At 33.1% G+C, this 72,089-nt stretch overlaps 3 protein-coding genes, 2 long non-coding RNA genes, 1 other non-coding gene and 1 pseudogene across 11 annotated transcripts; 2 read left to right on the top strand and 5 right to left on the bottom strand.

Annotated features, from left to right (window-relative positions):
* Positions 1-11,909: 11,909 nt before the first annotated feature.
* LOC137805868 (uncharacterized) lies at positions 11,910-12,461 on the bottom strand. Its single transcript, XR_011080262.1, has 3 exons — positions 12,331-12,461; positions 12,154-12,258; positions 11,910-12,070 (listed from the first exon to the last, which is right to left on the bottom strand). It is a non-coding gene; the product is annotated as an uncharacterized lncRNA (long non-coding RNA).
* A 1,829-nt stretch (positions 12,462-14,290) lies between these two features.
* On the bottom strand, positions 14,291-17,828 carry LOC137805867 (uncharacterized; annotated as a pseudogene).
* An 8,433-nt stretch (positions 17,829-26,261) lies between these two features.
* Positions 26,262-27,299, top strand: LOC137805549 (uncharacterized). The gene has a single exon (XM_068605494.1). It carries the CDS (start codon positions 26,262-26,264, stop codon positions 27,297-27,299), a length of 1,038 nt encoding a protein of 345 aa, XP_068461595.1.
* An 891-nt stretch (positions 27,300-28,190) lies between these two features.
* Positions 28,191-30,161, bottom strand: LOC137807137 (uncharacterized). 2 transcript variants are annotated; one of them, XR_011080473.1, is made up of 4 exons: positions 29,594-30,161; positions 29,299-29,494; positions 28,794-29,163; positions 28,191-28,592 (listed from the first exon to the last, which is right to left on the bottom strand). It is a non-coding gene; the product is annotated as an uncharacterized lncRNA (long non-coding RNA). The 2 variants fall into 2 exon arrangements; XR_011080472.1 differs by having other exon boundaries at positions 29,295-29,494; positions 29,594-30,141.
* Positions 30,162-36,508: 6,347 nt separating this feature from the next.
* LOC137807136 (uncharacterized) lies at positions 36,509-59,198 on the top strand. Of its 2 annotated transcripts, XM_068607608.1 has the most exons (12): positions 36,513-37,482; positions 38,397-38,673; positions 39,651-39,836; positions 43,714-43,866; positions 45,592-45,746; positions 45,831-46,047; positions 47,041-49,422; positions 49,544-49,749; positions 49,837-49,992; positions 50,322-50,556; positions 51,272-51,579; positions 58,340-59,198. In XM_068607608.1, the coding sequence occupies exons 1-12, from the start codon at positions 36,791-36,793 to the stop codon at positions 58,635-58,637; spliced, it is 5,265 nt and encodes a 1,754-aa protein (XP_068463709.1). In that variant the 5' UTR covers positions 36,513-36,790; the 3' UTR covers positions 58,638-59,198. The 2 variants fall into 2 exon arrangements, with proteins under 2 accessions (XP_068463708.1, XP_068463709.1); XM_068607607.1 differs by having other exon boundaries at positions 36,509-37,482; positions 45,592-46,047.
* Positions 59,199-60,711: 1,513 nt separating this feature from the next.
* Positions 60,712-60,783, bottom strand: TRNAD-GUC (transfer RNA aspartic acid (anticodon GUC)). Its single transcript has one exon. It is a non-coding gene; the product is annotated as a tRNA-Asp (tRNA).
* A 1,411-nt stretch (positions 60,784-62,194) lies between these two features.
* Positions 62,195-67,625, bottom strand: LOC137807138 (sucrose synthase). 4 transcript variants are annotated; one of them, XM_068607609.1, is made up of 13 exons: positions 67,461-67,625; positions 66,408-66,536; positions 65,906-66,032; positions 65,647-65,798; positions 65,366-65,558; positions 64,647-65,078; positions 64,358-64,531; positions 64,153-64,269; positions 63,902-64,068; positions 63,582-63,806; positions 62,824-63,387; positions 62,596-62,734; positions 62,195-62,500 (listed from the first exon to the last, which is right to left on the bottom strand). In XM_068607609.1, the coding sequence occupies exons 2-13, from the start codon at positions 66,503-66,505 to the stop codon at positions 62,471-62,473; spliced, it is 2,418 nt and encodes an 805-aa protein (XP_068463710.1). In that variant the 5' UTR covers positions 66,506-66,536; positions 67,461-67,625; the 3' UTR covers positions 62,195-62,470. The 4 variants fall into 4 exon arrangements, with proteins under 4 accessions (XP_068463710.1, XP_068463713.1, XP_068463711.1 ...); XM_068607612.1 differs by having other exon boundaries at positions 66,786-67,518; XM_068607610.1 differs by lacking the exon at positions 67,461-67,625 and adding an exon at positions 66,633-66,800.
* Between the last annotated feature and the right edge of the window lie 4,464 nt (positions 67,626-72,089).

Raw genomic sequence — 72,089 nt, 5'->3', positions numbered from 1 at the left:
AAACAATAATACCAATAATCAATCAAGAACAAAATATTATGCTTAGATATCACCTCAATGCATAAGAGTTTGAACAGATTACTCCAAAATCCACAAGATAGAATTAGCCACACATATTCTAACACCTTTTATTCTCCAAAATCCACAGGATAGAATTAGCCACACATACAAGTCACTCAATGGTGTTTTCCTCTCAATCTTGCACTCTAGGGTTGAGCCTCAAGCCCCCTAGGCTCAACCCTAGAGTGCAAGATTGAGAGGAAAACACCATTGAGTGACTTGTATGTGTGGCTAATTCTATCCTGTGGATTTTGGAGAATAAAAGGTGTTAGAATATGTGTGGCTAATTCTATCTTGTGGATTTTGGAGTAATCTGTTCAAACTCTTATGCATTGAGGTGATATCTAAGCATAATATTTTGTTCTTGATTGATTATTGGTATTATTGTTTTGCTTCTAATTCTTGATCTAGAATCTTAAATTTGACTGGAAAGTTTTTTTATGATTCTAACCTAATCTTGCGTCATGTTGATGGGCTTGTTGATTAAAACGTAAAATGGCCCAATGTTTCTGGCACTTTCTCGCTCAAGTGAGAAATAGCTCGCTTAAGCAAGCAAAGCGTTGATTTTCTCCAATGTTGTTGGAGTATTCTCGCTCAAGCGAGAATGGACTCGCTTGAGCGAGATGCTTTGATGCTGAGTTAGGCTTTTTGCGCTTTTGTGCGTTTCGGGCTTTTCAGCTTTCTCCTTTTAGCTTATATTATTCCTCTTTAGCCCAGTCATCTCTATTCTTCCCTAAAAACCTGCAATTAACACCAAATTTGGTTATAAAACATTCTTATTGAAATAAAGATCATAAAATATGTAAAAAATCATAAATTCAAAAATTAGGGATTATTTTATACTTATTTTAGCATTAATACTCATAAGTGCCTATATTTTAATAAAAAATATTATTGAAATTAGGCACTTATCAGGTGTATTCATTTGTCAGGCCCGTAAAGAGACATCCTGACTCTACTAATATAATGGAATCACATAGATGAAGTTATTCAGTTGGTGAGAATCGATGGAGGTTCATATGACTTTGTTTGCGGTTTGAAATATAATCTGGTCTTTCAGGTCATATGAATTTACCTTGTCATACTAGATGATGAGATATTGAGATGTTTATACGCATGGTTGTGTGGATTTCACAACAAGTAGTATGACAGGTGTGTTGAACCAAGTGGTGTTCAAGCTTTGAAGAATCCAAACCCTTTGAAGGATGTTGAAGGCTTGGCTGTGCTTGTTGTTGCTGAGCTGTCTTAGTTAGGATCTGGGGTAGTTTGAGTTTTGTAATCCACTCTAGATTGAATCCAAAGCATAGGCATTCTCAATCTTTTAAAAGAAAAGTGTTTTTCAAACTAAGTGAAAAACAACCGATTGTTTTGTTGAAACAACTGATTGTTTTATACTTAGATGTTTTTAGAAAAGATTGAAAATTGTTTTTCAAATGGTTGAACTGTTAAAACCAAAACAATCGAGGAAACAACCGATTGTTTGTTTTGGTACCATAACAGAAAAACTGTTTTGTGCTTTGACTGAGCATTAAATGTTTTAACTGATTACGCTCCAATTTTTAATGCTTTGACCAATCTTGAAATGCAATGAATAAGTTTTTTAAGATTTGATAACAAACATCTTTGAATAAATTCAGAAAAACAGATTTGAAAAATAACAATCTTTTGATCAATAAATTTCTGATTTTCAAAGAGTTGAGATTGCTTAGAGATTGAGATTGATCAAAGAGTGTGAGATAGGATTTCTGCTTGTATTGATTTCAGATTTGCTTCTATAACAAGTGTAATCCTTGTATTTTGTTGAACAAGTTTGTTTGTGTGCTTGCTGAGAAGTGATGTGTGTTCTTGAGGGGATCAAGATCAGCATTCTTAGTGTTGGTGTGTTGGCCAAGAGAAGTGTGTGTCTTGAGGGGATCAAGGTCACTTTCTTGGTTGTGTTGTAAGTGATCTAGGTTTGATTGCTTAGTGGAATTCCTCAGTGGTTTCTGAGAACACTAGATGTAGCTCTGGGTTTAGAGTGAACCAGTATAAACATTTGTGTGCATTCTCTCTATCCTTAATATCTTTAAATTCAGTTTTAATATTTGCAAACTGGTATAAACAACCGATTGTTTCTGCGAAACAACCGATTGTTTTTCTGGTGCTGTTGTTTTTGCTTATTGTTTTGGCAAACTGGATTCCTTATCAATTGTTTCTTGAGTTAATTTCATTCTTGGCTTAAAAGTTTTCGAAAACCCTCTTTAAACAATTCACCCCCCTCTAGTTTAAAGTCATCCATTCTAACAAGGTGCAGGTCTCAAGATGCTAATTTCAATACATAAGTCTTTCGGAAATAGAGTCAAGTGTCTATGTGTTGTGAGTCAGTAGTTGTCTGACATGTGAAAGATGAATTGTGAATTTTAATAGACACTTGATGATTTGAGAAATTGTATGAGACTTGATGAATTATGTTTATTAATTTGAAATTGAAATTATATAGAATTTTTTTATATCTAGCTTAGCATGTTCTTTGTTTGTGTTTGCTTTCTTTAATCTGTGATGATCGTGTAATTACACAGGAGTAGATGAAGTTGCAGGTAATAGAGCTCAACAGTTAGTAGTCAGAGGATGAGATGCTTTGTTTTTGGATGCTTTGTTTTTAAACTTTTGTCTATATATTAAAATCCCTAAGAAGAGGGATATATTTTGAGATATAATATGAGAAAGTAGTACATGTTTATATGTTGATTAGATATTACATGCTTAATATATTATCAAATATGGGTAAAAATAAGGATGTTACAGTATGTATTGTAAGATTGATAAAAGTATACCTTACTCCATTGTAAATGGCTTATTTATAGTGGTAATGGGCTATTTGCTTGATGGGTCATATTTGGCACATATCTTCAATAAATCAGTGGTAGTTGATTACAAGAGGTGCATCCGGATTTGTAGGAAGGTATATTTGGAGCATATGTAGCCCGAATTTGTAGAATGCTTCTTTACTTATCATTTATTGGCAATTTGTTCTTTAATGTCGTTCATCACCCAGTCGAGAGTGACGTGGTTCAATCGACCCCAACCGGTACAAAAATTGAACAAACTATTACGACTAATCGATTTTATTATCACGAGTTGACAAAATAAAATATTTTATGCAACGTTCCAAATATTAATGTCTATTACAATATATATTCTACGAAATTTTTAGAGTCTTTTTGGAAAAATCTTTCTAATACATAATTAAAACTTATATAATACAAGTATTTATAGAACTAAAATTCAAATTAAAATATTTTAAGTCTGCACATGTATGAATATTTGCTTGTGTACGTAGTATAATTCATACATAATAAGAAAAACAAGGCAAGCTAATGTTGTCATATAAAATTCTAATTATCAATTATATCATTCATATATATATACCTCATGTGAATCTATTTTTAATCACAATAATTGGATTTCATTTCAATCTACCATACTTTGATTTCATTAGTCATGGATCCATTTGCAATCACAATACATTGATTTTTTTTTAATTTCCAATACTTCGATTTCATTTCAATCATATATATTGAATATATATGGATTCATCGTCTTTCGGAAGACTTGTTAAGTATGTCCCTATTAGATACTAACATCTAATCCATACATTAGGGATATGGATAAGTCCAAACATAATACCATGTGTCGAAAACGGGTCACAATGTATATGAACTCCCTTATCAGTTTCTCACCACTTGATATCTTAGTTTATGTGACTTACATGTCATAAGTGAAGCTAGAGGATTTATGTCAAACATAAACTTTTCATACTTAATGTACTATCAAACAACAACTCATATATTATCTTAAATGTACGACCTTAATTTCATATAATTTTCATCATTCACATATATTTCATATCATTCAAGAACCTTTTCAACATAAAAAACAACACTTAACTACCAAATGATCAAAATCTAATATTTCTACATGTTCACACAACATATAATCAAACAAATATATCAAATAACGTCGTTGCAAGAGAAATTGAAACTTAAGACCACATTCTCTTTACATTCAAATATTTTAGAATATGGTACTATTGAAAGTTAAAGTTAGTTTCTCTTACCTATAATTTCTTATTCCAAAGAAGTTCGTGTTCAAGCAGAAGTCATTTCAAACTCTAAGGACCTAGAACAAGTTATCCAAATATCACCAAAATTTAGTATGAGCTTTTTTAAGTTGAGAGAATCTCTTTTCTCAACTGGTCCCACTAGGATTGATGATCAAATCATAAAAAAATAGAAAAAAATATATATTTAGGTTAAATAAAAACTTACTATGTTTAAAAATCTGATAAGGTAGAAATATTCTCTTACTTTTTCACTATTGTAGAGTGTGATCAGATTTTGAAGTAAATGAGATATGGATGAGAGAATTTTGATAAATGAGAGAAAAGAAAACTAGAGAGAGAGAAGACATAGTAGAAGAATAGGGGGTATGTTTTTCTTATGTATTTTATATTATAAATAAGAACATATAATTTAGATATGTAAGCTATTATTTCTATACTATCTTAATTAGTTTTTTAATATTTTTTCTTCGTTTTTTCCTAGTGTATTTAACCCTATTTCAACAACTACCGATTGTTCCATCTCTACATTAAATTTTAATATTTGTTAAGAAAAATATCAATAATTAAAAAAAATTATATCATAATTAATTTTTGTATTATAAATTTAAATATAATTTATCTATAAATTATATTATTCATTCATTTTCTCATAATAGTAAGTAGGTACTAAAATAACTATTTATTCTAAAAATCAATAACTTAAAAAATTATATTATTCAACATACTAAAATACTATTTCTATCAAAGAAGTAAAATAACATGTCTCCTTCCTAATTCACTACAAGAAAATCATGAAATAGAATCTAATTTTTAGAGACCAAAATAATTAGTTGCAATAGTAACTAAATTAGAGACCATTTTAGAAACTAAATAAAAAATTGGTTTCTAAATTAGTTTCTATTATTGTTAAATAGTTTCTAAATTGGTATCTAATTAGCAATCAAGGTTTTAAAGACCAAATTTAGAAACTATTTAACAATAATATAAACTAATTTAAAAACCAATTTTTTATTTAGTTTCTAAAATGGTCTCTAATTTAGTTACTATTACAACTAATTATTTTGGTCTCTAACAATTGATTTCTATTTCATAATTTTCTTGTAGTGATTTACTTCCTTCTATCACTCCCTTCCATCTTATTTTTCCGAAGACAACAAACTCAAACAAATCATAATGGTAAGAGAAAAAGGGCAATTGTAGTAAAGGTGTGTTTACCTGCAGTCTGTAAATTGACTTACATTCTCTCCAAATTTCTAATTATTTAATCAATTCTATATAAATCATCACTATAAATTTGTTAAATAACAACAATATTCTAGAAAAAAAATATTATTTTATAACTTTCTTGATAAAAATAATAATTTAATAACTAAAATGTTCAGTACTTGTCTAACTAATATTAACCTATGTAGCATAGATACAAACTACACGACACGGACACGAAAATATGTATACTCTTTAAAATGTAAGATTCGGAGATATGAATCTATATATTATATAATTATGAATTATGTAAATTGCTGATAAAAAAAAATGAATTATGTAAATTGACAATAAATATTTATATACAAAATTATGTTTTAAATTTTTTTGGAAGTAGGAAGATGTTTTTAAAAAAAATTAAGACGATAGTAATAATGTAATAGTGTTAAAGAAATTTTAAAAAAAATATATAAAATTAATGTAAATTATTGAAGAGAAAGATAAAATAATTAATTTAAAAGTTGGAGTTCTTTTATATTATTTTTCTTTCCGTCTCTCTTCGTGTTCTTGTTCTATTTTTTAAACCAATCATATTTAATATTTACTTGATTCTATATGTTTTTATTTTCATCTTATTTATTTATTTTTTCTATCAAAAGTGGTTTTTACTTTCTTAAACTATAATTTTTACCACATACCATTTAAGCCATAGAATAAAAGAAATCATTTGATTAAGTTTGTATATTTTTAAAAATTATTTGATTAAATGACCTATCAATTTTTCCAGGATATGAAAAGATATTTCCAAAGATTTTGATTAAGGGGAAAATCAATAATTTTTTATAAGGAAAGTAGTCCATATTTAAATGTTGGACAATGAACAAAGATAAAAGAATTGTCACTTTTGAGGTCACTCTCAGCCTCTTTATTTTTCCTCTACGTTTTATCATTATTTCTTATTATTGCCGTTTTTATTTTCACAATGACTTATTTAAAAAATTAAACAACTTAATATAGCTGTGAAATTAATTCTTTATTTTGAGATTAATGTTTTCTTAACTATTATCCATTATTGTAAGATATTAATTTGTGTACGACACTTTTATTACATTTTAAATAAAAAATTAGTGGACCAAAAATTAATCATGTTAGAGTATTAATGGTAATTATAATTAGTTGGGCAAATTTTACACATGATACATGAATGCATGATGCATATAACAGTACTTTTTACAATGATTGACAGTGACACTTGGCATTCAGGGGCAGGAGCATGTGAGAAACACATGGAGTCAGCATGTTCCGTATGGTTGACTTGAATATACAATGATCCGTGAAAATTATGGTTTTATTCCCATGTGATTTTTGTACAAGTTGCAACATCTCACTATACTTCATCCAAAATACAAATTTAAGTTCATGTGCCAAAATTCTTCAAATGCTACCATCTTCTTTTATTTTATTTTTATTTTAAAAGTTAACTATATTCTTTTCGATAAAGTACAAAGATGTTATTGTGAATTGATATTTATTATTATACATTATAAAATTTATTGAGTTATAGTTATTGAATTTTATTCATATTTTATAAATTTGTAGTAAGTTTTAATTAATAATAAAAATGGCTTCTAAGTTGTTGAAAACAATATTAGTTCTCTTCTCACTTAACTTATTAAGTAAGATAAGTAAACTTAGATAACTCGACTTTAGTCGGGTTAATATGCTTTCTTTTTCTATAATTTTTTATTTTATTTTTATTTTTCAATTTTTTTATACCGTTTGCTTTTGTTTCATTTTTTATTCGTTTTAATCTGTTTTCATGAATATTTTTTTTAGGTTTTTGCATTTTATGTATTTTTTCTTTTTTACTTTCATATTTGATTCAGCCTGTTATCTTATAGACAATTCCTTAATTAGTTCCTCAACTTAAAATAAGTTGAGTTAGGTATAACAGTCAAAAAAAAAATAAATCTGCACACTATACTATAAACCCATTAAAGGTTCCATATAAAGTTTATATAAATTCAAAGTATAAATTTAAACATACACATCATATGTAACAAATGTTCTAAAAAAAAAGATAAAAAATAAAAATCTTTATTTTTATAAATATCGCTCCTACATATATGTTTGTGTATATAATACAATCATCACAGTTCATAATACAAATAAACACATGCAAGGAATATTTAAATAAATTTCTAACATGCAAAAAAAAAAATATATATATATATATATATAAAAGATATAATTACTTTATCTGTCCTTACATTTAGGGTTAATATTCAATTTAGTACAGTGATTTTTAAAAAAATCAATTTGGTTCATATGTTTTTTAAAATGTATCCAAATTGGTCATTTCCATTAAGTTTCAGCTTATGGCGTCAAGTGATGCTTATGAGGCAGAGAGATATGCTTATGCGACAAAGAGAGATGCTTATGTGTAGAGAGAGAGGTGGCACACAAATTGAAACTCAACTCCCTCGTCCTTTTCTCTTCTCTCTCCAATCCACAATGAGGCTTCCACTGCACTTCACGGTGGTCGTGGTGGTGGTTGTGTGACCGCTAGGATGGTGAACGTGCGCAGCGGTGTTCCGATTGACGGTGGTGTTGGATCGGAGGGTGCGCATTGCTGATACAAGATGTTGCGTGTTAGGGCGAGGAAGGGAGTGTGGAAATTGTCGAAGGTTGGGGGTTGATGAATGTCGATTAGAGGGGAGAGGAGAGGGTCCGTGTTGCGAAGGAATCAGAGCGCGATCTCCACCTCTCCTTTGCACGAGAGTGAACGTGCCACTAAGCGTGGCAGCACCGCCATGCCTCGTGAAGGCGGAATGTTATTGGTACTCTGGCCACCACTCTTGCCCGGTTTAGAGGGTTTGGTTTGGGATTCGAATGTGGAAGGGTCCGGTGAGACCTTCCAGATCTTTCGGGGATGGAAGGGGATTTTCAAGGCAGGGGAGTTTGCGTGAGGAAGGACATTGTTTAGTTCGGAGTCTGCCTAAGCGTCGTCGGGGGCGGCAGCGGAAGAGGAGGGAACTGGGTGGGGTTGAGGTTTGATTAGGGATTGTGCTTGACCAAGCGTGTGTTCGCCCATAAGTGTGGAGTTGAATTGGAGATTGAGGAAAGTGAATGAAATTGAATGAGTTTGAAGTAGAACGAATGTAATGTGATGGTGATGATGATGATTATGATAATGGTTGTAACTCACTCTCCTTAAATAGAATTGCTTCTAATAATTTTTTTCTTCATTCTCTCTTCAGTTTTGTTGCCTTTCTTCTTCGTCTTGGTACGTCAAACGTCGATGCGCATGTTCACCACCCAAGCGGCCACGCATCCACTGCCACAGCCACCACGAAGTGCAGTGGAAGTCTCATTGTGGATTGGAGAGAGAAGAGAAAAGGATGAGGGAGTTGAATTTCGGTTTGTGTGCCACATCTCTCAATCCCACCTCTCTTTGCCACATAAGCATCACTTGGCGTCGTAAGCTGAGACTTAACAAAAATGACCAATTTGAATACATTTTAAAAAATATAGGGACCAAATTGATTTTTTTAAAACCACTATACTAAATTGAATATTGACCCTAAATGTAGGGACAGATAAGGTAATTATATCTACAAAAAACAATTACATTAGTAATTTATAAATAATCTAGTTTCCTTTACAATCAAACATAAATATAAAAAATTCACGTACGAACCATAATAATCCAATTTCATTTCAATACCAATATGTAATAACTATATAGACCACAGATGTATCTATATGCCAAGGATGTTCAATAAGTGAAATATCAACTCACGTTATAATAGCCGTACCCCCCCCCCTAACGCACCTTAATTTTTTTGTTTTCTTTTTCTTACCCCTCTCTCTCTATAACTTTACCTCTCCCTTCTCTCTTCAATTTCTCTCCCATACCTCATTTATTTCAAAATCTGATCACACCCTGCACTAGTTTAAGAGTCCGCTACATTTCTACCCGATCAGATTTTCAAACAGAGTAAGTTCATTTTTGCTCTAAAGATCCTTTGTTCTCTGTTTTTCCTTAAGATTTAGTCCTCAATCTTAGTGGGATTAGTTGAGAAGAGTAGTCATCTCAACTTATTCTACTATATACTGAATTTTTGTTCTGTTTGGATAACTTGTATTAGGCCCTTAAATTTTGAAGCTTATCCAGACTAGGAGGATAAAATTCTAGAAGTTGCTTGGAAAGCAATCAATTAAGGTAAGGGAAGCTAACTTTAATTTTTAATAGCACCCTAGGCTAGAAGATCTGGATGTGGAGGGCATGTGGTTCCAATATTCAATTTTTCTTGCAGAGATGTTGTGTGTTTATATATTGTGTTGTTTGTTTATATATTATTTAAATTTGTAGAAATATTATATTTTGATAGTTTAGTATTTAAGTGCTTTTTTATGTTCAATAGACTTCTGAATGTTGTGGATGACATTTTGAATGATATTGTATGATGAAAATGGTATGAAATTGAATTCATACATTTAGGATAATGTATGGACTGATGTTTGTTGTGTATTAAGTATTGATGCCTATGTGGTAACAAAGATCTCTGAGCTTCACTAATGAACTAAGTCACATAGACTAAGATATCAGGTGGTGAGAAGCTCATGGGGGAGTTCATGCACACCGTGACATATGAGATGCACGACTTGGGTTGTATTGAACTCACCCTGATCCTTTCTCTTGGATTCGCTGGTAATCTTTGAATCAGGTGTTAGTCTTTGGTAAGACTTACTCAATATGGGTCTTCTAAAAGGTGTTGTTTGTTGAATATCCTAGATGTGTAAATCCATGTGAGATTTATGTGATTGTTTTATTGTTGGGAATTGAATAAGATTGAATAATTGAGAAATTGATCATGTAATTTGGTTTTCTCTTTTGATTTAATTGTTTATATTAGAAAATTCTATTTTCACTAGCTTACCCTTGCTTTTATTGTTGTGTTTGAACTGCAATGAATGTACTACATACACAAGAAGATGATCATACAGGTGTCGAAGGGTCCGGAGAGTTTTAGGGTGTTGATTTGAAACTTATATTGTAAATATTTGTATTTCTATAAGTCTTAATCATGTATTATGAATGTTTAGAAAAACTCTAAGCTTCTATAGAAATATGTAAAACTTGTATTGTAATAGTTAGATGTATTTTTACTTTTTAACGACAGTTCCTCCCAAAACCGTCTTTATATCTCTCAAAATAGTTTTTAATGACAGTTCTTTCTAGAACCGTCTTAATATGTTCTAGGGAAACCGTCATTAAAAACACAATATAATTACGAAATTGCCACCGCATTTTTTTATGACAGTTTTCTACTAACCGTCTTTATATGGGATTGTTGTTTTGATATTTTGTACTAGTGTGAACATCAAGAAATGTAACCAGATCACTCTCTAATCTATATTATTTGTGATAAGGTTCTACCAAAAACATAATTAGCTTTCTTTACTTGTAATTTATTATTCTAAGAAAATTTCAATACAAGTAAAGGATCACTCCAATAATCTAGAAACCTAAAGTAAGATATCAAAACATTACCAAAATTTAGTAAGAGTTTAACCAACTTGAGATAAACATTTTTCTCCACTAACCCTATCAAAATTGATGATCAAATTATAAAAAAAATAAAAAAAATTTAAAGTAAACATAAACTGACCCTATTTAAATATTTGATAGTTAGAAATGAACTCAACTATTACATGGTGTGATTTGATTGATATAAAAAAAAGAAAAGTGACAAGAGATTAAAGATAAAAAGAATAATGAGAGGAAGAGAGATGCAGAAGGTTACATTGACACCAGTACAAAAAGGTAAATTAACGACGGTTAAAATCGACATTTAAAGACGATTCTGGAACCGTCGTTATTACCGGCGTCGTTAAAAGGTATGGGTTTTTCACGACGGTTCCCATAACCGTCGTTAAAACTCCAACTTATAACGACGGTTCCCACAACCGTCGTTAAAGATGTGTTGCGCTTTTTGAATTTAAAAAATTGAAGGCACTTTTAAAGACGGTTCCAAGTGGAACCGTCGTTATAAATATGGCTTTTTTAAAGACGGTTCCAAGTGGAACCGTCGTTATATGTCTTGATTAAAAAAAAAAATTAAATTTCAAATAACCTGTTTAAAGTTTTCAATTCCAGAAAATAAAAACATTTCAAATCATAATTTAAACATAAAAATTAAATACAACAAATTATAACATTATAAAAAAAAGTTTGGTAATATATAAAAAAATTTGTCATTGTAATGATTTATCTATACTAGAGTGTTATACGTGGTTACAAAATATTTTGACCATGTTGTTCTCACATACTCCAATGCTTCTAAATCTAGCGGGTGTTGGTCGTTGAACAACTGTGACATTTGAAATATTTTGAATTAGTGCATGAATAATAAATCTCAAATTTTAAAGTGTTTATTGTATTGAGGTATTACCTTATCCCAACCTTTCTTAATTTCAGCTTGCAAAATAGTCAACATCCACTACATAACATAATAACTGCACTCATAATTTCCAGGTTGCCTGTTGGACTGCATGTGAAAATAAATGTATTAAATGAATGAGTGAAACACATTAAATTAAGTAAACAAATATACTTTAAATACCTTAAGGTACATCCAAGTGAGTTTTTGTGCGTTTGAAGTTCTCCTCCCACACAACATATTATATCCAGAGTAAGCACTAAAATAACAAGATTTCATGTTAAAATACATAACATTATATAATATATAAGTAATAATAAATGTTAAATGAAACTGTCGTACCTATCTATAATGTTTTTAAAATAGGCAGGAGGTTTTTTATGCAAGGAGCAAAACCATGCAGCGGTATGATCTTGAACAGATATGATCAATAGTTGCCAATGACGCCTGTATAACAAATCAGTTAATTAGTTTATCTTATTTCAATAATTTATTAAAACTTATTAAATAAGAACTTACTCATGGATGTACGGAGCAAAATAAATGTGTTTTCCACCATTCTTTAAGGCAGTGGTGATGTATGTTTGTGTTTCCGACTTCTTGTTTCCAATTGATTGAGTGATTTGAGGGTCTAAAAACCCATATATATTGTGTTTCCCCTCATCAAAGCATAATCCAGAAAGATACCTAAATTTCAATAAGTTAGTACTAATATATTTAATAAATCAAAAGTATAAAGATTTTAAAATTTGAACTTACATCATCCATAATTGCAGAACTGTTATGTTAATCTCTTGATCTCCGGATGCAAGGTCCAACAAATCAGACATATGAACGTACAACGGTAGATTACTATGCCTTCCAAAAACATTGGCATCCCATGGAACCTCTAACACGGTTGTATCTAAAGCTGTAGCAACTTCTACCAATGCCGCCAAAGGATCATCAATGGAGACTATTTTCTTCTTTCCCAGAGGCAGATTTGTCTTAGGTTCCTGCTACTCATCAAAACAAAAAAATACTTAAATTAGTTAGAATGTAATATATCTGATATATAATTCTATTAATATTAGTGCAAATATATACCATAGAGTCTATAGGTCTGACGAGATGTCTAGGCCAGGCAACGAAAGTATGTAATGCCTCTGCCACAATTGTCACCTCTGATGTCGGCACAGGAACTGCAAGATCACCATAAAGGACCTTATCCACCGTGACCTTCATGAAATTAGAAGGAAGAGGCACATTGTGTAACATTGTGACCCCTTCATACACTTACCCAAGGCAACGAATCGGGTCAAAGAATTACACTCAACATATAATTCGCATTGGCTAGTTGAGCCAAAGTCATCCCCTGATAGATCAACTGCCGAACAACTCCCTTTAGTGCTGACTTTCTTAATAGGAGGCGGAGGTGGTTCATCTTCTACCATAGTAGGTGGTTGCTGTGAGTGTCCTAAACCCTCCAACCGCTTTTTGAACTCCATTTCCATTTGCGCACTAAACTCCTCCATGAAGCTTTCTTTAAGCTCTTGAGTTACCTCAGCCTTTAACTGCTCACGTAGTTGTAGTAAATACTCTTGGCTAGGTTCATTGGACAATTGTTCCTTGCTGTGTGATGGAGGTCCAAAGTATGACCGAATCCCAACCCCATATCCAGCTACACGAACACGTCCAGGGTGTTCAGGTCGTCCGAGAGCAACATTAAGAATATCATTGCGACCACATGGTTTAAAAGTCCCCTGTGTTGATTGCTCATTAAGAGAATCCTAAAACAAATGAAAAGAAATTGACAAACTTCAACACATTGAATTTAAAATAACACATAGAATTTAAAATAACACATTGAAAAGAAATTGTCAAACTTACAATGCGTTCAACTGTTTGTTCTGTAGACTTAGAACTCCATGTCCCTAATGTGTTTATACGGGCACCCTTCCACATCTCATGTCGGAGTGGTGGGGATGGAGGTCTTAAAGAATCTACACTATTCATTTCCTCAATGGAAGTAGAACGTGCTTTAATCTTTTCTTCAAGCATCCTCTGCTCTAGCAACTTATAACCACCACGAGACAATAAGTGTGGGGTATCATTATGTGCCTGATTGGCTTTTGCTTTGTTTCAAACCTCCTATCATAACACTCAAAATTTAGTAATACGTTAATATAAACTATATTCAAATATAAAAGTGATACTAACCTGCCATTTTTCAGTTTGTCGAATATTGACAAACTGCTGCCAAGTTTCTTCATCAATGGATGCATATTTTGCACAAGGATTTTCTTCTTTCCTTTTCCCATATATATAATCTGTTGTCAATTTTGATTTAAACTGACGAAACTTGACACCCACATCTGAAAGAACCTTCGCTTTCAAGGTTTCCACATTCGAGATGTTGTAATGTGTCTACATTGTTTGAAAGAATTAGTTCATAAACAAAAACAAAGTATAAAAGAACTTTAGATTTAGCAAAGTAAAAACAGTTACATACCAGAATATCTTGCCAAATCATGTTTTTCTCGTGGTCAGTCACGTGATCCCAGGACTGAGTTAAGATAGAGATCCTTTCACGAGAAAGTACTCCGAGATAACTCCTATATTTCTTTGCATGTTGCCCAGTGGGCACACCAGTGTGGATATCAATAGACAAAGGTATTTTGTCATCTTTAGTTATCTTCTTAAACATATTCTTCAATCTTGTAGGTCCTCTACCAGTTTTTGAATGGGAAACTTTATCATCTGCCATGTTCCTGTTATCAAAAAAATATAATAAGCATCAAGAATATGAAATATAATGAAAATGAAATATATTGTAAAACTAAACATGAATCACATGTACATACAAATATATATTCCTTCATCATGATCATTTCGAGTTGCATGTACAACATCAGCAACATCCTCGTACTCTTTATTGATGGTCGTTCTTGTAAGTGATTCAATCTCACAAATGTCATTGTTTGTATCTTCTGGGTCATTATGTTGTTTTTTTCCATGTAGCACAACAGACCAGTGGTCAGACGTAGGATCTTGGATATAGAAAACTTGGGAAGCTTGATGTGCCATTATAAATGGTTCGTCATGATAACCTATCTTTCGAAAGTCAACCAAAGTCATTCCTGATTCATCAACTTTGACACCAGTCTTATTGTCAACCCACTTGCATTTGAAAACAGGTACAATAAACTTGGTATAATTAACTTCCCAAATCTCTACTATGACGCCATAATAAGGCATTGATCCCACAACAGGATTTTGATCCTTTGCAGTTGAAAACTGCATAGACTCTGCCTCTAAGGTGACTCCGCTATTTTGCACTGTACTCCTATCATCTCGAGACTTTGTGTAAAACAAACAACCATTTACTTCATAGCCAGAACAACATAAAACATCAAATTTGAGACCGTTTGCAAGCCATGTTAATGTTTCATATGCTGATGGATCATTCATTATTTGTTGCTTAAACCATGACATGAAAGTTTTGTTATGCTCAATTAACACCCATTTTTCTAATTGTCTTGGATTTTTATATTTGACAATGTCTTTGTGTGTATCTAAGTATGGTAACACCTCATCAGTGTTATTCAAGATATACAAGTGTGCTTGCAGAACCTCTTCTCTAGATTTGCTTATGACATGTACACCTCTTGAAGATTTACTTATGAATCTACGAGAGTGCCAACCTTTTTCAGGAACTCCTATACATTTGGCTTTTGACATGTACTCAGAACAAAACTCAATAGATTCTTCTGAAATGTATCTTTCAATAATGGAAGCTTCTGGACGACATTGATTCTTCACATATCCCTTCAAAATCTTCATGTATCGTTCAACTGGATACATCCATCGCATATAAACTGGCACACACAATCTGATTTCTCTTACAAGATGAACAACCAAGTGTACCATAATATCAAAAAAAGATGGAGGAAAAAACATCTCGAGTTGACACAAGATAACAATTATTTCTTCTTCAAGTTCATCCAACTTCTGAGAGTCAATCTCTTTACTACATATGGAATTGAAAAATGAACATAGTCGAGTGATTGTATGCCTAACATTTTTGGGCAAGATTCCACGAATAGCCACTGGTAATAATTGTTGCATTAGAACGTGACAATCATGTGACTTTAAGCCAATTAGTTTCAAATCATTCATAGATACAAGACTCTTCACATTTGAAGAGTAGCCTTATGTACCTTAACACCTTTAAGACATTCACAAAAACTTGTTTTCTCTTTCTTTGACAAAGTGTAACACGCTGCAGGCAAGTATGTACGTTTACCAACTTCTCTCGGTGCCAATTCCTCTCGTATATTCATTTCAATCAAATCTAGACGTGCATTCACACCATCCTTTGATTTGCCTTTAATGTTCAGAAGTGTTCCTATTAGACTGTCACACACATTCTTCTCTACGTGCATTACATCTAGACAGTGTCTAACATCCAACTTACACCAATACGGAAGATCAAAAAAGATTGATCTCTTCTTCCATATTTCACTCACCGTTTGCTTCTTCTTCATTTTTCCAAAAGTCACATTAACATTTTTTATTTTTTCATAAATTTCAACACCACTTAAGGGAGTGGGACAAATTTCATGTTCTTGGTATCCGTTAAAAGCTTTTTTCAATCGACGATATGGATGATATTTCTTTAGAAATCTACGATGCCCAAGATACACGGTTTTTCTTCCATGTTTCAACTGCTCATAAGATGTCTTGTCTTGACATATTGGACATGCTCTATGGCCTTTCACACTATAACCTGACAAGTTCCCATATGCAGGGAAGTCATTGATAGTACAAAACAACATCGCATGCAATCGGAAAGATTCATTCTTAAACGCGTCAAACACATCAACCCCTTCATTCCACAATAATTTCAAATCTTCAATCAATGGATTAAGATAAACATCTATGTCATTTCCAGGTTGTTTTGGACCAGAGATCATCATAGATAACATCATGTATTTGCGCTTCATACACAACGCAGGAGGTAAGTTGTAAATCACTAACAAAACGGGCCATGAACTATGATTACTACTTAAATTTCCAAAAGGATTCATTCCATCAGTTGCCAATCCAAGTCTTAAGTTTCTTGATTCTTTTCCAAATTCAGGAAATTCTTTATCAATATTCTTCCACTGCAAAGAATCAGCAGGATGACGAAGTAATCCATCACATTTTCTATTATATGCATGCCACCTAAGGTTTTTAGCGTCATTTGCATTTGCAAACAAACGCTTAAGCCTTGGAATTATCGAAAGATACCAAACAACCTTAGCAGGAGGACCTTCCTTTGTCAATTCATCAATTTCATCATTCTGACCAACCTTAACCTTATAGCGTGACAAACCACACTTGGGACATTTTCTTAAATCTTCATACTCATTTCTGTATAAAATACAATCGTTAGGACATGAATGTATTTTTCTATACTCCATACTCATTGGACAAAGTATTTTTTTTGCCTCATAATTTCGATTGGGCAGGGTATTTCCTTCTGGAAGCATGTCCTTAAGCAATTGAAGCAATTCTGTAAAACTTTTGTCAGTCCATCCATTCATTGCCTTCAAATTCATCAACCTTAACACTGCTGATAATCGTGTGAAGTTAGTTGAACCAGAATACAAAGGAGTCTCTGCATCATTAGACATATTTTCAAAAACTACATTAGCAAATGATTCTGCTCCCACATCACGAATCATGTCTTCTAATCTATCATCCATTGAGAAATGAACTTCCTCCGAACCTCCGTGCACACTTGGCAAGTCTAACAATTCACCATGCCACGTCCATGTTGTATAACTTTTCAAAAATCCATCACACAAAAGATGTTCTCTAATTTCAGAAACAGTCAATATCTTTCCATTTAAACAATTGATACAAGGGCACCTTATCCTTACTCCATTCTTATAACTAACGGCATTATGTTATGCGAATTGTATGAACTCTTCCACCCCTTTTTCGTAAGTATCACTTATTCGTGGTGTATTAATCCAACTCCGATCCATAGAACTGCTAAACTAAGAACCAATACTTTCAATATGTAATCATGAAAAAATAAAACAAAAATGCCGAAGGTCGGACACCTCCGGACTCAGAACCAATGCGTTCAATATGTCAAAACAATATATAATCATTGAAAATTAAATCAAAACTGCCGAAGGTCGGACACCTCTGGACTCAGAATAAATTCGTTCAATATATGCAATCAATATCTAATCATGAAAAACTAAATTCAGATTGCCAAAGGTCGGACACCCTCGGACTCAGACTTAGTACATTCAATATATAAAATCAATATCTAAATCAGAACAAACACTCTCAAAATATAATAAATCAAAATTTAATACATAATTAAATAATAAATAAACATATACTAACCTCAAAATATAAACACTGGTCGCAGGGGTAGAGCAAGATGGCGCTGGTGCTGAGCGGGGCGGCGCTGGTTGCAGGGTTGTGGCAGCGTGAGGCCACGCTGGTCACAGGGGGCCGCGGGTGAGCTCTAGTCGCGGCAAAGCAAGGCGCGTGCGAGGCTAGGCGGCGCGGGTGAGTGCTAATCGCGGCAGGGCACGCGCGAGGCTAGGGCGCACGCGAGTCTAGGGTGGCGCGGGGAGCTGGGGCGGCGCGGGGAGCTGGGGCGGCGCGGGGAGCTGGGCCGGCACGGAGCGCACAGGGGCGCGCGAGTAGTAGGGGCGTGCGAGTAGCAGGGGCGGCGCGGTGGTTGTCGGTGTGAGCGCGAGGTCTAGGGTGGAGAGCTAGGTCGCGCGGGCGGTGGAGCGGCGACACTGGCGGTGGCGTGAAGGTACTGTGTGCGGGTGAGAATGAGAGAAAGAGGGAAACTGGAATGTGAAAATGAAGAGAGGGAAGGCGCGCTGGTAAGGGAAAAATTAAAAAAACAACTCACTTTTAACGACGGTTCTGGGAGAACCGTAGCGAAAAAACCTACTTTTAACGACGGTTCAGTAGGGAACCGTCGTTAAAACCTCCTCATCCACATTTAACGACGGTTCAAGCTATAACTGTCGTTAAAAAGCCAAAAAAAATTCAATATATTTACGAAACTGCCACCGCCTCGCTTATTACGATGGTTCTTTTCTAACCGTCTTTAAAGGGAGTCGTTAATGAAGTTTTTTGTACTAGTGTGAGTAGTGTATTTTAACTTAAAAAATATCAGAAATAAATTCATTCATCTTTTAAACAACTTGTGCACAAATATTTATACTTTTTTTCCTTAAAACAAAGATAAAATTTTAATATCATTCAATCAATCAATAAATAAATCAAATTTAATTATCTATCTGCGAATTAAATTTTTATAGTAAAACACAATGTGAACCACTATATAAATTTGTAATATTTCAGACTCCAGTCATTATCCTGCTTCAAAACTCGTGTAAAATTATCACTTAGTTGAACAAAAACTTTTGCTACCATTATTGGGAAAAATGGCAAAAAATAGGGATTCAAGAGGGAACATTCAATACAAAATACATAATGGAGAAAACAATGGATATAAGAATTTGATATAGTTTGACACATTTCTACCATATCATCCAAACAAATATTTCAGTATCACAATTAATGGACATAAATTTAAAGTGTTTTGAGTTAGAGGTAATATCACCATTTCTTATAAGTTTTACTTCTAATTCATTGATGTTAAATCTCTCTATAGTATCTTAACAAAGTCTCAATAGAAAAAATTATTTTTCAATTATTTAAAATTATCTCATATAGAAATAAATTTGCATAATTTTTAATTAATTATTCTTAAAAATTTATTTTTAACTAATCCAATGAGTTAATTTTAGTTATGGACAAGTGAATTTTATTTTATTTTTCTTATTTTTTCTCAATATAAATGTTTGTAAAATATTTCATCAAGTTGTATTATAATATTATAACATTCATATCAGTATTCAGTCATCATGAAATAACATCCTAATCTACATTTAAAATTTGTTTGTCACTTAACAAAGCCTAATAATACTTTATGTTATTAGTTTTCTTACTATAAGATAGTTTTCTTACTACAAATATTTAGAAATTTAAAATTTAAAATATGAATGAAAACTATTTCACAGACGAAAAACATATTTAACCATAAATTTAATTATAAATTTCTATATCCGTAAAAAAATTTAAAAAAAATTAAATATAAAATTACTCTAAATTTTCTTAGAAATTGATTTACGTTTTACAATTTAACCATGTAAAGATAATAAACAATAATAAGATAAACTATTGACGAAAAATACATGCCTCATCAAATCAACATATCATATTTTATCATATTCTGCTAACATAAAATTCTCTTCGTTTCACATTGTTCCCTTAAATATGGTATAATTTTTATTTTCTTTACAATAACAAATATTTACAGTGATGAATCTAAAATATGCCAATTAATTTATATTATTATTATTATTCTTTTAACAATCACCTGTAAAATTTGTCACTACAAATAGGAATAAGTATAACTTTTCTCTCAACAGTACTTCCTCCATTTTTTATCTGTCCTTTAAAGTTGTTTTTTTAAAATACTAAAGAAATAATTTATTTACATATATACATACATACATATATATATATATATATATATATATATATATATATTAAAAAAGATAAAAAGGAAAGCATAATGAATAATGTTGTCTTAAATTTGAAAAATATATCTAATTTGAAAATTTTTATAATTGACACTCCAAACACTCTTGGTCTCACCATGTATCTGTTTTCACCATCTATTCAACCTCTACCATTAATGAACTATTAGACATTTTTCCTTTCTGCTTTGACTTTCATGCACTAACTACATTATCCAAGTTACTTTATGCTTATTTTAAGGAGAAGTAATATATTATTTGAGGACTTTTAACTAATAGTTGAAGTTTAACATGCAAAGATTTATTATAATGTTTTAAAAACTTTTTTGGTGAAGTAAATTTTAAATTATTTGATATTTCATGATCAATAATTTTAATTTAGCATAATATATTTTTAAAATATAAGTAAATGCATATTAAATAAAAAAAATTGTGTATGAGATAAAGATAAAATTACTGTAAAAGTAAATTTCAGTATAGAGTTTTCTGTTAATAAAATTATTGTACGGGCGAATGTAGATCAAATTATATGTGATAAAAAAAGGATAAAGATGTTCTATCAACGTTTTCTTATAGAAGTTAAATTTTATTATCCTAGCTACGGTGTCAGAAGTTCATTAGGGAGACATATATATTTAAAGAGCTAATATATATATATATATATATATATATATATATATATATATATATATATATTCATTTCATTGTTTTATTTAGTTTATATACTTTTGCATTTAATATATGATATGATATGTCTTGATAAAAATATTTAAAATATAAACAAATATTTGACTATTAGATTAAAATATAAAAAACTAAAATTATCTAAAAAAATTAGAATGCATATATAGTATTTCAATATTACATTATTTCCATGCTTAAATAGATGACTTTGCTTTTATAAAAAAAATTGAAAATATTTTACAAAGTTTGACATCTAGTAAAATTTGATCCAACAACAATAATAAAAAATAGTATCAATAATAATAAGAAAAATTGATCTGTGGAGACGCCGAACATAATCTTGTCATCTTATGTGACTAAACTCCAAACGATAATTATTAAGGAAATTAGAAATACCTAAAAGAAAGATTAGCATGGCACAATGTTCAAAGTCATAAATAAGTCGGCATCTCCAAGAAGAAAATATAAATCATGCGCACGTTTAGTGAAGTTTCTGAATATATTATTACAGATAGATTCTTCGTGTCATGAATTATTGAAACTCCACATAATTATGTGCCATAAAACCTAAACATAATTATTATATGTAAATATAATTAGTCATAGTTTAACTCGAAGAGGTTAGAGACAATTTGATTTTTGTCAGAATCAGAGTCAGGAAAAGAAGCTAATCAATTAGATTGGACTGTATTGCAATTTGATTCTCCCATTGAAGATATAACAATCTTGTTTTTAATTATTAACTCATACTTTAACCTACTTCGCCTTTTGTATTATTATTCTCTTTCGAAAGACTAGTCCTAATCAATGCTGTGAACATTAAAAACATTGAATTTGTATAAAGAGACAAGCGAACTGGATTGAAGAAAATACAGAAAGAAAAGAAGTCAAGAATAAAGAATATTATTAAGTACCTTTTATCATTCCAAGAAAGCGAATCATATGCATATGCTAGGTTTAAAGTTTAAACTAAATATTAGAGAACAAAATATTTAATAGGGTATATCACTAAAAGAAAATCATGAAATAGAAATTAATATTTAGAGACTAAAATAATTAGTTACAATAGTAACTAAATTAAATACTATTTTAGAAATTAAATAAAATTTATTTTTTTAAAATAGTTTTTATTATTGTTAAATAGTTTCTAAATTGGTATTTAATTAGTTACCAAAGTTTTAACCACCAATTATTTAATTTTTAAATTTGGTAGTAAAAACTTTGGTTGTTAATTAGATACCAATTTAGAAACTATTTAACAGAAACTAATTTAGAAACCAATTTTTTTTTAGTTTCTAAAATGGTCTCTAATTTAGTTACTATTGTAACTAATTATTTTGGTCTCTAAAAATTAATTTCTATTTTATGATTTTTTTGTAGTGTAAGTGAATGTAAATTTTATTTTATAAGTTGATTTCATAAAATTGAATTAAATTTTAAAGTTTATTATATAATTTGTTACCGACTGTTATCAGCAAGTTAACACACAAGTTGAAAGTCTCGTGAGAATGTGTTGGAGATCCCACATCAATCTTATATATCAGTTTTATAAGATTAAGTTAAATTTAAAATTTACTTTTTAATACTAAAAAATATGAAAGTTATATCTAACTAAAATGATTAAGCAAGAACAACTAAATGAATTGCAGTTTTAAATACTAACTGATAAGATACATTTAGTTTTTTAAATACTAACTGATAACATACATTTAGTTTTATCTGGAACCCATTTAGCAGGACTTTATAGGCAGCTATATCTATATATGCTGAAAATTGGATGCTTTCAGTGCATCATATCACATCTTTTGGCATGGTATGGATCGTTGTTGGATTAGCAATCTCTTTCCCATGTGCATGATAATGCTGCCAAATAATCAGCATAGCTACAACATGCTCACTTGGTAGCACACATTTACCTTTATTAATTCAAACATTTCCCTATAATCAGGGTTTTGGAGGCACCATAGCTATATAATAATGCTTCTAAGAACAAGTATATAATATGCATACTATAAAGAAGCTGCTATGTACAATTATATACACAGTAAGTCATGTCAGTTCGTTGAGAAAATCTTTTCTTTGGATTCCTATCATCATTATTTTAATAATCAGTCATAACCATTAACGGGCACATTAATGGAAAAACAACATATTTCTTATGTGTGCTTTTTGGTATGATTAATATAAATTCTTATTGATTTTCTCATGATGAATGGGATTATTTACTTCAGTTTTAAGATATAAGATGACTACTTTAGATTAGATGAAGATAATAAGACAAACATCATAGTTATATAATTTGACTATTTTGGTGGGGAGGTGTTGTCTTGTACTTGCGGATCGAAAGCAAATTATATGTTTTTTTGGTTTGTTTGGATATTAATGAAGGCAAAAGAACGTATCAACCCGAAGATATAGCAGCATGATATTGTTTAGAAATGGGCCTATAACTAAAGTACGTCTCAATACAACTGCATGCACCATGTTTAGAACTGCATGGACCATTACAAATTCATTCTGAAATTCTTATAAAAACATGAATTTAATTCAACTTTACATCATAAAATCAGTTTATAGAAAATGTTTTGGTCAAAATGAAGATGATTTGGATTGTGAGGCAATTTGATTCCAACTGGAGTAGCCATCTTGATATGCTCTTTATAGTCTCTATCCTTGTTTGTTTATGAGGAGGTGTTTCTACCGTACCTGGTGTATGAAGTTTGCAGTGAAAAAACATTGCATTATGGATAAGACAATTAGAAAAAGAAGAGAAACAAAACAAAAAGGAGATGAAAAAGTGTTTTGTGTAGGTGATTATGAGTGAAACAGAGCATGTGCTTGATTAAGACATAATGGGAATCAGAGCATGTGTTTTGTTTATTGATTATAGCATAATCTCCAGGCCTATCAGACTGCATAATACAGCTGTCGCTTAAAAATGAATTAAGTTCGTCATGACAAATTTTCCCATACCAAAATTCTGCAGATTTTAATTTACATAAAAAAATAAGATCTCTATTTAAAAAAATAATTTTTGTAAAAAAATTTTAAATAATAGGAAAAATTATATTTTAAATTCTTTCTTGATATTATAAAAAATTATTGTAAAATTTATAAATTTACTTAACATCTTAAAATGATATCTGGGAGCATTTTCTTTTTCATATTCAAAATGATTACACAATTGCTTAATGCAGTGAATATAATTGGTAGATTATTTTTAATTTTTGTAATAGTCATCACGACCGAGATCTTGATTATTCGGCATCCGATCTAAATTGACCGACATGATCAACAACAGGACTGATTAATGATTCAATGTTAATCTTATTTTATTAGACCTATTAACCACAATGGGTCCACAATAATTGTCTAAATTAGCATGGATCTCAAAGGATCAAGTACGCAATCATCTAATCTTAAATATGGAGTGTTGAGTGTTGAAGTCTGACTTGAGTGTAGAGTACCTTTTGCAGGTGCCATCCAAATCTGAAGCTAGCGAGGAGAAGGAGCGGAAGAGCGAGTGTGAGAGTTCAACCAAGAAGAGGGAGTAAGGTGCAGATGGACCGACCGATCAAGAAGTAGTTCAAATTGTTCTCTTGGTTCCAACCCTATTAGGGAACAATTTTAAATATAATAAATACAATAATAATAACAAGCAAACTGTTTTTATTATTTTTTCTTATTCAAAAACGTTTTATTTTCATTTATTTCTTATCTTTTTTTTTACTTTTTTTTATTACACTATAAGAAAATGTTTTAATAGTAACTAATTTAGAAACCATAAAAAAAATAGTTTCTATAATAACTAATTTAGATACTATTTTATAAACTAAAAATTATTGGTTACTAGTATCTATTACTAATAAAAATTATAATATAATTTGATACTATATTTTTGGTAACTAATAGTAAAAATAAAATAAAAAATGTTTTTTTTTAGACCATTTTTTTAGTCTCTTGTTAAGATGTAATTGGAAACCATTTTCTTAGTCACTTCTAATCTATTTTAGAGACTAGTTTTTTATTTCTAAAAATAATAAAATTAGAAACTATCATATAATTAGATACTTAAATTTTTAGTCACTGTTATTTGAATTTAAATATTAATTTTGGAGTAATTAATATTTATAAAATTAATTATTCATTTTTAATTTATAAAATATTTTAAATTAATATGAATAAAATTATTAATTTTAGTATAATATTAAAATAATTAATATCAATTGAAAAATTACATTTAAAATAGTATTTTAATCTTTTAATTTTATTTAAACATAAAATTAAATTAATAATAAATTCAAAATATTATTTAAATTAAAAATTTATGAATTAATTTAAATAAATATTCATACTTTATAAAAATTTATTTAATTTTTTTAAATCTGAATATATTCTGGAGGTTTGAATTTCTAAGTTTATCTTAACCTTTTCTATCTCTCATTCTCAGAGGCAAGGCACTACAAGGGAACGCACTCCGCCACGGAAACGCTGCGATGACAACGTGATACAACAGGACCCAACAATAATAGGCCCAAACGTCAGATTATTAAGCCCAAATGGTTGAAAGATTACATTATGTAATTAATCAGGTGTTATTAGAAAGATTAGGAAAAAAATTTAAGGCCAGTTTTGATGTGATCCTATACAACTTTTATTTAGGTCAGTTTTCAACAGTAATGAAATGAGAAGAATTTTGATGTTACCCTAGTGTTCAATTATCTTAATGTAGTTGTAGAAAAAGCCTATCAATTGGTGCTTTCATTGACCTTTCCCATGCCTTCTCCTAAACACCAAAGACCTAGAAGAAATTCTACAATCCATTCAAGAACGTATGTCATGTATTCAGGTGCATATGGAAGATAATCACAACCGTCAGGCAGCCATGGAGACACATAATGATTATGTTCAATCCACTCTCACCTTTCTCATGAGTCAAATTCTCTCCACACACCCCGATGAAAACACAAGTCACCCCCTGGCAGCAGTCAATATAATAGCAATCCCCCTCCCAATATCCGGCCACCCAAACTCCAGTTAGCCTTTTTTGAAGGCCCTGAACCTTTAGATTGGCTCTTCCAAGCAAAGCAGTATTTTGCGTTTTATCATATTCCACCTGAACAAAGGATTTCTAAGGTAGCTTTTCACATGAAAGGAGAGGCTCTTAGCTGGTTTAAATGGTTGCATAAAAAAAACCTTATCACGGACTGGACATCCTTCACTCGAGCCTTGGAACTACGTTTTGGACCGTCCACCTACACTAACCATCAAACAGAATTATTCAAACTCCAGCAAATCACCACGGTAATAGATTATCAATCCTTTTTTGAGAAATTATGTAACTACGTAGTTGGACTCACCCCCGATATTATACTTAATTGCTTTATTTCGGGACTCCAACCTGAAATTCGCAGAGAACTCTCCATCCTCAACCCATATTCTGTATCCCAAGCCATTGGTCTAGCCAAACTCATTGAGGACAAACATCGTGACTCCAAACCTAGACACCAACGTTTTATTACCCCCCAAACAACCCATCCTACCACCAACTTCCCCTTATTTCCTAGCAACAAATCCATTGTCAACCCTCAAATAAATCATCCCTTGCCCATTAAACGCCTCACACCAACCCAGTTGCAAGAACGTCGTGCCCTTAGTTTATGTTACAACTGTGATGATAAATTTACTCTAGGGCATAGATGCACCACTTCCCGTTTCCTACTTCTCTTGGATGACTCAAACACCACCTTAGAAACTATCGAGAATGCACCCACAAACACTGAATGCCCAAACACCATCCATTTTCATTCATCACCCCAAGCCCTCACAAGCAACACATCTCCCAAAACTCTAAAATTTACTGGCACCATCCACAACCTACCTGTAACTGTTCTCATTGATTCAGGCAACTCCCACAACATTCTCCAGCCCCGCATAGCTCACCACCTCCATCTACCTATTACACCAAGCCCTCCCTTATCAGTGATGGTAGGAAATGGGGCCTTCATACAATGCCAAGGCATATGCCCCTTAGTGGACATCTCTCTTCAAACTTCTACATTCACCATTCCTTTCTACCTATTACCTATTGAAGGAGCAGATGTAGTTTTGGGTATTGAATGGTTGCGCACTCTAGGGCCTATTCAGGCAGATTTCTCTATACCTAGCATTGCTTTCACCCACTAGAACAAACAAATCACCTTACAAGCTGCCACTCCATCTACCCCAACTTCAACCACCTACCACCAATTTTGTCAATACCTATCCACCCATTCCATTGCATCCCTTCACCTGCTTTCAAATAAACAACAACCATGTTCCATCAGTGACCTTGGACTCTAACCTACAAAACCCATCATCTCCATTATATTCCCTTCCTTTTTCCATTCAATCCATTCTTCTACAAAACAAAACAATCTTTCAAAAACTCAAAGGTTTATCCCCACCTAGACCACATGACCACCACATACCCCTTTTGCCTCATACCCCACCCATTAATGTTAAACCATATCATTATCCTTACTCCCACAAGGAAATTATAACCCAACTCATCTCTGAGATGCTTCAAGAGGGTATCATTAAACCCAACACAAGCCCTTTTTTTCCCCTGTCCTCCTCATAAAAAAAAGGATGGCAGTTGGCGCTTTTGTGTTGACTACAGAGCCTTAAATGCAGCCACCATCCGTGACCGCTGTCCCATCCCTACCATCGATGAATTGCTCGATGAACTAGGCTCAGCTACAGTTTTCGCTAAGATTGATTTATACTCAAAGTATCATCAAATTCGACTTATTCCTCAAGACACTCACAAATCAGCATTTAGAACCATTGATGGACATTACGAATTTTTAGTCATGCCTTTCGGATTGACTAATGCGCCCTCCACTTTTTAAGCAGCCATGAATGACCTTCTCAGACCTTATTTACAGCGGTTTGTCATTGTTTTCTTTGATGATATTTTGATTTATAGTCCCAATTTGCAGGAACATGTTGTGCACTTAAAGATTATCTTAGAAGTTTTACACACTAAGAAATTTTTTGCTAAGTTATCTAAGTGCAGTTTTGACACTTCTAAAGTAAATTACTTGGGCCATATCATTTCGGCTAAAGGAGTAGCCCCTGATCCAGAAAAAGTTATTGCCATACACAATTGGCCGCATCCATGTTCACTCACAAAATTACGTGATTTTCTCGGCCTCACAGGATTTTATAGAAAGTTTGTTTATCACTACGCCACTCTCGCCGCTCCTCTCACCGATTTGTTGCATAATAAAAAATTTACATGGAGTGTCTTGGCTCAGGAGGCCTTTACATAATTAAAATTACAAATATCTCAAGTTCCTACACTACACCTACCAGATTTTTCCTTGCCTTTTGTTGTGGAAACATACGCGTCTGCAGTAGCCGTGGGGGTTGTACTCAGCCAAAATGGGCACCCACTATCCTTCTTTAGCAAGAAAATGTGTTCAAGGCTCCAAGCTTCATCAGTGTATGTTTGAGAGATGTATGCAATCACAGAAGCAGTAAAAAAATGACGTCAGTACTTGTTAGGGCAACACTTCAAAATAATCACAGATAAAAAAAAATTAAATACACTTGAGTCACAAACAATACAAACTCCAGAACAACAAAGATCGACATCAAAGTTACAGGGATATGATTTCCAAATTCTATACCGACCTGGTAAACAAAATGTGGTTGCGGATGCTCTCTCACGCCAAGACACAGATCCGCCTTCAATGTTGCTTGCACTCTCGTCGCCAATACCATTGTTATTTGAAGAGTTACACCAATTTTATTCCACCATAGAAGGAACAAAATTAGTTGACGCTTGCGCTAAAGATACACAAAGGCCCAACCTCTTCTCGGTCCGTCATGGTCTACTTTTCTTTCGTCACCAAGTGTTTCAACCAGATACCAACAATTTCAGAAACCGCATCCTCCAAGAACTACATGAATCGCCCACAGCGGGTCATTCCGACATTAAACCCACCCTTGCTCGCATTGTTGTTGCCTTCTACTGGTTGGGGTGGACTAGAGATATCAAGAACTACATTCAACAATGCACCACATGTCAGCGTAACAAGTATTTGCCAACAAAGACCCATGGATTACTCCAACCCCTCCCATTACCAAATCAAGTGTGGGAAGATTTATCAATGGATTTCATAACACACTTACTTGCCTTAGTAGGTCACTCTGTGATATGGGTCATATGTGATCACCTCACGAAGTATACTCACTTTATGGCACTTCCCAAACAGTTCAATGCCCAGCAACTTGCCAAGCGATTCTCGGTTGAGATTTGTCGTATTCATGGGCTGCCAAAATCCATTGTCTCAGACCGAGATCCCCTATTTGTCAGCACTTTTTAGAAACACCTATTCAAGGCACAAGACACAACATTAAAATTCAGTTTTGCTTACCATCTGCAAATAGATGGACAAACAGAAGTTCTTAATCGAAGTTTGGAAGATTACCTACGATGCTTTGCTGGCAAACATCCTCACACTTGGTTCCAATATCTTCATCTAGCAGAACTTTGGCACAATACGACTTACCACTCTGCCATTGGAACCTCACGTTCCATGCTCTGTACGAAAGACAACCTCCCACCGCCCTAGATCTGTTGCACAGTCCACGCTCAGGCACCACCGTTGCTGATTTATTGCACCAACACACGCTAGTTCTCCACGCTAGCCACTGATATTAATTCACTCTCTCATGCGGATAGTGACACGCCAAACTCTTTGAATACGCCCACGCCTAACCCCAAAAGCCTTTCAAATGACCAACCACTTCACTCACCTAACTTTGAAACCCCTTCAGAAGAGCAATTAATGCCCCCACCTAACTCTGCACCACGTCACTCAACACTTTCCAACCAGCATTTAATAGCCCCACCTAACCCTGCAGATTTTTTAAACCCACCATTAAGTCACTCACCTAACTCTCTGCCCCAACCAACCATTCCAACCACTCACCAAAGGCCACGTAATGATCACACTACAGATTCCTAAATCCAAGACTTTACTCCTAAGAATTCTATAACGTTCCAAAACAGTCCACAAATAGGCCAGCCCAATGTTCACCCTTCACACCCAACACGTCCTCAAGCCCAATCCAATCATTACTTTTCAGCCCAAACCAATCCAACCACTCACTTTGAAGACAAAGTGTTGAAACCGGATGATGGTACCGATACAACAGGGCCCAAAAATAATAGGCCTAAACGTCAGATTATTAAGACCAAATGGATGAAAGATTACATTATGTAATTGATCAGGTGTTATTAGAAAGATTAGGAAACAATGTAAGGTAAGTTTGGCCCATACAACTTCTATTTAGGTCAGTTTTCAACAGTAATGAAAGGAGAAGAATTTTTATGTTACCCTAGTGTTCAATTATCTTAGTATAGCCGTAGAAAGAGCCTATCACAACGCACTCCGCGGCGGCTACGCACTCCGCGACGGCAACGCACTCCGCGACGACAATGCACTCTACGACGGTCAATGACGCTTCTTTGATTCAAAGGAGGCCAACCTCTTCAAGCTTATCATCGTAAGTTTCAATTCATGCTCCATTCTCGTCCTTTGCCTTTAATTTTTGTGCTTGCTCATCGAAGCTCCACACAACTTTACTCACTGTGTATCTTCCCATCTTAAAACCCTAAATTTTGTTTTCATGTTTTATTCCCTCATTTACAATCTATAGGAATATACGAGACATACTCTTGGTGGATAGTTTCCTGCCCCTACAATTACCATGGTTCCACATATTACTCATCAAATAATTTTGCAATAAAAATGGACCAAATTAGAACCTGTTAATTTATTGTTTCTCAATAATACTTGAAGTTCAAGGAGTGATCCCATTGACGTAGGAATTTTACAGAAAATTTGTTCTGACTGATGTTTAAATAAACCATTGATTTGAAATTGGTCCAACAATCTAGAATTTGTCTAGAAAACTTATTATTTGAAAGGTCTAATCAATGTAAGGAGGAAGAAAATGAAAGAAAAGTGGCCTGAAACTGTAAACTAAAAATGTGATAGTTCGATTTTGTCATGAAATCTTAAAATAATCTCCTTTTATACTAGTAATTATTATATGGTCTTAACTACTTTACTAATACAAGCTCAAGTTCACTAAACGGTGACACTAATGATTGTAATGTGTAATCAGTTTTATTTCTAAATTGATTAATATTGGGAGCAATAGTAGATAGATGATTATTGTTGTCACTTTTGTGCAAAATCAGCATATATAATTGAATTTCATTCCATTCCTTTTCATGCATTAGTTATGAAAACATAATTGCACATGACAATTATAAGAAGAGATAACATAAAACCCATTATTTGCTCCCATAATTATTTTTTAGTTAGTTGTTTTGTTCTTAAAGGTGGATTGAATCAATTGAAGCCGATAACATGGTGGAGGAAAATAGTTTACTAGTCCCAACAAATTCTGTTGGAGTTTCTGGAATTGCATTGGCTGCTTCACTTCTTTGAGATGGGGAGTGTAAGTTATTAAAATTTTACCTTTAATGTTGGTCCCATTTTCATTTGAATTACAAAATTATGCCTTCTTACCATATACATCTATTTCTTGAAGTTGGCCAAAATGTATTCGAAATACCAAGAGGTGGTTGATGCATCGAGGCATGAAAAATTGGGAAGGAAGGAGTCAAAGGTAGTAGTCCAACGAGTATGATTGATGTGGTGCCTCTTTTAAGTAATGATACTTAAGTTTTTGGAGGACTAAGATGGTGACAACTTACTATTATTTATTTTGCTTTGGTTGGCTAAAAATGTTTTGATGAATGTTTGAGATACCAAGAGTATAATTTTTTTTCTCGGCATTTATCTGCTTTGAGGTGTATTTTGGTTAAGTTATGCTTCTGGATGCAATATGATTTGAATTGGAAAATTGATTCACTATAACTCTACTTTACAACACAACTATGTTCTTGTATTCTCAAGTTCAAAGGTTATGTTTTATAAATGACAAATTATATTCATTTTAATAAGAAGTTTTTTCAAGGCATTTGTTTATACTATCGCATATCACTAACTACAATATTTTCAAGAACATGAAAAGCATGTCATTAAGAGCTATGTATGTTATGTATTCTAGCATGTCATTGTTTATATATGTTTATCATTGATGTTGTAATTTTTCACTGAAATGGATATAATGGTGCGATTGCATTGGAACATGAAAAGATGGTTGATGCATACTCCTTGATGAGCCAAAAGTTGCAAAACTCCCTGAATGAAAATTCCAACTATGAGAAAACCATTGAGGAACTGAAGGTATGAACTACAAGTATAAACTTAAGAGGCATGAATAGTGTAGTAACAAAAGAATATGTGAATTTATTGTTAGACAGATCAAGATACATTGAACCTCGTAAAATGATGGAATATGACCTTGAAATTGATTTGATCTAAGATTAAGGTAATATAAATTATTATGTAGTGACAAATCTGGAATCATGCCTTGTAGATTGTTGTATGAAATATTGATATTGATCCACTTTGGCAATTTAAAACCATTTTGGAACAATGTCTAATATTTCGTTATTTAGATTTAACCTAAAACCGAATGCATCATTGGAGATTACTCTTGAGTTAGTTTCTTGGAAGACTGTTAGATGTAACTTATGACAAGAAGGTCATTAAGAAGATCCTCAAGGAAGGGGAAGGGTATGAGCGTCCAAATGAGGGGGCAGTTGTGAAATGTAAATGCTTGTAATTCTTAATGTGGATGATAACCTTGTCATTGTTTATGGATTTAAAACATGGTTTTGATGTTTCCTTCCTGTTTTTTGCATTCTTGTAGTGAAAGTAATTGGTAAGTTGCAAGATGGTACTTTGTTTTTGAAGAAGGGTCATGATGATGAAGGGAATCTGTTTAAATTCAAAACTGATGAAGGTAAGTTGAAAAAATGTCTCAATGTTTCTCCCGATTCCCACTAAATTATTTTTTAAGCTAGCTAATGTGAGTGTTTTATGGATTGAGTTGAACAAGTAATTGATGGGCTTGACAAAGTTGTTTTGACTATGAAGAAGGGTGAGGTGGCATTGTTAACTATTGTGTCTGAGTATGGTTTTGGCTCATTAGAGTCTCAACAAGAATTTGTTGCGGTTCCTTCTAACTCCACTTTGTATTATGAGGTTGAGGTAGTATCGTTTGAGAAGGTAAGTTAACAATCAATCAATGATTTGCAATTCTGCATTCATCCTGTGTTTCAATTTTCATTCTTTCATTCCTTTATCCATTGTTGTGTGTTTGTTTCTTACTGATTTGTAACAATCTTTCAGTTCTGGCTTCCAAGACCGTCTTTGATTTGTTCCAGCTCATAAGCTTGTAGACAGTTTGATGGATAGAGAGGAATAGACTAAACTTTCTTGTACATATAACTCATGGATATTAAGAGAAGTTGAAAGTAGATTTCAAACAACTACAACAATATAATAATTTCAACTTGAGTTTATGTGATTATCTTTTAATTTCTACCATAATCTTAGTTCACATTCATAATTCATAAAAAAGTTTTTTTTTTGTAAAATTTGAAAAAAAATGCTCATTTATAACCATATCTGGATTTTGAACATAATTGTTTTGAGTTGACGAACTATATAAATTTATTTTAAAATTAGTGAACTTAAATTTACAAATAAATATGAAATATGAAAGAGTAAGCAGGTAAAAACAAAAAAAAATATAGGTAAATAAAATAATATTTTATAATAAATTATATTATTTAGAGACCAATATAGTGATATTTTTGACATTTATATATTTGGTCACTAAATGAGTTTCTATATATTTTGGTCACTAAATTGGTTTCAATGAAATTGGTTGTTAATTTAGTTTCTATGTAATTTTGTCACTAAATTAGTTTCTATGTATTTGGTCACTAAATTGGTTTTTATTTAATGGTAACTAAATTGGTTTTTAAATTAAAATCTAAATTGGTATCTAAAATTAGCGACCATGATTTTAGCCACTTAACTATTAGTTTCTAAATTAGTCTCTAATTAAGTTAGTGAATAATTTTATCATTTTAGAAACCAAAAATTTGATTTCTAAAAGCACTTTTTCTTGTAGTGTTAAAAATCTCATGTAATATATAAATGGGTGCAAACCTCATTTTATAAATTGATTTGACATAAATTCAGAATATTTTTAGATAAAAGGTTTCCACATTAATTTTTATTTACATCATTCTTTTATTAGGTTATTTTCGTCATCCTAAAAGGGCATTTCTATCATTTTAAATACTAAGTTAGGTGGATGTTATAATTGATATGGTGCAGAGAGCATTTGCCAAGTATTTAAGCCTGCAAGAACGAAACTGAAAGGCCCATTTTCATCTCCAACGTTGGGCTTTTTCTTCCTCCATCTCATATTATTAACTGCACCTATATACTAACAAAAAAAAATGAAAATACCTTCCATTTTTTCACGATACTTTTTAAGAGGAAGAAGAAAAGAGAGTTTCACGTGTTCTTAAAATTCTATTTTAAAAATATTTTTATGAAAATTATCTTCCAAATTTTTTGAAGGAATTATTTAAAAAAAATAGAATGAATAATTCGAAAATCATTTTTACAAAATATAAAATAATCACCCATTTTAAAATTATGGGGAAAACAAGAAGAAAAAGCCCCAACGTTGGTTGCGGACTGTCTTTAAGTGTACCCAAACTACGCTTATTTGGTGAGTTTGAATTTGAATTACAAAGTTGAGAGGTAAGATAAAATAATTTATTATAATTTTAATTTAATTGAAATTTAAAATAAACATTTTGAATTCTGGAAATTTTTATCCGAATACGCTTATTTGGTGAGTTTGAATTTGAATTACAAAGTTGAGAGGTAAGATAAAATAATTTATTATAATTTAAATTTAATTGAAATTTAAAATAAACATTTTGAATTCTGGAAATTTTTATCCGAAATGATTTTTAGTTTTGTGTTCAGATTCTTTTATCTGGAATATATTTTTTATTTTTGAATTATATTTACTATTTAGGATTTATAAATAATAAGAGTAATTTTTGAAAATTTAAAAAAATAATAGAGTGTAGGTTGGAATTGATATGGTGGAGAAAGAAATTGTCTAAATACTTTTGGCTCCTCCTTTCGGATATTTTTTAAGCTTTATTTATTTATTTATTTCTTATATCTCTATTTTATTTTTAATTCTACAAAAGCGTTAAATTAAATTATGTGTACTCATCTCAGTTATGTGGCTAATGTTTCATGGACTAAATTATATTTTCCATAACGATATTTTATGAACTGTTAATATTATTTTTTTGAAATATTTTTATTTTTATTTGGATTAAAAATAAAACATTAAAAATTGAAAACAAGGTTAGAGTAAGATGAAAGGGAAAAGTTATACAAAAAAATAATTTGAAATTCACATAAAAATATATTATTTTCACTCTTATACAGGAACAAAGGAATACTACGTTCTCGCAGTCAAATTTAAAAAAAATAAATTACCAAGACTTTAAATAAACAGATTCTCTTATGTTTCTTCCTTCAAGGTTCTGGAAAACTTTATCATTTTCTTTTCCCATTTCTCAATAATGGTACTCATCCTTGTTATATGTTCTTATTTGTTCTTGATTTTGAATTCTTTTTCTTGGATCTTCTACTGTTACCATCATCACAAGTGCTGCTTTTTATTGTCTTCTTTTTCAATTGATGTTGCTTCTGGAATTTAAAATTTCAAAGTACATTTAATTCGTTTCCAGAATTTTCTTTATTTATAATAATCAGTATATATTTCAAAATTTGGTTAGAAACATTCCAGTTTGATTTCTACAAGTTCAGATTAGACTGTTTTCAATTGTTTCAGAACACATTTGTGATTTTTTTTTTTGCAAAGTGAAAAACAAACGTGTGCACTATATTCACATGCTCTAATAATTGGTTTCAGAGTTATCGATTATGTAGATATGGCACAAACTAGGGGTGTGCTTTGGAACACCAACCATGAACAAAATTGTGGACACCAATCATGTTTAACTTGTTCCTACTATTCAACAATATGTCTCTGTTGCAATGCCAAGTAGAATCCTTAACGATCCAGACAAAAACAACTGATTGAGACAAAAACTTTGATGGCGGCCAAAACACAATACAAAATTAGAGTGACTCAATTTTTAACTATTCACGTTGGTTGACTTTGACCGCATGATTACTTCCTAATCATGCCACATATTAGAAAGTAATTGCCCTTTCTAATCTATTTTTTTAATTTACTGTTTTATAAATTTCAACTAGACTTAGAATAGACTGTTAATAACGTCCACATAATTTTTCCAATGAAGTGCATGAAATAAAATAAAATTGAAAAAAGAGCAATCTAGGAGATAGCAACTGACAGGTACAGGGCGGTGGAAACGTGATACACTACCAAGTACAGTCGACGTATACGTATACCATACACTATCCGACAACCCAATTGGAACCGTTGAACCTCCGTTGCGGCGCCGTTCACCGGAACGTACCATATGTAACCTCTTCCCTCATTCAATAAAATACACATTATCTTGAACGTCACCGGAACTGTATATATGTGTGTTACGTTCTCGTTTCATCGTTAATCATCATCATAGTTATTGTTGTTGTTATTATTACTAGTAATTAATGATGATGGTGGTTGCGATAAATTCGTTGGTACCCGCGAAACCGTTTCCACCTCGTGCGTTTCGCATCTACAGGCGCAGAAGGCTCAAAATCAATTCGTCTCTTCCGCCTTCACCTGCTCCCTTCGAGAATCTCTTCCGCATCTTGATCACGCACTATCCCTCCGTCAATTCGCTCGATTTGATAACTCCCGCTCTCGGCTTCGCTACCGGCGCCACGCTCTTCTTCTCCTCGCGCTCCAAATCCGCCGCCGACGATGGTCACCGTTCTTCCGTATCCGATATCGGCGAGTGGATGCTCTTCGCGACTCCGACGCCGTTCAACCGCTTCGTTCTGCTGCGGTGTCCGTCGTTGGTGTTCGAGGGGAGCGACGCGAGCGAGAGGGATTACGTGAGCGGGAGGATTGAGGTGCGGAGGGGAAGAGAGAGGGAGGGTTTGGTGGAGGAGCTGAGATATCAGAGGGTGTGTGTGAGTGGTGCTGATGGAGGTGTGGTTTCGTTGGATTGGCCTGATAACTTGAACTTGGAAGAGGAGCTTGGATTGGACTCTACTCTCTTGATTGTTCCCGGTTCGCCGCAGGGTAGCATGGACGCCGATATTAGGTTGTTTGTGGTGGAAGCTCTGAAGAGGGGCTTCTTCCCTGTTGTCATGAACCCCAGAGGATGCGCTGCTTCACCTCTCACAACTCCCCGGTAACATTAACAACACGTTTTTTTTAAACAAGTATTGTTAGGTTAGGCTGCTCAGAAATAGTTCATTCTAGTTAATTTATGCGCATAATGGTATGCTATGTTGCATGAACGGGGTCGTATATTATTTGGCATGCTGGTTCTTTTAGGAAATAGTGTAGTTGAAACAAGAGTAGTGATAGCAACACCATCTCTACTCTACCACTTTCTTGCGTAAAAAGAAAATAACTAGCTTACTCTAGTGTTATAAGGCTTCTCTTCTCGCTATTTGTAGATATGTGGGAGAGTCATTGTAAGCTACATTACTCTGAAATATACAAAGAGACTATTGTTTTATTCAAAACCCATTTGTAGTCGATCACGCAACTTTACTGTTTTGTTGGGACTCACACTTCACGCTGATGCTCTTTCTAGCATACTATGTTACTTTAAAGTTTATGAGAAACTAAAAATCATAAATAGGATTCATTAAGTGTGAATTGAGAGTCGTTGTGATTATCAATAAATTTCAATAAGTGACAGATTTTGTATGTTTAGATAACAAAGTGAAGAAATGGATACCGTTTTGGAATTTTAACAACTACATATTTTTAGTTATGTGTGTTTTAATCACAATTGTAATGGTTAATTTTCTAATCCATAATTTTACTCCCCCCCTAATATTATCCTTTAATAAAATGTACCCTCACTTTAGGGAAGCTAAATCCTCCGTAGGATCTACTCTTAGGGACATGGGACTGCTACTCTTCCTTTTCATCTTCCATTCTCATCCAACTAAATGATTATATACTTCTCCCTCATTCTGGTATTTGCAAATTGTTTGACTTAAATACATCCAGACTGCCTTTTTCTCTTTACAGACATGTGGCAAAAATAAGACAAGGGTAAGGACTTCTTAACTACTTCATTTTCTGTAGGTTATTTACAGCCGCTGACAGTGATGATATCTGCACATCTATAACATATATCAGCAATGCAAGACCATGGACAACCTTGATGGGTGTTGGCTGGGGATATGGTGCAAACATGTTAACAAAATACCTTGCAGAGGTTGGAGAAAACACTCCATTGACAGCTGCCACATGTATAGACAATCCTTTTGATTTAGATGAAGCTACAAGGTCCTCTCCTTATCACATTGTTACCGATCAGAATTTCACTAGTGGAATGATAGATATTCTACAAGCCAATAAGGTAAATTAGTTTTTTTTTTTTTTTTTTATCTGCAAAGAATAAATAAAATTAAAATGGGACACTTCAGGGGTGTCCCAACCCGTATACAATAGTCAAGAACTCCATGCAACAGAAGCTTTTGGTTCTTGATCACCATAGAGCACCTACTAGACTCACACAACCATTGATGCAGTAAAACAACCTGCAGACTACTAGAAACCAGCACATGCCTTAGGTCAATCAGAACCACTAGCGATCAGAAAAGCACAAAAACAGTGGCTTCAAAACTGAATGAAGTGAAATAAGCACATCCCCACATCCAATTCCAGCATACCAAACAGCAGAGTGTTGCACATGACAGCATCTGCACACCGAACTCCTCAGCATCCAACCACCATGCTCAATACAGAGGTTTGACACCCGTTCCTTGCTAGATGCCTTGTTCCGCGCTCCATCCTCCCCTATAACACTTCTTTTATTGCCACAGTACAGCACCTTGTAGGTGCTGCTCCTTGATTGCATGACCTCTGTTGCAGCCCCATGATACCCTGCCTAAGTCTACTACCCATGATACCCTGCCTAAGTCTACTACCCATGATACCCTGCCTAAGTCTACTAGAGACTCCGCTTATTGTTACGAGACTGGTGCGTACTTCCCACCAGAGCAATATCAGCCTCCCAATAGAATTGACTTAAGGGTCACACAACTTTGGGTTAAAGTTGCAGATCATAATTCAGCACAAATTTATCACCTTGCACCATACACAACCTGTCCAAAGGCCCACTCCTTTTATAGACCACCTCACCCGATTACGAGCTGCTGCAGTGATTTAAGGTAAATTAGTTCCTTTCAATCTTCGCCCACCTGTGCCCACCCCGCTTGCAGCAACATGTCCTGTGCAATCTGTTTTTGTGGTCATATATATTTTTACCTGTTATACTTGAAATACTCTTAAAGCTATCCTTATGACTTAGTTACACACGTACTACTTCTGTAGGCACTATTCCAAGGCAAAACCAAAGGTTTTGATGTTGAAAAAGCTCTTTCAGCAAAGTCTGTACGTGATTTTGAAGAAGCAATATCTATGATATCTTATGGGTTTGAGGCTATAGAAGATTTTTATTCAAAATCCAGTACAAGAAATATGATCAGGGATGTTAAAATTCCTGTTCTCTTTATACAGGTACACATGCTACTCTTACTTGATTAATTGCATCCTTTGCGTTTTGCTAAGTATTAATTTATTAACTGCTGTATTATTTTGGGAGAAAGTAGTATACTCCTAATTACCCACAACACACTGCACAATTGTCTGCAGTCGTATTTTAGTGTTTATGGCTGCTAAGATAGTGAAACAATTCAGCTTCATTGTATTCATACTAAAGTGAATGACAAAAATGGCTATGCAAATCACTTCAGGTGCAATTCCTATTTAGTTGTGCTAGTTGTTTGTTCCTTATGACTTCTTTTTGTAATCCTCTGGGCATTATGGTTAGAAAGAGAAATATATTATAAGCATTGATACAATTTTTTATTGAATGGCTTCATTGCCTTTGATTGTAATTTTTGTTCAGTAGATAGATCCATATAGAGAATTTAGACTTTAGAACGTGAACAACATGGAAAAATTAGGAATAGTAGAACCAGTTGAAGTAGCATGATTTGGAATAGACGTACAATTTAATTAGATACATTGTTAGTGTAAAAAAAATCATTGTTATTCAATCACATATTGCTACGTACGATAACTCTGGAGGCTTCTATAAAGTCATACTCAGGATGATTTCTAATTAGCTGATTGTGTAAAAAACTTTACATTGACAGTGCATGAAAATTAAGCTCATAGAAAAAAGCAGCAGAAATAAAAGTTCAATTTTAGTTCTTTTTAATCACTATATTCAGCACCTTATCCTCCATACTAACAGTTTATCACAAGAAAAATGTATGTGAGAATTATTGTACATTAATTGTACAACTGAGAGAAGATTCTCACGGAGTCCATTGTGTTGGTAATTTCATTAATATCTCTGACTGTAGTACTTGTATACTTCCTTTTAGTTATATCTCTAGACAATGTGTGATTTTTGACACATGCCTCATGTCAAGGACCTGACATCTGAACAGGGTGCTAAATATTTGTGGGTGATTTGATAGCTCGATAGCAAGTATACAATAGGCCCAACAGACCTCAAGAGTTTTTATCTCAAACTCCTTTGCTAAATGTTGACTCAAGAGTTGTTGTTCCTTCCTGTCATTGTCGGTAACAATGGTATCATCCACATACACTAACAATATAGTTTCTCCCCATGTATTTGATAAATAAAGTGTGATTTCCTTGTCTTTTTTTTGTATCCTAAGGTTGTCATGCCTTAGTAAATTTCTCAAGTCATGTGTAGGGGAATTGTTTCTCTAATACTCCTCAAGTTGGAGCATATATGTTGTACAAGACAAGCTTGTTACATATGCTATCAACATGATTTGAGAAACCTAATGAACATGTCAACCAGATGGTCAAGTGTGTGAAGATAACGTGCTAAGGAGCTAGTGACACATGGCATCGGCTGGCTGAGAGTTAGGAAGTCTAGTGGTTGTTAGAGAAGGGTGACTCTAATTAGTGGGTCTCAATAAAGGTTGGAGACTGTGGTGGCTGCTGGAGAACAAAATATGCTTCAAGGGCATGATTGCTGCAACAATTGTTGGCAGGCAAGACTGCTGCCAGAGAGCTAAAAATGCTTGGAGGGTATGACAGTTGTCTGAGAGAAAAAAATGCTTCAAGGACATAGTGGCAGCTAGAGAACAAAAAATGCTTAGAGGGCACCATTGTTATTGGAGGGCGCGACAGTTGTTGTCAGGCAAGACTGTTTCCAAAGAACAAAAAATGTTCTGAGGGTATGACAATTGATGGAGAGTGAAAAAAAGGCTTAAGAGAGTTCAGTGGCTGTCTGAGAGAAAAAATGCTTGCAATGGGTATTGTTTACTTGGGAGAAAATGTCAGAGGGACAAAGTTAGAGCTAGTGCATCGTGTGAAAATGTTATGACCTAGCAATAGATCTGTGACAAAATTAGGTCACAAAGGATGGTACTGTTGTGATACCATAATGGAAGGATTGCTTGTAATTGTGTGTTGTGCACACATGAGTACTCTTATTTATAATAAAGAAGAGATATAATATTAAGTAAGAAAATCAATATAACAGTGAGAAATATTTGGTAAGATATTTCTCATTAAATCATACCATATCTCTGTATTTAATGTAATCAAACCATATCTCTAACAATGAGAAACAAAATGGTATCACTAATATTTAGTGAATTCCACAGGCAAGCAATAATTATTGAATCTTCTTCATCCCATGCTGCAAAATTTGGGTCTCCCTCCTTTGTTTCAGCACAGTTCCAAGTAGCTGTTTTTCCCTTTTCCTTTTAGCATTGTGCAAACAAGTTGTGACCACTTCAAATAATTTTCTCCATTCAAACTATAAACAGGTTGAATTCCCTGCAAATCTACTATTGATAATTCTGAGGTGGATGCACAACCTCCCCTTCCATGTCAGAAATTCAGCAGATTTATGACAGCAGCTTGAAAAACTGATCATCTCCAGAGCTTAGTAAATTTTTTTGAAAAATATTGTTTGCAGAATAGCCTAAATAGGAGCTCCGATACCATGATAAAAGAAAGAAAGTTTGAGAAGTGAGACCCAGAGTGTATTTTCTGAATATGCTTCAGCTGAGTTTCCACCCATCATATTGATCTATTAATAATCAAAAAGGGTTACATGGTAATAAATAGCTTCACTTATTTGCAAGAGAATAATTAAACTATCACAACTTCCTAAGATACACTGAACCTAGTTAAATACTTTGAAAAATAGGAACATTAGTTGCTCCTATTTCCAATAATCTTCATGAAACATCTCACCAAAGCAAACATCCATTTTCAAAGTACGAGAAAGATGACAACTCATCGAATTAGAATGAATATAAAAAATCTAGTAGCAGCTTCATAAAAACTTATCTTATTTGCGTACCTCATGAACAGATAAAACTTTTAAGACAAGAATACTTCTGGAACGTTTACACAGACAATGGTGGAAAATTCAGCCTATAAATTTTGAAAACCAGAAATATTCTGAAATAGTCTTGCTTCCCTGAGGGCCATTTTACACCCCAATTGAAATCATCTAGTAAAATTCATTTGATTAATAAACCTTTTTCAAATATTCTCACATTGTTTTTGCAGTTTTACATAGATGTAAATTTAAAACATATTGATTATCATATAACCCAATAATCCAATTATCACATAACCCAATAATCCAATTATCACATAACCCAATAATCCAATAGTAGCATCAACAGATTTTTGTATCATCTGTTGGAGCTGGAACATTGCCATCTGTGTGCCCCCATAATTCCTTTCCAGTGGCAAACAGTTGAAAATGAAATTCCAATTCCTAGGGATACAAAATTTAGATACTAGTAGGGATTTCAAAGTAATGAAAAAGTTCTAACAGATTCATATATTTTCTATCCGCAATAGAGTCCAAAAGATTGCTCAGATCAGATAATACCCAAAAACACAGATAGAAAGTAGTCAAAACCTAGACAAAGGAGATCACAAACAAGGAAATAACAGAAGTGATTCCATTGACAATCCATTTGCACTTGCAGCAGAGAGAAAATTAGGTTCTTGGTAAGATACAATTCTGATTGAATGGTTTGATTGGCTCTGATTGTATTATTATTTAATATAAATGTTTAGACTTGTTTTCTAGATAATATACAGGAATGCGCGACTATTGAAAACTAAATAAAAGTAATCTGCGCAAATATGGTAACAGCCTGGCTTCTGCTTCTGTAGTCTCTCTTTCCCTTTTCTGTAGGATTCTTAATCACTAATAATCTGTAGATATCAGTTCATTACATGTTTTAACTGTTTTACAGGAAAAAAGGTTCTGTACTAACAATGGCCTTTTCATATTATTTGTTGTTTCTAAGTATTAATTCCTTTATGCATGCATGCAAGTGCAAAAAATCTTATCAAAGGTAATTTTTATCAGAGTGGTAATGGGATGGTTCCTGTATTCTCAGTTCCAAGGAACCTGATTGCTGAAAATCCATGCACAAGTCTGCTCCTATGTTCTTGTTTGCCACCTAGTGTTACTGATACTGACATGTCTGCTTTATCATGGTGTCAGCTTCTAACAATTGAGGTAACTATTTCTCTATCTATTTAAGGATTCAAGTTGGAAATTTGAATTTTAAAAGTGGAAGGCTATTTATTTACAGGTTCTAACAATTAGACTGGATTGACCAGTTAGATTTGTTAGAAAATATGAGAAATATATGATGATATCATTTTTTATATCAAATATTTTGGAGTACCCTACATTTTTTTTGGAATTGTCAAATTTTAGTTGTTAATATGTTAATGTTTGTAAGTGGAGAGACTCGAATCTGCCACCTATCCCTCTCCTCCTATTTTTACTACCAAGTAAGTATCCTAGATGATCTTTTAAGATTTATTCTTCTTTTATTATGTTTTGTTTACTTACTTAATTAGGATCTTTGTAACTATAAACATATCTTAATAGAATAAGATTTCTAGGCAAATCATATCATGTACAGAGGAATAAGTCTCCTATAGGTATTTGCATTTGTTACAATTAGCCTATATAAAATGGAATCTTGTGTAGTTTAGACACACAGATTGAGCAACGTTATGCCTCTCTTTTCTCTCTTTTAACATCGTATGAGAGCGTACCACCCCTCAAACCGATTTTGTGACTATTATATTATCAGGTTTGCTAAAAACAAAAAAACTAATAACTCCAACTAGTCATCTGTTTTTGTTCATATAAAATCCAAAGATATAGGATTGTTGAAAACAAAACTAATGAACAGTCAATTGTCCAAATTGCTTGTGCAGCTAATGTTGTGAGCTAGTTCTTGAACTCTTCTTGGTAGGACCATTAGGATGCAGTAATACAATACAGATCCTGAAATACATTAAAAGTGTTTCCAAGTAAATGACTCATTTATCGATAGAAAGAACATGCTCAAATAAAATCTAATGTACAATTGCTTTACAACTGCAAAATTCATCTAGCCGGGTAGGAGACTTGGGGGTTTTGGTTAGTTGGCAGTAATTACCAGCGTTTTAACATTCTTGGTAATTAGCCAATGTAGTGTGGCATACTTCTCCTTAGTTTCTTCTTGAAAACAAGGTGCATGCTTTTTCTAGGGGGCTGGGGGGTTATTGATAACGGATTTATTACTAAAAGCGAGTCATGAGGGATAAGCAAAGGGTAAAGGGGGAACGATATGAGCATGCTTAGTAACAAAATGACTAATTGTACTAGGGTGGGTGATAACTACCTAACAGAATAGGTAGTATAATTAGAGATTTTCTTAAAAGAGAGTAGGAGACAGGGGAATAGAACTAAAGTTGAGGTGGGCGAGGTTCTCTCAAATATACCTTAGTGTAATTACTAGAAACTTTTTCTTCATTCATGAATTCTTTCCCTGGAAACAGATTCAATCCTGGTTGAACCTCGAAACATTAGAAATAAACCTTTTCCTATATTCAATGGTTGACTTTGGAAATTTTTATTTCATATATGTTTTCAGTTGCTGCTTCTTCTCAATTAACTTTAACACAAATTAGTAAATCATTTAAACACAATTAGAAAATCCTAAAGGGTATCATGATGTTAAATTCTATAATCTTTTGTTCATGGAAATTTGCTTCACATATTTTTCATCTTGATCCGGTACCTAGCTTCCTTTGAAAACCTATATTGCTAGGTTTATCAGTTCCCTTAATTTGTGAGGTAAAAGATGCTTTATCATAATTTATTTATTTTTTTCCCTTTTGGTGAATTTGAGATTTCCAAGTATATTCTTGCAAGTGATAACCTGACAAGTTATATCTGCAGTGGCTCACAGCAGTAGAGCTGGGACTCTTGAAGGGCCGTCATCCTCTTCTGACAGATATAGATGTTACCATAAATCCTTCTAAAGGACAGGTTGTTGTGGAGGAAATAAGGTCAAACAATGATGCTGAAGTTGGCAAACTGTTGAGTCTTACTCGGTCAGATGCATTTAATGGATACTCTATTGATCCCAGTAATGACTTGTTTGAAGAAAATAAGAATAACACTGGCCTCCAATTTAGGTCCCAACAAGGTCTACAAGGGAACGTTGAGCAGGATATGAGCTTAAAGGTAAAAGATGATCCATCGCAGCAGACTAGCTCCAGTAATGCAGATTTGATTGAAGAGGAGAATGTTTTCTCTGTAGATAATGTTCAAGTTCTACAGACAGCACAAGTGGTAATAAATATGCTCGATGTTACCATGCCTGGTACTCTAACAGAAGAAAGGAAGAAAAAGGTAGAACATATAGTTTTATTGCTAGGTGTCATTTTTGGGTTTGGAGATCTCGTTTCCTGTTCTTTCTTAATGTCTTATTGACTTTTCTGCTAAAAGAACAGGGTAGAGGGAGAACTTAAGGACTACAGGACTAGCATATTTTTATTTGCTAAAATCAATTCATTTTTTATCATCTCTTTTAATGATTTTAAAGATTTATATCATTAGGATTTTACTGATGGTCCTTCATGTTCTTTCCTTATACTCATGGTGAATGTTTGCAGAAAGGGGGAGGGGATTTCCCAGGAATCTTGTTTATTGTGTCAATTTCTCAAGAAATAATTTTTTAAAATGGAATATTTATAATTTGGATTAGCCTGTACCTATTTACTTTAAATCACGCAGCTGCTGTTGCTAAAGAGACTATTTCTGTGGGGTTTCAAAACTGTAAATATTTATAGAAATGGAATAGAGAAATAACCAGGATTTAGATGCAATGCTTTTCTAAGATGTAACCCTCAGATAAAAGTTTTAAGGCTTAGAAGAAAACATTGTCAAAATAACTTATGCTTACAGATTCTCTTATAGATAACTGATACATTTTAAATGAATGACTAGGGGAGTTTGTTTCTAGCAGTTTATCAATCATTTTAAGAAAAACTTTGGTACTATCCTCGAAGGGAACGTAACAAATTCTTCCACTTTTTTATTTTATGAAATTTCAAAGCTTGTTAAATTGTTGCGAATCAACTAAATGGAGCTCTCATTTTCTACATAAGTTGTTAGCTTCTCAATTTCTGTGAACTGTGAGTGCGTTTCAAGTTGTTAAGAATATGTAAAAATAATTGTTAGAATCTTCACTATTTGGTCTTTATATATCCTTAAATGTTTGGTAAGCGACTACATGGTTTTCAGTATTCTATTTTATTGTAACATCTGAAATAGTTTATCCAGATATTTTTTCATAGTTTTAGAATTTTGTAATTATCAGTATCACTTGTTATAAACTTCCAGGTATTAACTGCTGTGGGTCAAGGACAGACACTCATGAAAGCTTTACATGATGCTGTTCCAGAAGATGTCCGTGGAAAGTTGACAGATGCAGTGACTGGAATTTTGCATGCAAAGGGCTCTAACTTGAAGGTAGATAGAACTCAGAATGTTTCTCAGTCTCCTGAACCATTACCAGGGCAAAAGAACCAAGAAAAATCCAGAGAAGTTATGGTTGAAGACCAGACCTGTGTGAATCAGATGAAAAAGACTAGTCCTATAGATGGTTCTGATAATGCTCCAGGTAGCATTCATGAACTTGCTGAAGGAACAGAAACAGAAGTTATTCCCATAGAGACACCAAATTCTACAAATTTAGCCCAGTCTCAAGCATTAAATGATGAAGTTGGTTCTTCCAGTTCTACCAGGAAAGAAACTAAGTCTAATGACAGTAATGACACAAATGAGGAATTCAAAGGAAAAGCTGTTTCTAATGTTGATTGTTGCAAGAACGAATTCGAAACAGGTTCTAAACCATACAATCCTAGCCATCCTGATGGAGCAGGTGGCTTTGAATCAGCATCTGTGGGCGAGCAGAAGAGCCAAGACAGTGGAATCGCTCAAATAGACCCAAAGGAGGAAAATAATACCCTGAAGGATGAACAGAAAAATCAGGATTTTTCCATCAATCATAGTAAAAATACTTCAACTGATGCAAAAGAAGAACCCTTTTCACCTTCTATGTCAGAGGAAAATAATACTCTGAAGGATGAACAGAAAAATCAGGATATTTCTATCAATCATAGTAAAAATACTTCAACTGACGCAAAAGAAGAACCCTTTTCACCTTCTATGTCCTCTGCACACCCAACAATGGAAAGAAAAGGTAATGACAACGAGCAAAAAGATAACAAGAATACACAGCATGTCACATCTCTGACCAACTCTAATAATTTAGTTTCTAGTGCCCCTGCCTTCAGTGTTTCTCAAGCATTGGATGCCTTGGCTGGGATGGATGATTCCACCCAAGTGGCTGTTAATAGTGTTTTTGGTGTGATAGAAAATATGATATCTCACCTTGAGAAGAGTTCAGAGAATGAAGAAGTCAAGGATGGAAATGATGTTGAACACAAGATAGAAGAAAAACAAAAGACTAGTAGCCAAAGAAAGGATTCCAACACATCTACTGATCCTTCAGTAGATGATCACCATAATGAAATGTACTCGAATAATGGTTCTTGTCATACAGAGGAACAACCACCTCAAAGTTTTAGTGAAATTAGTGGGAACAGTGTATTCGATTCTCACAGTTGTAACTCTAATGGTCACATAGTCCAGAAGGAAAGTAACACAAATACTCAACTGATTGACAAAAGATTTCTTAATGATAAATGGGATGGACACAGACAGGTGGATAGGATGCCAGAGTTCATAGCTGCAGGTTCATACGGGGGCTCTCCTTACAATGAAAACCTCTGTAAATATCTAGTTTCGAAGACTCCTGTCAAACCACTTGATTTAAACACGACAACTGAATTATTACTGGATTATTTGCCAGAAGAAGGTTGGAAACTCTTTGAACAACAACAAGACGTGGATATTGCTTCTTCTAATACTGAAACTGGTGAGGAGGCTGGGCCCAGGATGATGGCTCCCTCATCTTCAAAATCTTCTAATGCAGAGGAATATATTGAACCACCATATGTAATATTAGATTCTGAAAAGCAACAAGAACCTGTCAAAGAGTTCATTACCACAGATACTGAGAACAGAATGACATATACCAGTGATGATAGGTCAGATGAATTTATTCAATTTGTGAAAAAGAGAGTGTTACATTCTTTGAAGATGGAAGTTGGTCGCAAGCTGAATGCTGCAGAAGTGATAGAAATGAAATCAGATCTTGCTGAAGATCTGGAACATGTGGCAAATGCAATTTCACAGGCCGCTCTACATAGCAAGGTGCAACAACCTCATACCGAAAGTCAAGGTCTAAATGGTGAGAGTGCTGTAAAAAAGGTTGGTACTCTTGAAGGGGAGCATATTGTTAGTGTAATTTCATCCTCTGTTCAGCAAACAAACTGTCTGAGAAAAGTAGTGCCTCTTGGTGTTATTGTTGGGTCCATTTTGGCTTCCTTGAGGAAATATTTTGATGTAACTACACTTCATGATGATCCGAAAAGATCTCCGATCCATGATGATGAGGAAAAACCTAGCAAAAAGAATCATGGCATCGGAGGTGGAACAGAGATAGGTCAAGTACATGAAGAGAAGAAAACTAGTTTGGACCATCCTATTCAAACAGAGACAGTAGAAAGTACATTGGAAGATACAAGCAAAAATACTGTCATGGTTGGTGCTGTTACAGCTGCTCTTGGGGCTTCTGCTTTACTTGTGCAACAGAAGGTATTAGTTTTCAATTGCTTCACATGGAATGGGATGAATAACAGTTTACTTTAAAATTAAACTACAAGTTGCATCTAAGTAGAGTTGTGTGAGTTTCAAACTTAAAATTGTTCTATTCCAGGATTTCCAACAAGAAAATGTAACTGCTGAAAGCTCGGCCACATATTTGAAAATGGAAAACCCCAATCAAAAAGAGCCAGATCAGCTACAGGAGGAAGTCTTTGAGAAGAACCAGAATAACATAGTCACAAGCCTTGCTGAGAAAGCCATGTCAGTTGCTGGTCCAGTTGTACCTACTAAAGAAGATGGTGCAGTGGATCAAGAAAGGTCTGAACACCCATTTTAACAACTTGCAAGTGCTTTACTGGTTTTCTTTTTCTATAAAGATTTAATATGAATTCCCTCCATTAACAGACTGGTTGCGATGCTAGCTGATTTAGGACAGAGAGGTGGATTATTGAGGCTTGTTGGAAAGATTGCTTTGCTGTGGGGTGGTATGCGTGGAGCAATGAGTTTGACAGACAGGCTTATCTCATTCTTACGCGTTGCTGAACGCCCTTTGTTTCAGAGGTAACTTGAACTGGAAATGTTCAATTCATCCTATGTTACTAAGTAGTGCAAATAATTCCAGCCTTTCCATTTTTGGAATTACTGGTTGAAAATGGAAGCTGCTAAGCTTTAGACAATATATATCATAACCTGCTGAATTAGAGGGACATAAAGAAAAGATAGAATTTAGAGAAGGAGAATGCCTTCTTATTCACTGTAGTTTTTTTCAAAAAAAATCCAAATGCGAATGTATATCTTCCCTAGGTTCTGCTATCTATATGGTTAACAGCTGTGAGAGTGTGTGAACTATTGTTTTTATATAACTCAAACTCTGATTTTTTTTCTTCTAGGATTTTTGGGTTTGCTGGCATGATCCTTGTTCTATGGTCTCCTGTTGCCATTCCGTTACTTCCAACAATTGTTCAAAGCTGGACTACAAAGACTCCTTCCAAAATAGCTGAGTTTGCTTGCATTGTTGGCCTCTACACTGCTACAGTGATACTTGTTATGTTATGGGGAAAAAGAATCCGTGGATATGAAAATGCATTTGAACAGTATGGGCTGAACTTGAGATCGCCACAAAAGGTAAATGTTAGAGATAAAATCTAATGGACAAGTCCTAGGATATTACTTTTAAGTTGTCACTCATGCTTTTGTCTTTTCTTTCCTTTATGTTTGAAATATCTTAAAATTAAAATTGCGTGTAGCATTAATTCATTATCATATACAATATCTACTAAGATGTAGAAAACGACAATGAAGAATATGTTAAGAATTTGTTTTTTGGAGGGACCGTTTGAAATAACTACATGTTAGAATGTAGCAAATGGAAGTGATATGAAAATGGTTCTGATGTGTGCGTTTAATAGGTACACTGAACATTTACAGTGATTCTTACTTGCTCTAATTTAGATGAGATTTATTGTTAATGCCCAATATTTACATTTTACTTTAAAATGCAAAAGAATAAGAGATAACAATAAAGAGGAACATGATGTATAAGAGACCAGTAAACAACATTCTTCCCTTCTATAAATTCAATTTGGCTTCCTTATTTTCCTGAATCTGTCCTCTCACTTGATTCAGACTTTACTTATCATGCAAGTGATTACAGATCTTGCTGTGTTGCTTGTCTCTAGTTCAAATTAATGCTCTGCTTCCCCTTTGGCACATTCTTTTTTCCAATTTTTGAATGGGAATAGAGCTTCAGTAAATATGAAGTTTTATTGAATATATTTTTCATAGCATTACTTGTGTCTTTTATTGTTAAAAGAAACTCATTTTTGGATCTTTGCTGCAGCTATTTGAGTTCTTGAAAGGTTTGGTTGGTGGAGCCATCTTCATTTTTTCAATCCATGCTGTGAATGCATTTCTTGGTTTTGCAAGTTTTTCTTGGCCTCATATTCCAACTTCTTTAGATGCCATAACTTGGCTAAAAGTGTATGGACATATGGGTCTGGTAGTTTTTCAAGGAACTGTGATGGCAACTGCTATTGCACTGGTGGAAGAATTGCTTTTTAGATCATGGTTGCCCCAGGAAATTGCAGTTGATCTTGGATATCATCAGGGAATTATCATTTCAGGGATGGCATTTTCTTTCTTGCAGAGGTATGTCTTCTTTCCCAGAATCAAAATTTGTGTACTGTATTAATAAGTTCCACCTTTTGAATATGTATGGCCTGATTCATTTATAGATACGCACTTTGCCTAATTTGTTAAAAAAGGTTCATGCACCTTTATGAATACCAATTTGTGCTAAATAGCAGTGACGACTACAGAAAAGTTGTATGCGTAAGAACAATTTATGAATTGTTATCACTTGGAAAGGGTTAGAGTTGAAAGAAATAGATGAAATATATTTCTGAGCTATTTATAGACTGTTTTACAACCTAATTAAGGAAAGAAATAATAGGTAATGAAAGCCAGAAATAATGGGTGTTTAAAACTGTACAAATCAAATCAAATCACTAACAAATCTGTCCTAATAAATATAGAAATATAGAATGGAATCTGCACTTAATTATAACATAATTCTCCTGATTATGCAACAGTTAGCTATATGAGAGGAAAAAGATCTTTATTGAATTGATTAAAATTAAAACAGTACATGAGTCTATGTGTAATATATATAGAAAACTCTACCCGTAGAGTAATGATAAATATCTAGTATCTTACTGTACCACACTCATAATGATTACAATATCTTCTTGTAACTCAACACTATATTTTCTCCTAACTCAACATAATCCTCTACATCTCTGTATACCAAATGTTACAGGAGTATTGGGGTATTATGTTTATCGTTCAGCTCTCATCTCATTCATGTTCCTATCAATCCCCTTGAATTAGTCCCTAGTTAATCCATTTAAGGATCAAATCTTGCTCATTTAATTCATTAGACTGTGTTTAATAGTTTATCATTCTTCTTAACAATCCACATAACTATATTCAATAGAAAACAAAGACTAACTCTTGGAAATTGATCTTAAGTTCTTGCTCAAACCTACAAAACTAGTTTGTTTGGTGACTTTGTCCAAGTTCTATAAGCTCTTTTTAAGTCATATATTCAAAGAAAAGAACTAAGATAGGTTGAGGGTGACTGCAATTAAGGTGACTTTGCCCAAATGGCCACGACTACCAGCATGGAGCACGACAAATGAAGGTGGCCCAATGATTGATCTAAGATAGGTAGGGACGGTCCGAACTTTATGAAAAGTTTAGATGTAGAAATAAACAATCAACTTTGAGGTTGCAAATTGCAATTAAGCGAGCAAGGGATGGCTGCAATTAACGCAATTTCCATTAAGACATCAACAATCAGATAATATCAATGTGTTGCAATAACCAAGTCTTGTCTTCAATTTATAGTACCTTATGTTCCAACTAGTACTCCCTCTATAACAATTTTCTAAGATAGGCCTTAGATATCTTTTGCTCACAAAGCTTGAGTGAACCCCTTTCACATTTCTTGCAAATCTCATTTTCTTGGTTTGATGTGTATGTCGTTATGAATGAATAGTATTTAATATTTTTTCTGTTTGAGATTTCACATCGACTAAAAATAAACCAAATTACAGGATATAAGTGAGGGCAATCCTTATCTTACAAGTCGCTTTTGTGAGGATGAGTTAGACTTCAACTCACTTCTTAATATGTTATCAAAGTCTATTCTAGCTAGGTTTGATGGGCTTATCATGTTACCCGCTATTGGGACTCTATCGGCATTTACAAATACTTAGTCTCATGCATCGTCGTGAAGGGGTTGTATTAGAGATCCTAGATAAGGCCAATTTCCAGTATATAAGTGGGACAATCATCAAATCTAACATCCCTAAATTTTCCCATATCTATAACCATAATCGGTATGAAATATTAAAATAAATATATAAACATAATACAAATATATCTAAAATTTCTATTATAATGTTTCAAATTATCTATCTATTCATAAGACTTGAAACATTTACATAAAATTTAAAACACAATTTCAAAAGAAAAATAAACATTTTTCCTCATCCATCTTCTCACCGAGAAACACTTTATCACCTGTAACATCATCTGCTCCCGTGTAAAATACACGATCATCACAGATCAAAGAAAAACAACCACAAAACAAAACAAAGGGTAAGCTAGGTATTTTTAAAACTTATAACACAAATATGACTTTAAACATCCACATAAATTCATCCTTTCTCATGCATTTCACATAACCATCAAGTGTCTATCAACAATTTCAATATTCATCTTTCTCATGACAAACTTCTACTGACTCATAACACATAGACACTTGACTCTACTTCCGGAAGACTCGTGTATTAAAATTAGCATCCAGAGACCTGCACCTGTCATACTACTGCTGTGAAACCCACACAGCCATGCGCATAATTATCTCAATATCTCCTCATCATCTTCATATGACAGGGTAAATCCATTTGATAAATACACAACAATTCATCGACTAATTATATAAATGTCTAATTAAAGAGATTTTCAATTAACTATACATGAAATAAAAGTTTACATCCTTTATAAGAAAAACTATATAGAAATAAATAAATCAATCTTTTAAAAGCGAATAAATATTAGTTTAATATTTTTATTTTATTTTATTTTATTTTATTTTATTTTACTTTAGCTTGAGCTAGAATTTGCTAGCTTGAGCTAAAATCCACCAGAGAGCACCCAGAATTTTAGCTTGAGCTAAAATTCGCTAGCTTGAGCTAAAATCCTCCAGAGAGCACCCAGAATTTTAGCTTGAGCTAAAATTCGCTAGCTTGAGCTAAAATCCTCCAGAGAGCACCCATAATTTTAGCTTGAGCTAAAATTCGCTAGCTTGAGCTAAAATCCTCCAGAGAGCACCCCAAAAGTTTTAGCTTGAGCTAGCACTTGCTAGCTTGAGCGAAATATGCAGAAAAATTCTGCATAACTTAATATACCTATTAGATTATAAATCAATATCTCATTCAATTCATAAATTATAAATCTACGCATTACATTGACAGTTCCTGTTCAGCATGATACAATCACTCTCATTGAATCATTGAGTTATTATGTCCATTTATACATATATATGATTTCTAATTCCAAAACCATTTAAATCAAACAACCAATTCTCAATCACAACACTTTCAATTTCAAACAAACTACCATCTACTCAGAACAAGAAATCTTGCAACAAAATTTGGAATTGGTGACCCCGTCACACTCACATTCAAATCTTCTAACCTAGGGTTTCTATTAAAGATTTTAAACTAGCTTCCTTACCTGGACTTTAGCATATGCTCACTAAGAGCTCCAAACCCACCAAAAGCTTAAGGATACCCTAACCTGCACCACAGAGTCCTGATCACAAATCTAACTACATCACTAGGACCTGAGCTAACAGAGACTAATTTTGAAGATAAAAACCTCACATGCAAACTTAAATTAAAAGGCAACCCAACCAGATCAAAACTAACTCAAAGGAAAAAGAGCCAAGAATGAACTTACTCTATCTAAGATTTTGATCGGTCAAACTTGTAGATCTCGTTGCCAGGAGTCCAATGGCAGACTCTGATCATCAAACTGATGAAAGAGGAGGTCAGAATCTAAGAGAGAAGGGAGAGGAAAGGAAAAAGGGAACTAAAATGAACATACTCTATGAAAGATTCTGATCGGTCAATCTTGTAGATCTCGCTGCCAGGAGTCCAATGGTGGACTCCGATCGTCAAACAGATGAGCGAGGAGGTCGGGATTTTAGAGAGAAGGCAGAGGAAAGGAAAAAGGAGTTTTTAGAGAGATAATGGTTCTTTTTAAAATGAAACCTGAATAACTAAATTTCTATTTATATAGCCTTTTCACTTTAATAATAAAATATTCAGGTGTCATTTTAATTGTACCATTTCTACTCTAAGACTATTTTTCTCGGTCCTTACATTCTCCCCAACAAGAAAAAATTTCGTCCTCGAAAATTGACTTGCTATAAAAGGACATGGATAGGTTTCTCTCATGGTTTCTTCTATTTCTTAAGATAAATCAGCAAACCTATCAACCCACACTACCTTCACCATACTGATGGTCTTCAATCTAAACTAATTTTTACTTTAAAAGACATGTTATCCTTGATTTGCACATTATGCATTTCCAATGCGTGACTAGATTCTTGGATATACTTTGCTTAGTTGAGACACATGAAAGACAATATGCAGATTTAGGATTTGATAGGGTCCAACAAACTTCAGGAATAACTTCTTCTTGATAGCTCTTCCTTACACTCTTGGTAAGTGATACCAAAAAAAACACAATGGTAAGATTTGCATATGATCTCTGCCTATTATGAGAAATTTTCATTTTGTTTTGTATCTGTTCCACCTTCTCGGTGATATGTTGAATTAACTTTAGCCCAACCAATACTGTCTCACCATTCTGATACCAACATAAAAGAGTTTTGCACTTCCTCCCATACAAACTCCATCAAAGGCAACATCTCATTCCAACTTCCCAGATGATCCAACATACATGTCCTCACAAATCTTTTAAGGACTGGATCGTTCTCTCAGACTGCTCATTTGTTTGAGGATGATATGCAGAGCTCATTCTCAATCTAGACCCCAAAGAATCTTGTAGAATTTTCCAAAAGTATGAAGTAAATTTGACATCTCTATCAGAAACAATATTCGAAGGCACTCCATGAAATTTCATAATCCCCCTGATGTACAACTATGCCAACTTGGCTATATTATTCTCAAATTAACTGGAAGAAAATGAGCGTTCTTTGTTAGTCGATCATCTATCACCCAGACTGCATCAAGGTCTCTTACTATTCTCGGCATATAGATAATAAAATCCATAACAATGCTATCCCATTTTTACTCGAGAATATCCAACTACTGCAACAACCACTAGGTCTCTAATGTTCTACCTTTGCCTTCTGAGATGTCAAACTTGTCACAACATACTAAGCTATTTCTTTTCTCATGTCTGATCACCAAAAGGATTCCTTCAAATTTTGGTACATCTTATTCATATTGGGACGTAAACTTATATAACCCTTATAACCCTCTTCTGGAATTATTCTCTTCAGTTCTTCATTGGTAGATATGCAAGCTCTGCCTTTGAATCTCAATATCTCATCTTCTCCCATCACAAAGTCCTTAGTTTGATATATACTACAACTAATATGATTAACATGGAATTGTACTCCCAAATTTAGATTTCTGAATTGCTCAATCAGCTTCTGCTCTTCAATCATCATGGCTGACACTTGTGCTGACTTTCTTCAAAGAGTATATGCAACTACATTAGTCTTCCCTGGATGGATAGTACATAAGCTGGAAATCATAATCTTTCATAAACTCCACCCATTTTCTCTACCTCATGTTCAACTCTTTTTGATCCAACAAGTATTCACTGAACATCTGAAATTGAGCTCCATATAAATAATGTCTTCAAATCTTCAAAGCAAACACCACCACTGGCAACTCTAAGTCATAAGTAAAATAATTTCTCTCATGAACTTTGAGTTTCATTGAAACATATGCAACTCCTATCTTCTCTTGTATTAAGAAACAATTCAATCTCTGATGTGAAGCATCATACTAAACCTCAAAAGGTTTTTTTTTTTTTCCTATATCAGGAATCACCAACACTAGAACACTTGTCAACCTTTTCTTCAGCTTTATGAAACTCTGCTCACATCTTGGTTGGATCCACTGAGACCCCTGAGCTGATAATACATACTCATAAAGTTCATATCGAGACCTAAAGGTTGTCCTCTGCACATCTTCAGCCTTTACCAAAATCTTGTGCTATCCAAATCTCATATCAAACTTTGAGAACTGTGGCTCCATGTAACTGATCCATCAAATCATCAATTATGGGTAGAGGATACTTGTCCTTGATGATCAACTTATTCAACTGCTTGTAGTTCACACACAACTGAGACCCTCCATCTTTCTTTTTAACTAACAATAGTGGAAACCCCATGAAAATATATTGAGCCAGAATAACCACTTCTCTAACAACTCTTCTACTTGTTTCTTCAATTTAGTCAACTCAGTTGGAGTCATTCTGTAAGGTCCGATTGACATTGGTCCAATTCCAGGTACCAGATCAATGTAACATTCTACTTCTCTCTTTAGAGTTAATCCAAGTATTTCTTTTAGGAAATACTTCCACAAATTCCTTCACCACATTTATACTACTCATCTCATCTTCATTCTTAACTCCCATCTGAGCAAAAATTATAAAACAACGTGATCTTTTCTTCAGAACACTATGTGAGTTAGATTTAAAAAGGAATTGTTATTATAATTGAAATTACAGTGACTTTTAGTATTTTTACAATATCCAAATTGTAATAATTAGAATAACTTCTTGTAGCTCACCAAAATATTTTCTCCTAACCCAGCACACTCCTTCAAGTCAGTGAATGGATATCCATTATTCTCAACTTGCATGTGAGATCATGAAATTGTTTTGTAAGAAGAGCCTCCTTAAACAAATTTGCTAGTTGAAGCCCAAATGGGAGATGGGATGTAATAAGCGGTGATAAGCTCATTATCTAGTTCTTTAGTGAAGTATCACTTTATCTTTGTGTTTGGTCGTATCATGCTGAAGTGGATTGTGATCGATGTTGATAGTTGATTTATTATAACAAAAAGTCATAGATTCTTCACATTTCACTGTGAGATCATTTTAAATAATTTTCAATCATAACAATTTACACACCCCTTGAGCCATAGTTCGCAACTCATCCTTTACAGTGGACCTTACAACAACATTTTGTTTCTTCTCTAAATATAGATTTGTGTTTGTATCTACCAGACTATGTTATAATCCACTCTCATTCTCAGTCAAAATCTTATCTTCTCTTTTATGGAGTTTTCAGGTCTCTGCAAGCAATACCAGGACTTTGGCTTTTAGCTTTGTCTTTGTCAGGTGCCCGACAGAGAAACGGAGGAAGCCTCTTCATCCCTATCGGGCTACGCACAGGAATGATGGCATCCACTTATATGCTGCAGAAGGGTGGTTTTTTAACATATAATACGGGCAACCTTCCTCTCTGGATAATTGGGAGTCATCCTTTTCAAGCGTTAAGTGGTTTAGTTGGTTTGTTATTTTCTTTGTCCTTGGCAATACTTCTCTACCCCAGACAGACTTTACAAAGAAAGGAAGCTCAGCAATAAGTAAGAAATTTATTAGTAATATCATTACGTTTTTTAATTTGGCGATGCTATCGTGTTAATATGCCAAAATTGGAGGTGGACAGTGGGCCAATTTTATTCCACTATATTTGTGCTGTTAATTAAGGAGTAAAGAATGAGAAGACAGTAATCGACGGGCAACAGAGAAAGATAGACCTTAGGAACCTTAAAGGCTTCAATTCATGAGTGTGTTGTAAAATTTCCATGTGGAACCTAGAGGCAGGCACCAATCATGATGAGTTTTATATTCATAGATTATAGGTATAATATAGAAGATGAGAGTAGAAAAGCTACAAGGTTGTACATATGTTTTTTGTTTTATATTTGTAGTCCATCATCCAATCAAAGTGTACAGCAGGTTTACTATAAGTTTTGGTAGTTTTATCAGAACACTATGTGATGCAAAGGAGCTAGGATACAGTCCGGGTAGATAGATAGAAGTGCTGTTTCCGTTTCCTTTCTTTTAAATCTGCCATTTTCAATACCATATGTATACTGTAATAAATACTAAAGATGTCTACAATGACCACAAAAGATTTTATATGTCGTATTATTGTCAGAATGCTACAACGCCGAAGTACCAATATTTTGTTGTATCCAATGATTTTGCAAAAGAAATTGCTGTGTCCTTGCCTTCTCATAACATCATATTCCGAGTTATATCTGCACTTCCTAATATATGTTTTATTTTGATTATAATTTGTCATGGATTGAGAAAAACATAAATTACACCTAACTTTGTTCCTGCATCGTGATTTCTATATGCATGAACCTTAACATCGAGTTACTATTTAGACTTTAAAAAAAAACTTAAAAGAATTTATCAATTCGAATGTCGATATACACTTGTTATTCTAAAAAAAATTCTAAAAAAAAATTGATGAACATTGTTGAAACTTTAATTTAAAATATTATATTTTATTGAGTTAAATATGTTTTTATTCTTTATATATATATATATATATATATATAGAATGAGTTTTTGTTAATAGATAATATCATTTTATGAATAAATTTTTAATTATATTATAATATTATGTCATAATTTTTAAATTTTTTATATAATTTTTATTTAGTGATTAAAATTAATTTAAACCTTTTTAACTTGAGCAAATGTTTGATAAGAATTTTTTTTTACAACCCCTTTCTACACATCTCATTTTCATTTTTTAAAATAAAAACCAAAAACATCTTTAAATTCTTTTAGGGTCTCTTATTTGTTTCTCTTTCTAAGTTTTTTTATTTAAAATTTACTCTGTAAAATTATTTTATTTTAAAAAAATTTGCAGGAGAGAATTAAAACAAATTTTTTAGTAATTTTTTGAGAAAATAAAAAATATAATTTTATTTATTTATTTTGAACATGTTTTTCTAAAACATAAAAACTCAGTTGATTGTATTATTCTTTATGATTTTTTAGGTTATGGAAAAACTTAACTAAAGTATTAAAAAAAAATTAACTAGTAGTGTAAAATAGTTTTATACTGCCTTCTACTGCAAGTTAACGTTAGTATGATTTTTAAAGAGCGTAAAACCTGATAAAGAAACGTGACAGTGTAAAAAATTATGTAAAAATCTATATCAAATACCATAGTTTATAATTTGATAACGGTACAAACTGAATTACGTTGTCTGTCATATAACATTTTTTTTCAAAAAGGAAAATATAACATTATCAAAATAACTATTAAAAATGCACATATCATCAGTTATTGAGCATAGATTGATTTTATATTAATATTTATTCAATTTTTAATATATTATTATATTTATTTCAATACAAACACTGATTTAAAAATATTTAAACGGACGGTGTATATAATTAATAAGTTAGTTTAAATTTCAATTTGATTTAAATGAAAAAGAAAATCCAATTGAGAGAGCCGTTGACGAATTTTTAAAATTTAAACAAATAAAAGTATATTAAACTCTACTTCAAACAATGAAAATGTTTTGTTAATAATTAAAGGGCAAACAAACAAATTAATAGGCAATTATGCCATGGAATGATAAAATTAGCAGGGCCAAATTAACAAACGCAAAATTCTAAAATAAACGCCGTTGCCGGGGATCGAACCCGGGTCGTCCGCGTGACAGGCGGAAATACTTACCACTATACTACAACGACTTCATTGATAACATTTTAAATAAATATTATTTAATATTAATATTTTATTATGAGATTTGTTAAATTGCTTCACTAGTGACTCTTTCGTTAAAGAGCATAAATGGCAAAACCTACTTAAATTTGAACTGCCTTCTGTATAATTTTTCGGATTATAATTCAAAATATTAATTTTATTTGAACTTCATTAATACTTAACGTGACTGAACATGTTTAGCATTTAGTAATTATTGTTATTTGCATTGTATTTATTAAACAAAAAATCAACACTAATATATAATTATCTTGAATGAACCACTAAGTATTTTAAATTGAAGTTAATTTTTTATTTAATAACTATATGTGACAAATAATAAATATTAAATATGTGTTCAATTCTCTTAGTAATTAATATATTACCTTAATAATTAATAGAGTTGAAACAAAATTAACGGAATTAAATTTTTAATAATAAAAGTGTACTATTTTGATCGAATTTAAAAAGTATATCAATAATTTAACTGAATATTTGTTGTACTCAATTAAATATTTATTTTAATTTTTTTTTGTTTTACATGTTAGGCCTTTTGCTGATGGATGGTCCAGAAACACCTCCTGCTCCCAAAATAAAATAAAGTAAATAGAGTATTTACTTGTGAACTGTGATACTGGGACTACCAGAAATTGAATAAAACTAAAATATCTTTTTAGAAAAAAGACAAGAGAAAAAGTGAAAGAACTAATGCTGAGGGATAAGTGGTTGTCCAAGGGATTCAAATAAACCAAGATTCGGAAGCATATGAGATCCTGAATAGATATTTCACACCTTCAAGGACTTCTTACACAAATTTTGTTCTTTCTCATATCTTTTATCACTACTTTTAGTCTTAGTTAATTGGTAAAGTTGTTTGGTTCATAAAATTAGTATTCATCATATAAAATACGAATCTTCTCCAGACACATCCAATTTGATGAGGTAAAATAGTTGAAAACAAAATGCTTCTCCCACTGTATGTGTATGATGAGAATGAAGGAAACAAAAAGGTTAGTAATTTATGGTTATTTTGACTAAAGTGAAAGTGGGAACAAGCAAGAAAGTTATTTCATTGTTTTTACCTCATAAATTGGTAGATACTGCGCATGACGCAAAATATTCGTGACTAGTTGTTGCTACTCCAGAATAATTAAATACTTATGGAACAATGAGATTTGACAACGACTATTAAATCTTTAAATTCCAACGTCAATTTTCACTTTCGTAATATTTATGGACAACAATGGATGAAATTGCGGGGGTGGTCCGTTTTTTGTCCTACAAAACACTATAGTTATTACGATGATGCTTTTTCATGGTTTTGTTTTGAGTTTATAAAAGAGAGAAGAGCAACAGTGCATGAATCTAAAGTTGGAGAAGGATATCATGAACACGACAAAGTGAGAAAGAAGGCTCGGCTTAAAACTGAACTGATGGGTAAAACACCCCAATTTGAAGCTTTTTCAATCAAGATCCAAATCATGCAAAAGAACAAACAAAAGGGTTTTTTTTTTCCTCCTTTTTTTTTTTCTCTCCCTCTCTCCTTCTTATCGAAAGCTTAATCACAGAATTAAAGTCATGGGCGGGCATTATTTGTGAAACTCAAGTACGACAAACTCCAAAAGAGAAAGAAAAAGCCGGTTCCTCCATTTCTTTGTCCAACTCTTCATCCTCAGTTTACTCAACAGCAAGGGGCACAGACTCAGCCTGAGGCAAAAACAATGAAAACATAAGATTATATATATATATATATTCCAAGGTAGAACTAGGATGAGAAAATAATATGAACATGCTAAACTTACCAATTTGCGGTACTTGAGAGCATAGAACATCTCGAGATAGCGGCGACTCTCGAGGCGATCAAGGTTAGACACATGCTTCCAGAAACCATAGACACCAGTGAGGGTGAGAAGCCTCTGGGAGTAAATTTGCCATGTGTACCTGTGGAATAAAACCAGCAAACAAAGAAAAAGGTTAACCTCTGAGACCAAGATGAGTCCATGAAAGATAAAGTACATTCATTTGCTTACTTCTCTTCAATACGTTGGAGACCAGCTTGAGAGATGGTGTCCCAGTGAGATGGCTCAACCTTGCACTTCTCAAAGAACTCAACAAGGAGGTCAGCAGCACGGTCACCATGGTAGGGATCAATGTGGAAGCCAGATTTTCCATGAACAATGATCTCAGCAGGACCACCATTGCATGTGGCAAATGTTGGCAACCCACAAGTCATGGCTTCAACCACTGTCAAACCAAATGCCTCATACACTGCAGGCTGCACAAAGGCTCCCCTGGTGTCACTGATCACACGGTACAGCTCTCCATTCCTCACACGGTTCATCTGAGAGGAAATCCACCTGAATTGCCCGTTCAACTTGTAGGTCTCAATCAGGCTGTACATCTTCTTCATCTCGGCCTTCTCTTCCAAGTCCTTAGACTCCTTCCTCCTGTCTCCAGCAACAACCACAAGGTTCACCAACTCCCTCAGCTTCTCATTCTTACCATACCACTCCACAAGTCCTGTGATGTTCTTCACACGGTCCAACCTTGCCATGGTGAAGATAATTGGCTTCGTGCGGTCCTTCAGCACACATCTGTCTCAAATCAAATTTTGCATTAGACAAAATGTTCCATACATGATATCAAGGTTTTAAAACAATGCTCCACAACACCATTACAATGTATTTGTCTGTAATTTCTCACATTGTGATTGAAAGTGATGACAATTTAATTAAAACCTTGCATGATAAGATTAGATAAGATAAACAAAGTGAGAGGAGAAACTAACATGTGTTCTTCATTCTCGACTGAGCTGTAAAGAAGCTCTTCGATTTCGGGGTGGAAGGAGGTCAACCTACGGCTAGTTTCCTTGTGGGAGAAGTAAATGGTTTGATCAGCTCCGGGAGAGACAATGTTGAATTTTGGATCGAAGACATCAATACCGTGCACAACACGGTAGAGTCCAGGAAGGGTGAAAGCTGTGTGAGACTCATACTGTCCAACAGTGTCCTTGCTGCAAAAGTATTTGTACAATGATTCAAGAGATTTAGTGATCTAATCAATAAGAAAATTGGGTAAAGGAACAAAAATATAAAAGGGGAAACTCACCTTCCAGCAATTTCTTGGAATGTACTTGTGATAATGAAATCTGTGTGGTTCATGGCAAATAGATCAGCTGTGAATTGGCAAGAGAAATGGTATCTCTCTTCCAATTTTTTCCAGTAAATATCGGATTCAGGGTATTTGGTCTTCTCAAGTGCATGAGCAATGGTACACTAAATAGATAAAGATAAAATCTTAGGCCTCTGAGTTCCAACATATATAGTTAGACAACGTTAACTAGATAGTTGTGGACCAACCTGAGTGACACCTAGTTTATGGGCCAACAAAGAGGCAACAATGTTTCCATCACTGTAGTTTCCAACGATCAGATCTGGCTTGCCTTGCAACTCTTTGGCAAGCTCATGAGCAACATCCTGTTAACAAGAGACAATTGATTAGAAAAGTGAAAACACGCCAAAATGCTTAAACTTTGTTAAAATTATTATGGGGCGAAAAGTTTACCTCGGTGTAAGTTTCCAAGTAGGGCCAGACTTCGAATCTTGAGATCCACTTGCGAACAATCCCATTCTCAGTTCTAAAGGGAACTCGAAGAATGTGGGAGTGTTCAGTTCCAAACACCTTCTCAAGACGTTGGCCACAAGTAGTACCTACTGCATCTGGGAGAAGACGAGTGATCTGCATTTAACAACATCCACAAGCACAGATTAGAAGAACACATCCACATGCCACACACTGTACACAAGTAAACTTGCTAATAAGACATAAAAAATCTATATATAACAGGACATACAATAAGAATACGAGGAACAATGTCCAATCCTTGTTGCTTAATGCGATGGAGCATCTCATTCTCCAAAGCACGGACTTGATCCAAGATGTAAACAACCTGACCACCAGTGTCAGGGTATCCCAAGACATTATCTTGGGCAAAGTAACCATGGGGCGAAAGAATAACAACATTAAAGACCATAGGGATTCTTCCAAGGAAAGTCTCAAGGGTGCACGGATCAGGGGCTTCAAGAAGATCCAAGAGAAGTTGAATTGACTCAAGTACAAGCTCTGCGTTCGCACCCCACCCTCTCTCCAAACCAATTTCCTGGAACTTGTGCTCAAATTCTGAGTAGGGGGTTTCAGGAGGCACTGTACCCAGATACTCCTCAGCTTTCCTCAGAACATGTTGAAGAGCATCAGGGTTTTGAATTCTGTCATTCAACATCAAAGTCTGCATACGAAAAAGAAAATCAATCAGTAAAATCAAAGCACACATACACACAAGAACAACACTAAAACCATAAGCAAAAGAATGAACTAACTGCATGCCTCGTGTTTAACATGTTAGAGATTCTGTTGCCACATACATATTAGATTTCTACTCCAGATCTGGTTACTAGACATGGTCCAAACATGGATGTAGATATTCAAGTCATTGAACTACTGAAGAATGTGTCTAACGCATGCATACACTTCTCACTACTTGCTTTAGTTTAAAGGCGAAAAATAGATACCTACCTTTCCGTTGACGCTGTGAAGCCTGAGGAATTCCAAAAGTGGGTGCAAGCTCTCCTTGTCATGGAAGAGTTTGGCAGAAAGGTGGCGGTTGAGGAACTGCACACCATTTCCAATTGACTTGTTAAGAGTTGGGCGGGGGAAGGATGCCGTAAAGGGTTCAAAGTCCAACTCAAGCACAAAGTTTCCATTAGAACTGCAATAAGAGTGAGAGAGACGTTTAGAAATAGTGTAAGTAACATACCAAGTACACCACTTAACAAAACTCCGAGCCTTTTCTTCACCTTCCATCAACAAGTTCCTCCTTGAAGCGCAGGTACTCAGCAGGTTGCAACACCTCAACAACTAGAGCGTGCACATTCACTCTCAGGTACTCCCAGACACCAGGCCTTGGACGAACAGCCAGAGCAACCCATGGTGGCAAAACTATGGCTTCCTACAACATATAAAGAGAAGAAACAATGAAATGAGAAAACCAACAAAACAAACCCCACAAATCATAGCTAAAAACCTTCAATTGAAAGCTCAAAAGAAGCTCGTTACCTGAGTAGACCTCAAAACTTCTCCAAAGGCACCATCAATAAGCTTCTGTCTGCTCTCCTCGGGAATTTCCTCGAACTCAGCAATGACTTGATGGTGTTGCAAGATCCCCGTGCCCTTGGCTTCTATCCTGTCAAAATTTAATAAATTCCGTAAACTTGTTAGTGTTACACGACATGCTTCTCGAACGCATACATAGTACAACTTTCACCACCTTTTTACGAGAGGACAAAAACAAACACAAATTGAGCTTCTTTGAACTAACTCACTGTCTAAACACATTCCACTACCTTTAAAGAGGGAAAACACACACACCCACACACACTCGTAATTGAGCTATTTCAAACAAACTCATTGTCTGAACATAATTAGTAGAACTTCCACCACCTTAAAAGAGAGAGAAAACACACAGATACAAAAAATTAAGCAACCTTAAACAAACTCACAGCGTAAAACCCTTTGACCATTAAAGAACTCCTAAACCAAAAATGAAATGACGAGTTACCTTGACAGAAGGGCCAGAATTTCGTTCCTGTTGGCAGACAGGGTTTCATCAAGCCTCTCACGGAGACTGTGAACACGGGTCAAACGATCAGCGGCCATTGGCAAGGAAGATCACAGGGAAAGACTTCAACTGCAACAACAAAAAGCATTGTAAGACGCGATCAAGGATATACAAAACATATCATCATGAAAAATCATTAATCTAGAGTTATCACAAAGTCAATACCCCAAACAGTTGAGCAAAAACTAAATAAACACAAACAAAATATTCTACAAAACTGGATTGGATATCAAGACCCATACCACCCACCCCCACCAACCAACTGTCCACAAAAATATAATACCAGATCTTCTACTTTTTTTCTACTAGGATTTCAACCTTAAACAGTGCTGCAGAAGAATAATTGCAAGATGCACTTTCTTTTTCCTGTCACCAACTTGTCCTTTTACATCATAATTACATTAATTAATTAGAACACGAATAGCAATAAGCAACCATCAAAGTGGTTTTAAAATAAATTTATTAGCTTAAACCTCTCATAATTCTCAACCGTTCATCCCGAAGAAAAAAGAAGACTTTCTTCTGAATTTTTAGTAATAAGAAACCAACAAAAAAAGTCCTCGGTTCGAGGCCAGCTGTACAAAGTGTTTTCTTCATTTCTTTTTTTAACACAGAACATGCATTCAAGAGTTTAATCCTAGTAACCACCGGTCGAGGATTAACAAAAAAAACAGACCGACAGGATCATCTTTCCCACAAACCGAACACAATCTAAGAACAAGTTTTTCTGAGTAAAATTGAACAGAGTAGACCCAGAAACAGAGTTGGTGTAACAGCACCACCCGTGATGTTTTATGGCATTACTAGAGACCCCATATGAGAGGATGGAGTCTGATCCATTTACAAGAGAATGACACATGCAGAGGATGAAAATCACTCTAACGTGGTAGCGGTGAACAGAGCACCGAAACAGGGAAAGACAGAACAACGAAAAGAAAGAAAAAAAAACTGAAAAAAAACACAGAAAAGAGAAAAAGAACAAACAGTACTTACGAAAACAGAATGAACGCAAAATAGAGAGGGGGGTAGAAAGAGAAGAAGTGAATGAATGGAAACTGAGGTGGTGGCTGCATCAATTTATAGACAAGAGGAGCACCAGAAGGGGAATTTCACATATGCAAAATAAATAAATAAACTAAATAAAAGCTTTAACTAAGTAAGAGATTCACCAAAGGTCAAAAAAACTTTATCTATCTTCTTTCTTACTCCACCAAGGGTGGTTGAGTAAATGTACAGGGTATAATAAAAGTATATTCTTAGTGTTGCTGCAAAATTTAAATAGAATTATTAGAATATGCATTCTTACAGTGATTACATTGTGCCACGTTAGTTTTTTATTTATTTTCTGGTATATCTTTACTTTACTATGATATTATTGCAATGATTTTATGGTACAATAATTATACTCTTTTCACTGCATAAGAATGTGACTTTTTTTTTCCGTGCAACAAGGCATTCTTTATTTGAAAGTTAGTGCAGTAACTGAACATAATTGTAACTGTTTAATAATAATGTTAAATTGTAATTTATTGTGCCAAAGTTAATGCCATTCTACGTTAAAGCTGTGTTTATATCAGGATCATAAATATTTTGAATATATAAATTAATGTTTCATAAAACTGTGGGCGCAAGAAATCAGGGTACTATTGAACCCCCTGATAAGTACATTTCTCTATGATCCGTACATCTGTCCATTGAGATGAAATAAATGTAAATGTCAGAAAATAAAATTTGTTCAAGTGAACTAAAAAGAACTAATAATGAAGAAATGCATTTATTTGGTGCTTGATGTTGAAGGAATTAATTAAAACTGAGTGATCGATAAGTTTTATCTTGTGGACCAAATATTATTAGCTATTTAATCATTATATATCTGCTTAGAGATGAAGAAAGCAAACTGTGTTAATCATGAGAGAAGGAGTATATTATCCCTGAATAAATCATGTATGAGAGTCTTGTAACCACTTTGTAATAAATTTAAACTAAAAATCATTTAACTGTAATAATGAAGTAACAACACCATTAAAATTTTGTAAATGTTATTTATAACGTAAGATTGCAAGGTAAGTATGACGTGTGCTTATGAAAAAATGAAAGGTGGTTTGGTGAGTACATTGTGATGTTCGCCACAATCTATATTATATGTGTACAAATATTTTTTTCTTTAGGGTTAAAAATGTTGTTTCCATCATAACATATGAAATTAATTTTTATTTTTAATTTAAATTCTAAATTATTTAGATAATTAAAATATTTATTTTCATGTATAATAATTATTAGTTTTTTTTAAAATTTATTATTAGTTTAATTGTATTCCGATTAGAATAATTTTATCTACAAAATTATTTATTTTAATTATTTTTATATTATAAATTTTTAAATATTAAAGTTTTAAAAAAATTACATAAAAAATATATTTAACCTAATTATAAAATTAAAAAAAATACATATATAATGATGAGGGGACCTCATGTAGAATATGCTCTGAATTAAAAAAGTGAGATGAGTAGCCAGTGATGATGACTATATGACAAATTACCCCATGCAAATATCGAAAATACCAAAGTTTGACGTTGTAAATAATATACGTGTTTCCATATATAAATCTCAAGTTGCATGTCAAATGCCAGCACTCGGAGGAGGAAACAAAGCTATTATTATTATTATTATTATTATTATTATTATTATTATTATTATTATTATTATTATTATTATTATTATTATTGTTGTTGAAGGAGTGAAGAAGCACATAAAGAAAAGTGAATACAATAGAATGTGTCCAAAAAAACAAGAAAATGAGATCAGTGTCCTTCTAGCAAATTCCAATTCACCTAATTAAATTTACCATATTGTTGTGGTGGGGATATTTGAAATTTGAAGAAACAGCAGTTTTTGATAACATTTATAGTTTGCCTCGAAAAGAACCATTCATTATCACTGGCATGCCAACCTTGGTGCGGTTTATTTGTTGTTTTCAGAAACCACTTCTTGCACTCTCTCTCTCCGACTCATCGTCCCTGTTTTTTAACTCATATCCTTATCCATTTTTCCCACTCCATTATTTTCTCCTTATTATATTATACTAACTACTCATTTTGCAGCCCTAGTAAACAATTCATTTCTTCAATCACCTTTACTTTTATGTGGTTCCTGTTCTATTTGACTCAATGCTCTTCTCTCATTCTCTACACTGCTGATGGGATTCTTTGTATTACAATAATAAACCACTGTCATCAATTCTCCTATTTATACAAAAACAAATCATTTCCAATTTAAATTCATTTCATTTACATAATTACCTTAATCTCATTCTTTACTTACAATCATTCAATTATTACAATCATTGACTTTATGCGTAAGAATGGTAATTTAAAAATCAAATGGCCAAACAAGTTTCATTATTTTTGGCTTTGACCAATGTCACACCGTTCAGAATTCAGTCTTGCAAACAAATTTCTAATAAATTAACAAATGGATAACATCCTAAACTAATTCTATACCATAAGAAAATCATAACCATTACTCGTAGTGCTAGCAACAAGATTAAAACTCATTAAATTTGTTTTTCTGAAAAAAAAAACATATAATTTGTTACTTGTAAAGTCAAAACAATAAATTACAAAAAAAAAATATAGCAATTAAATTAAATATTTAATAAGTTAGATTAGTGATCACAAGTTATATTAAAAAAAATCTCCTAAATTAACGTCATTTAATTTAAAAGTTAACTAAAAAATTAATAAAAGTTATATACAAAAATTGTTGCAGTGATGTACTTGCGCTTTTAATATAGCAGTGACGTATGCTTGTTTTTTTTGGACAAGAAGTTAAATTTAAATTATACACTCACCGTACAAAAGCTTTATTTATAGTTATCCAATCTTGTATTAAAAAATTCTTAACCTTTATAGTAGAAAAGTTAAAGTTTAGTTTCTGTGTGTTTTTCATATATAAATCTATATTACATTTAAAGTAATAATTATAAAAAGGTAACAAATTTGTCATATAATTTTTGTATAATTATATTATAAATACAAAAATATGTAGTGATTTTATTGGTTACCTGTGATATAATTTATTAATTTATTCTATAAAAATGTGAAGTTTAAAAATATTAGTATTACCTACTGAAATTGGCAGCTGCACCAGATAGGGAAGGAATTGGAAGAAGGTAGGTGCAGTGGAGAGGACGATGAGATAATAGATTCATTAAATTAATGATAAAAAATGATTAAATTTACAAAATACTCTAAACAATGACGTGTCATTCTCTCATTCGATTGGATATGTTAATGTCCCCTCTTAGTTTTTCTCATATATATCACCATTTTATATAGATAGTTTTGCATGGGTCATTTGACACCTGTCTTTTGTGGGTCCCAACTTAATACTGTGGTTGAGTTTCTATATCTGACGTGGCACAAACCATTTTGCATGAGTCCCATCTGACACGTATCTCTTGATGGGTCCCAACTTAATGATGTGTTGTGTTTATACATCTGACGCGGCACAAACCACCGACAACATTTTTTATGTTCCTAAGTCTGATTATTAGCAAAAACAGTGTCTTTAGAACAATCTCAAAAAAACATTAAATTATGTCCAAGTATATTACAATTGTTTTTTTTTCATATTCTAATAAAAAAAAAAGCAAAGTCCTTAACCAGTACTTTAAAACTTTGGATTAATATTTGTCTGACAACATTTTTAAATGTTTTAAAATATTGATCTTAATATACCACAAATTTCAATTATTTAAATTCGTACTTTAAATGAAAATTATTTTGAATTAAGTAATTTAGTTTTATGTATTTTTTTAAAATATATTATGCTTTTGTCAGCAGTACATTGTTTTAATATAAGAATAGTTTTCCATTATTGAAAATTTAAATATTTATGTAGTTGATCGTCATTTAGTTTATTGTTTAATTTTAATTTTGTTATCTGACTTTCAATACCAGTTTACTTAATATGTATTAATTAATATTCAATTTTTTTTAAAACCAAAGTTACCTCTCAAAATAAAATAAAAATGGAAGAAAAATAAAGCTTTTATAATAGGATATAAATCAACTTAATTTAACAGTATTCATGTGAGAATATTATTTATTATAAATTTAGACATTAGTAAAGTTTATTTGGAAAAATTAGCAAAAATTATATTTGATTAATAAATAAAAACATGAATTAATATATTTTTTTAAGGATTGCAATTAGAGATTTTTTAAAGAGGGGAGAAGTAGTTAAGAAGTTTCTTTCCTATGTTTATTTTAATGGAAGCACTGTAAAGAATTGATAGAGAAAACATGTGGGGAAGGAGTGGGTGTTGTGGATAACTTTGATCGTGGTGGGTCCACTTTGTCTCAAGGATAGTAACATTTTGCATACTAGATCGAGAGTATCAATGTTTTGTACCAGTTATTGTATTTTCAAATTCTTTATAATTTTATCTCACTTTTTATTTAAGAAAATAATTGTAAGACTTTTAATAAACACATACATGTTTGTTTGTATTATATTGTTCTAGTTAGTGCTAATTTTTTTGTTCACGTTTATCTACTACATTTTTTTCTATGATAAAGTTTAATTTACTTACTCATAAATATTGATTTTAACTATGAA

This window comes from Phaseolus vulgaris, chromosome 3 (genome assembly GCF_000499845.2).
Source record: "Phaseolus vulgaris cultivar G19833 chromosome 3, P. vulgaris v2.0, whole genome shotgun sequence".
NCBI lineage: Eukaryota > Viridiplantae > Streptophyta > Magnoliopsida > Fabales > Fabaceae > Phaseolus > Phaseolus vulgaris.
This window is presented reverse-complemented; position numbering and strand designations above follow the sequence as displayed.

Coding starts and splice junctions, on each gene's coding strand:
- LOC137807138 (XM_068607609.1), bottom strand. CDS start 66,505: ATGGCCGCTGATCGTTTGACCCGTGTTCACAGTCTCCGTGAGAGGCTT. Junction 65,799..65,905: donor AAGTTTTGAGGTCTACTCAG/GTAACGAGCTTC, acceptor TATATGTTGTAG/GAAGCCATAGTTTTGCCACC. Junction 64,069..64,152: donor ATAAACTAGGTGTCACTCAG/GTTGGTCCACAA, acceptor TTATCTATTTAG/TGTACCATTGCTCATGCACT.
- LOC137805549 (XM_068605494.1), top strand. CDS start 26,262: ATGAAAGGAGAGGCTCTTAGCTGGTTTAAATGGTTGCATAAAAAAAAC.
- LOC137807136 (XM_068607607.1), top strand. CDS start 36,791: ATGATGATGGTGGTTGCGATAAATTCGTTGGTACCCGCGAAACCGTTT. Junction 43,867..45,591: donor GTCAGCTTCTAACAATTGAG/GTAACTATTTCT, acceptor TTATATCTGCAG/TGGCTCACAGCAGTAGAGCT. Junction 50,557..51,271: donor ACTTGAGATCGCCACAAAAG/GTAAATGTTAGA, acceptor TCTTTGCTGCAG/CTATTTGAGTTCTTGAAAGG.